This window comes from Grus americana, chromosome 1 (genome assembly GCF_028858705.1).
Source record: "Grus americana isolate bGruAme1 chromosome 1, bGruAme1.mat, whole genome shotgun sequence".
Classification (NCBI taxonomy): domain Eukaryota; kingdom Metazoa; phylum Chordata; class Aves; order Gruiformes; family Gruidae; genus Grus; species Grus americana.
In genome coordinates this window covers 121,683,597-121,755,106 of record NC_072852.1, presented here as the reverse complement: position 1 = coordinate 121,755,106, position 71,510 = coordinate 121,683,597, and the positions used below count along the sequence as shown (strand labels likewise).

General features: G+C 46.3%; 1 protein-coding gene across 2 annotated transcripts; it reads right to left on the bottom strand.

Annotated features, from left to right (window-relative positions):
• Window positions 1-12,169: 12,169 nt before the first annotated feature.
• On the bottom strand, window positions 12,170-62,874 carry PDE9A (phosphodiesterase 9A). 2 transcript variants are annotated; one of them, XM_054816864.1, is made up of 18 exons: window positions 62,746-62,874; window positions 49,177-49,247; window positions 47,340-47,417; window positions 46,954-46,997; window positions 39,921-39,975; window positions 39,023-39,093; window positions 34,392-34,476; window positions 29,679-29,760; window positions 27,246-27,320; window positions 24,005-24,091; window positions 20,941-21,045; window positions 19,719-19,801; window positions 18,694-18,850; window positions 17,391-17,504; window positions 16,619-16,723; window positions 15,028-15,156; window positions 14,743-14,838; window positions 12,170-13,078 (listed from the first exon to the last, which is right to left on the bottom strand). In XM_054816864.1, the coding sequence occupies exons 1-18, from the start codon at window positions 62,812-62,814 to the stop codon at window positions 13,028-13,030; spliced, it is 1,557 nt and encodes a 518-aa protein (XP_054672839.1). In that variant the 5' UTR covers window positions 62,815-62,874; the 3' UTR covers window positions 12,170-13,027. The 2 variants fall into 2 exon arrangements, with proteins under 2 accessions (XP_054672839.1, XP_054672849.1); XM_054816874.1 differs by lacking the exon at window positions 17,391-17,504.
• Between the last annotated feature and the right edge of the window lie 8,636 nt (window positions 62,875-71,510).

The window sequence follows — 71,510 nt, the reverse complement described above, 5'->3', positions numbered from 1 at the left end:
GTAACCCATGAGTGGCATTGCAAGTGTGGCTGCCGCTTGATTCCTGAGTGGGAAACGTTAGGGCTGAGAAGGTATTTCACCACTCAGACGTTCACTCCTCTCCGGTGCGAGGGCTACCCATCGCCTTTGCTGATCATCTCCCCTTTATAACAGCAGGCCTGCGGGAGTGAGCCTGGCAAAGGTAAGCACACTGAGAGATGTCAACATGCTGAGAGAGCTGGCTGGGCTGGCCGGCATGAGGACACGGAGAAAAGTAAATGTGACTGTATTTCTAGCTTGCTTTTGCCATCTTTTCCCATTCCTGAGCTGTGGGCAGGAGAGTGTCACTGAGGCTGGGCGCTGATCCCACCCCGGCCACTTCTAAGCCGTGGAGGACTTTGGCAGAAGCAGATGCCAGAAGAGCCAACCTGCACTCAGGCTCTACTGGCAGTGATGCTCCTGAGCTGGTCCACCCAGTTTGCAGCACCATGCTATCTAAAGCTGCACAGCCACTACCCACACCCAGCTTATGTTGGGTGAGCTCCCTGTTGGGACGGAGCGAGCTGCCTGCAACGTATCACGAAGGCTCAGCCCAGTCTGCTCTGGCTGAATGAGGTCCCTCAGGGCCTCAAACCAAAGGGAGTTAAGTCCAAGTGAGCACTGACTGCTTGGTTTTAGCCCCGGCAGGAGGAAAGCCAGCTCTTCTTGGAAGAGACACAGCTGCACCACCCCTGCAGCAGGTGGTACTTTAATGAGCCCCTACTCACGCAGGAGGTGGTAAAGTGTGAGCGTGACCCTGCATTGACATTTCTGCCCTGCTCCCTGGGCAGTTGTAGTCACTGACTTCCAGCTCACATGCCTGTGGTTAGTCAAGTACACCGCCATTTACAGGAAAAGTCTTTCCTGGGGAGGGTAAAGGCAGCCTGTTTTTTTGCCCCAGTATGCTTTGCTTTGTCCCCTTTTGTTAAACTTTGTGAGTTTAATGGGCCCTTTACATTTAGTTGAGCTGAGCACAGTGTTCCAAACTCAGCTCATCCACTTACAAGAAAACAATGTAATTCAGGAAGAACGCATATCTAAATGATCCTGATTTAAAATCAACAGATAAGTTGAAGATGCAGGAGTAACACAAGGCTCAGCAAGATCTGGAGGAGGAAGGGAAAGTCTTTCAGGATCCAAACTTTCAGCCAAGCTCCTCTGAGAAGCAAACAGATCGCCTCTGTACAGGGTTATCTAGCAGGCTTCTGTCCAGGTGTAAAGGAGCTGCATCAGCCCCTGCGTGTGCTGCCATAGGTTGGGTTGGTGCAATCAGCAAATCTTTCCTGAACTACAGCAGAAGAAACGTGCTGTGACCATCACTGCCACAAGCCAAGCAAGAAACTTCACCTGAAAAAAATGCAAATGGACTTGTTCTAGCAACTTTGTTTTGGAGAGATGTAATTAGTGTTTTACTGATTGGGTTCTGCATTCCTATGATTTTCCCAGCTTCTCAGATCTCTTGGTGACCAAAGATGGCACCAGTGCTGCGTTCACACAGAGGTTAATGAGTAGGACCTACATGAGGAATGAGGGCGGGAGGAGGACTCTGCTGTCCCTGCAGAACATTCAGTATCATCAGAGTGCTGCCGTCATCTGCTTGCTCATCCTAGGGTGTGCATTGCACCATTTGAATTCATTCATGTCCCATTTTGGATTACGCTGTCCTTGAGGTAGAAACTATGCTTCTCTTTACATTTGCAGACTGCCCAACAATTCGGGGCTACCACAGTATGAAGTCTTCTTCCAGCAGAAAGTAATATGTGGGATTAGAACTGAAAAGAGAACTAATGACATGCACTCCACCCTTTCCTAGGAAGTGGAGACACCCACTTCCACTTTATCCTTACAGATATCTGTTTCCTGGTGGAACATGGTTGTCCTTGGAGAAAGCTGGATGAATTTTAAACTGAGAGGCTTCCAGTGAAATGTTACTGTTCTACATACCCATGCAGATAACCACTGTAGAAGTGTCCTTATTAAAGCTAGACCAAAGAAGCAGTGTTTACATTTGACAGATATAGTCTAAGATTTGAGGTCAGGGTTGTAACTGAGCCAAGCCCGTTTGGGATGATTTGCATAGGAGACCCTCACTGTGATTGCTGTAAAATTGCCAACTGGTTAATCTTGACTTAATCTAAAGGAGGAAAATACTAGTGGTCTCAGTGTTGAGAGGGTAAGCATTGGCTCCGTCTTTGGCTGTTGTGGCTTTAGTGGCCCTGCAGCTTGCTTGTTGTTCTGGGGAGCTGCGCCTGTGGGGCCACCCAGAGCTGGAGCCTACGGGTAGCTGATGCACATTACTTACAGAATCGTATTCCTGGCAGAGACGTTTGAAGTGATCAGGGGCTTTTACAGACATATGATAGTTACAGAAGTTGTTTATTGCCAGCACCATGTAATCACTGAGAATAGTAACTATTATCCTCCCCACCCTGCTAACTCCTTAAGAATCAGAAAATGTAAAAATTTTGCCTAATTTTCTTCTTTAACACAATGGTCATGCAGTTGTGAGAGAGGAGACTGATGTGGGTGTCATCCAAGGGATTTCAATGTGCTTTGTGAAGGGATAATGAAACGGCCTGCTTGATGCAGCATCTTCCAAAGATGGAGAGTCCTTTCAAATGATTAGTCCCCTTCACCTGTGAAAAGACAGACATCATTAATATTCTTCTAGGACATTTTGAACAGTAAGTAACAGCATGAAAAGAAATGTCAGGGTCCTATATGTTTCCTTGTTATTATGGTGCTTTTACATAAATGAGAATACATTTAGATGGGCTAAAAAGGGGTTCTTAATGGAGTAGAGTAGATAATAATATAATTCTGAAAAAAAGGAGAAACTGGAGAAGATAAAAGGCTTCAGGTTTGAACAACGTGGGAAATGGATGGAGCTGATGCAAGCTAATGAATCCATTTTTGGGCAGGAGAGGGTATAATCATGTCTGATGTAAACACCGCAGCCATCACGTAGCATAAAATGGTACACCTGTTAGGCCTGCGCATCTGCCATTCTTGCATGCACTGAATGCTTAATTGGAATTTTGTCTAATGAGGACAATATGCAAATTTGTATGCAAATCTAACTGACAAACCCACTCTGTTAAATGCTGTATTGTAACTTAAAAAACACACCAACAGCATGAAAGCATTTAAGTCTTGTGTTCAGGTGACCAGTGCTTCTTATTTTCTGCCTTGGTTACTCGGCAGTAGTGTCCAGCACATTGTTAGGGCCGTCACAGTCCTCAGTTTTATTCTTTAAACGCAAAGCCCAGGTAAGGGGTGCCAATGTCCTACCTCCCTCTGGCTTTGCAGCACCAGCTCTTACCTCCACTGCCGTGGGAGGTACACGTTGCATGGACCCCTTGCAACAGGAGGTCCTCATCATGGACTCCACTGCCCTTCCTAAGCCCAATACCCTCCTGGTCTTAGCAGCGCTGGCAGAGCAGACATGTACAGCCTCAAACTTGGGACCCTTTCCCCCTCTAGGAAGGCTGGGGGTGAAGCTGGGGCCATGAGATGGGGATTTTGGAGGTGCAAGGTTTGCTCTTCCTTTTGCTATAGCTGCATCCCTGCTGCAGGGGCTAACCTTGCCCTGGCAGCTGCCAGCTTCCCTACATGTTGGTGTCGACAGCAAGGTCACAGCCACGCTGGCGTCCCTAGCAGTATCACACTTTGGTCATCACCCAAAAAAAGGTGAGCTGTGCAGCTGTGGTGCTTTAAGGGGGCTGGCCTTGCCAAGAATGCAGATTGGAGCATAAGCTCCCCTTCTTGCAGACCAAAATGCTCTTGTTGTGTGCTGAGGGAAACGGTAAAAGGGCTTGGCTGCTGATCACCCTCCAATGCCTACCGTGACATTTCCTCCTCCTCTGCTGGGCAAGGAAGGAACAGGGAGCCCCACAGCACACAGCATCCGTGGCTATGCTGCCAGTCACCTGGTGCTAAAAATACAGCAACAGTTGAGATAGTAGGGTAAGGGTGGCATATGCACACATACCCAGGGCTAATTCTGGCACTTTTATCTTCTCTTGATTATCTGGCTTGTTTACAGGGAAGCTGATTTTCCAGGCAACTAGTTGGAGGCATCTGCCCGCAGCTTCAGGAACACTGCGCTGTGTAAATACGCGTTCAGAGGCCAAATTCTGATATAACTTATGGTGGCGAAACTAACTTTTTACTCAGCTCTAAACAAGGTAGGGCTCAAAAAAGAAATTTAAAAAAATCAGACAAACCCTATCTGGCAAACAGGCTTTGATTTTGACCCCACTGTATGGAGATCAAATCCTCCCATGCAGCACAGCGCAGGATTCACCTCTCTTTTGAAAGAATGACCCAGGGGTTGTTATTCTCTTTTACAGTCTGCAAACACCATTCTTACCCTGCAAACTTTGCATTCCTCTTGTAAGTCACGCTACTGAATCCCCCTCCGCATGCAATGTGTCTTTCAAGATGATTATTGTCTCCCTAGTTAAATTTTAACAACTGGGATGAGAAAAGACCTTTGTCCTAGAGATAAATTCAGAGGTGTTATAAGGTTATTACACTGGAAATAATGGATTTAATCTCAGTTTTGAAAAAAGTAAACCTCCTCAGTTAGCCTGCATGGTTGATGTTCAAAAGAAAGAGTTCTACCATGCTAATTGGTGCAAACTTTTTATATTAATCAGGTGGTAACTTTTTCAATTAAATTTTATGTATTTTCATGCAAAAGACACATGTTGAGCCTTGACGCTGTAGAACACCTAAATGAAGCTGTATGAATGACTGTAATTCACTGCAGTTCAAAAACTGTGGGCGCCACTATCTGAGTGTTCACAATTTTCCCCTTTGTCAAAATAGTTAAACACACACATAAATAAAATAAAATGTAGGCATAGGAATGCATTTTTGCTGCTTTTTAAGTGTACTTGTCAGCAGATGAAGCTGGATGACCTGTCACAGCCCAGTCTCTCATGAACGTGCTTAGCACTGTTCAGCCATGGGGCAGCAGCTGATGCCTTCTCCGTGGGCGGAAATGGCAACATGAAGCACAGGTCAATGAATAAATCACCATACGGGATGAATAAATGAAATGACTGGTAGGATAAAATGAAACACTTTCAATAAAGGGGAGATTCCTGTACTTTTTGTCCACTGAAGTCCTACAAGCCAGGATCTCCCTGGACACAGACTGCCTTCCAGATGGAGATGAAATGCACTGCCCTTCCCTGGCAGAGCGTGGCCAGCTTCTGCCAGCTCTGGATGACACAGCCTTCGCTCACCTTCCCTAAAATGAGTGGCGTGTCCTCTGCAAGCAAAGGATCTAGGACGAGTCACTGCAGCTAGAGATCTGCCCTTGGCAACGCACACAGTAGCCAGCATGATGAGGCTCAAAGTCTTGAGTGAGGGGAAAAAAAATAGATACAGCCTGGAAGAAATGAAATTGTCTTTTATCACACGCACATTGCCCCAGTGAACTTGCTGAAGTACATGGTGTTTCAGACTTGTTATCCTATAACCTTTAGGAACATATTTCTTCATCTCTTCCCCAAGATAAGCAGCTATCTCCCTGCTGCCGAACCCCACTGGCCAGTCCCAACTGCACCACGTGAGTGCTGAACAGTGCAGGGAAGCAGTGGGCGGACAGATGTCGGTGGGGAAGGAGGCACCAAATTCCTGGTGCAAGTGGGGTTTGGGCCCACCAGTGCCTGTCCCAGGCTCTTTCCCCCTTTCTGGGGTGTGCCGGCCTCCTCTCAGGTGCAAGGCGCCTGCCTCCTGCCCGCCCAGCTCCCCCAGCCTGCCCCCCGTCCTCTGCCCCCCGCCATGCTCCGCAGGGCCCAAGGGCACCAGAGGAGGGATCCCAGCCAAGGCCATGAGCCACCACGGTGTCGCCTGTGTGTTGAAGTCAAATCGGGGCTAGTTGTTTCAAAGCAGGGCAAGGAAACATGGTGGAAAACAGTTTTAATAGGGACATTGTGGGTTCGTTTGTTTCAAGGATAACTTGGCCTGAAATTAATAACATTTTCTGAAAGGGAAATAATAGCTCAAGAAAGAAGCAACACATAAGCATTGCTCTGAATGTTCCTTTCATTTAGCTGAGGATTTTTTTATTAAAGAAAATGAAATTTCAAGCTTTCAAGTTAGTGCAGAAATCTGGGAGGGGGGAGGGAGGAATTTGCTCATCAAACTGGAAAAATCTGGGGTTTTTTATTATTATATTATTGTAACTTTTATTCCCAAAGCTGTGAGGCTGTCAGAGGCTTTTCCCCACCACTCCCCTCCTTCCCTTTGTTTTACGAACCCGGATGGCTGCAGGGGCAGACGTGGCTGAGGGTGAAGGCTGGGGGCCATCAGTCGATAAGCTCCCATGGTGGGAGCACCCTGCTCCCTCTTTCCCCACCGCTTCGTCCTGTGGGGGCTGCTGAGGGGTGTTGATGCTGATGGCGGCTCAGGGCCTCCACCAGCGTGGGCGGCCTGTCCCTGCGGTCTTCCGTGGGGTTCGGTACCCATGGCAAGAGGTGCGCTGCCCCCGCCGCCGCTGCTGAGCTGCCCTGCATGGCGCGGGCACCGGCTCTGCCTCACCATGCACTTTCCAGACCCACAGGCCCACTTTCAGGAAACATTTATAATTAAACTACAAGAGGGGATTTCAGCCTCCGGTGCCATCTTATGTGGCCCTAAATCTGAAGGGTCTGACAAGGCGGCTTTTGTGTGACAGAAAGCCTGGCCGATCCCCATGCATTGACTGCAGCGGAACGCAAACATGGTCACTATGTTTCTGGCACGTTGATTTGAAAAGCAGACCAAGTGCTGGAGGGTCAGATGGGAAAGTGCTTGAAAAAATCCCATCCGGCCCAAAAAAGAAGGTCCCCTTCAAAAAGCAACCTCAAACAGCTTCCCTGGTACGAAACTGGAAGGAGCAGAATGGCCTCAGAGCCAACGTCCCGTTCATGTGGCCTTCACTTTGCCAGTCATTTGCATTTACGCTGAAGCCTGTGCAATGCTGGCTGCTGAGGGCGCTCATGGCTGGGCACAAGAGCCACAGTGGTCAGAGCCCAATGTGTCCGTCACCAACAGTCCTTTGTGGGGGGACATTTTCATCTCTCAGCTCTGGGGAACAGGGGAGGTCAGGCAGTAGACAAATAGCCGGAGACACCATGCCAGGAGTGAGACATGCACAGCTAAACACTATAAACCTAGCTGGGAAAGCCTGAAAAAAACCCCCATAATATCTGAGGCTGAAAAATTATAAGGGGATGTTGTGTCCCCATACCATGCGGTGACCTGGCTGCCCATCCCTCTGACTCGGCATGCTCTCCTGTTTTAGGCCAGGCCACGGACAGGTCTGGATCTGCCTTTCCACTAAGACGCATGCATATTTAATGGTTTATAGCATAGCTGTCCATACACAAGCCCTTAGTTACGGATGTTTTAGAACATCCTTGTGTGCTGTGGAGTGGCTGCAGCAATCTGGTGGCATGAGTGCTGTGGGACAAGCTGGAGAGGCATCTGGCTTGCAGGGGTTAATCAGGGGAGCTATTAACTCAGCATGCTAGAAGACATGGCTTGGGAACACAGATTTGAGGAGGATTTATAAATTTTTGTGTTGATTTTCTCATTGTGTTTTTCAGCCTGGAGTGCATCCCAGCTGTCCTGAGCCCAGAACACCATCAGCGGGCTGAGAGCAAGCTCTTTTTGTCTAGAAAGAAATAGAGCTGCTCCAAGTCCCTGTCACCTTGGAGCTTCCTTTAGGGCAGAGATCTGCCATGTCTGTCAGCCAGGCAGTAGGTGTACTTCCACACAGTTTGGAAAACAGAGATTTTTTTTTTTTTCTCAGAGACATTATAGCAAATGTTGGCTGTGACAAGATTAGTTTATGGTTTCCAAATCCTCATGGTTCTAAGTTTGTCTTGCAACAGAGCCAAGAGCAGTACTATAAAAATGTCTATAGATAGCCGTTTTGTGTGTGAGCATGTGCTGAGTACACCTGTAATTCCTGATTACAAGCCAAAATAGTCAGAAAGCTTTTTTATGTGTGTGAGGCAGTAAGAAGTATGACTTCTCACTAGCAAAGAGCCAGATCTACTACAACATGATCATGAAGAGATGTTTGACTTGTCAGTTACAGCTTCTTCATTTATGAGAACATCTAATAAGTTTTTTGACTAGAAGTTTCTATGAAGTAATATTTTCTGAAAATAGTAACTCTTGGTTCTTGCAGTGAGAAGCATTTGACATCCAAATACCACAAGGTGCTTTACAGAGGTGGGTCTCTGTTTAAAAGGAGAGGGAAACCCTGGCTTGGTGACTTGGCCCAGGTGGTATTTGAAGCCAGTGGCAGAGCTAGGTTTATTATTAAGACTTACTGGTTTCTTGTGCTATCATAGCACCCACACACAGACCAGGACGCCAATGCGCCAGTTTTTCAGAGTACAAACTTTACCTCTGCCTAGGCACTGCCCTGGAGAGCTGAGAGAAAGGAGGGATCGCCCGCTGCACTGCCACGTTGCCTGGAAAAGCAGCATCCAAGCGGTTTAAAACACAACGTAGGAAGTCTTTGCTTCACTTTGCTGGCACTGAACAGCCTTAATCACGAGGGTGCTGCATGGCAGAGGGTTGTGCATTCGGAGAGGTGGCTCAGGAGGGCAGGACCTGCCTGGTGTCCTCTGGACCACAGCCTGGAGCTGGGATGTGCCTGGTTCCAGAACAACCTCTTGGAAAGTAATTTTTTTACATTGGGAGTCAGAGCAGGAGCCGGGTGGCCCTACATCAAAGATGTCCTTTCACATGCATCCTTCCTGCAGGCTGGGGCTGAGTGCTCCTTGTCACTAACAGGCATGTTGCTGTGTTTTCCACCCTGCTTTGCCACAGGGAAATGAAGGAGATGATAGTGTGGGAAAGAGGTAAATATGGGGAGATTTTACCTTAGTAGGGTAGGTGATCTGCCCCACTGTGTCTGCTCTGTGTCACAGAAACCTTCACAGCAAAACAGAACAATATGCTGGGAGGATAAAAAGACGCGTGTGTGTGCTTTTAATACCGCAAACCAGACAGAAAGGTAAGACTTGTTCTTCAGATGTTTCCAGATAGAAGGGGCAGTTTGCAGTAAAAGCCCACTGTTTAAACAGGAAAATTGAATACTGCTTGACGGTGCTTCTCCTAATGGGATCATACTCCGCACCAGCACTCTTTGCTCCCATATGGAACAGATGCTGTTATTATTGCTGCTCAGAGGCAGAACTGAGATTAACAATTTCCATGTATAGATACTTCTTTGGCATTACATAACCCATGTATTTAACACACACTAAATTTTCATTGCAAATTGGCTGCTGTGGGGTTATTCACGTTTTTTAAAAGCTGTTTCCTTCTCAAGATATGCAGTTATACTATAGCCTTACTTTGATTTGATTACGAAAGCCACACTAAAAAATGAAGTGAGTATGGGCCTGTGGGATCTCATCGCTTTAAAAAAATAAGAAGTAAAATCCCAGGGCTCATTGTTAGTTTTCCAAGCTAAATGGCATGGAATAGTCATAACCTGTTTCATATTCACCTTTGATCACAAGGATAGGAGAAGCGATGTAAGGCTAGGATGCATGTGGCACTGTCATGATGCTGAACAGACGCGTGCAACAGATCACAGAAAGTTCTTTGTAAGGCACCTACCGTAAGCTGAAACAACAACACTGAGATGTAATTTTCACTCTTATTCATTGGATTAGGGAGAGAAAAGATTAAATCACACTTGAGACATCTGTCTGGCTGCCTCAAAAAACTTCATTTTCATGCTAAGTGTAGTTTTAAAATGTCATCCTGAAAAATGTGTGACATTTTAATGGGCTGATTGCCAAGATTCTCAAATCTGTTAATTTGCATATGAATCACAGAGTCAAATATTATGGAAGAAGTATAAGAAACTAGAATTATGAGAGAATGCCTTGCATTCCCCTTGGTTAAACATATGTTGGGAGGATTGTCTCTTAGAAATCTAATATTACAAAGGCAAATGAGATTAAAAAATGCTGTGATATTCCCATTTATACCAATAGCTGGTTGCAATTGCACGTGGTCTTTTTTACAGCTGTGTACAAATAGCAGCCTGGATGTTGCCTGTTCTTTCAATAAGCTGCCCAACATGTTACAGCATTGTGACAGTCACTAGCGCAGCCCTGAGGAGGGGCTGCGTTCCCTTCCCCATGTTTCTGACGCAGCTCCAATAAAGTTAGTGGGATTTCACCAACGTCTTCTGATCATCTCTCTCCAGTTTTCAGGTTGCTCTTAAAAATGACAGAGCCAAAACAAGCACCAAGGGCCATCAGTTCTCAAACTCCCATGCACTTCAATTAGAGAAAGCTAAGGAGCCTGCACTATGCAATTAGCTACTGTACACCAGGGTCCATGACTAGGCTTGTGGGAGTTAAGCGCATGCATAAATACTTGTGGGATTAGGGTTCATGGTTAGAGAAAATCCTTCCAACTGAAACAAAACTTCCTATCAGGATCTAACTCTTAAACGGTTTTAGTGGGAAGAGCGTGCAGTCAAGTTCCTACAGCAGGTTTTCTCATCTAATGTAACTAGCTCGGTGCAGGACGTGGCATATCCTAAACAATTGTTTATAGCTTCTGCACAGCACATCTGCTTTGGGAGCTGATTTGTGACAGAAATCCGCTTGAATGGAAATGGTAAATTTGATTTACTTGTGAAAAAGAAGCGAAGAGTTCCACAGCAGAACAATCTGGGTCACAATGTACTTTGGATTATAAGATTTACTACAGAAAAAAGGCCCAAACCACGTAATTCTGATCCAACTTTCAGGCATCAGAAGTTTGAGGTTAATCAAAACTAGGGTTTAGTTCATGCATTCATGAAGATGTCTGTGTAGCTTGGAGCTGACCTTGTGCTTGGATTGTCCCATCTCCCGTGGGGTCCCCCAGGACTGTTCAACTCTGGGGATCAGACTCTTTTCCAGTTTGCAGCAGAAAGCCCAAAACCACACACACATACACAAAAAACCCCAACAAAACCAAACAACCCCACCCTCCTACCCCCACCCCACCCCCGTTTAAAGGAGAAGGCAGCTTGGGCAGAAAGAGGCACCAGCAGAGAGAACTAGCTGTGGGTCTGTCCTGGGTCTCTGGAAATGTGCAAACAGGAAGAGGGTAGAGGGATGAATGTTTCAAGGTAATATTGATCTCCCTGAGAGATTGGAGAGTAGCTGAAGTAATACAATTTTGTGCAAAACAGAGAGACCAAGCATACGAAATGGCACTGGGGGAGAAACAAGAGTTGAGCTCAGAATTAATGTGCAGAAAACACAGGAGAACAAATCTGAATTTCCAGAGCAGGAGGCAGGGTTTGTTGTTCAGTGGTGAGCTTGGTACTAGACACCTGCCAGAGAGGTTGAGCTTAAGCCTAAGGTGTTTTCTGGGTCACAGGGGGAAAAACTGGCCCCCCACATCTCACTTTGAAACACAAGCTAAGACAACATATGTGGCTTTGGACTTTGCAGAGACACAGCACTAACTAGCATTACCCTCACTGCTAACACACTCAGCAAAGTTGATGGGGCAGCCTCAGGAACTGAGCCAAGGAGGTCTGGAGCAACATGCATGATGCTTTGCTGGCTGTGTGCCTACGGCTGCTGGCGGGGGATGCCAGCAAGCCAGGGTGCATGTGAATCACTGGTCTCAGCAGCCATGCCGTGATAGGAACCGATCCTGTCTGCTGAAACCCCCAGGGAGAGCAACTTTTCCCCGGTGGGCGAAACCAGGAGTGGGTGAGCAGCATGGCCGTGCCTCAGTTCTCAGGGGCATAAGGAAGGGGGATTTCTTTACGGCCTTCCCTTTGGCAAGGTGGTGCACAGGAGTCGATCGCAGTATTGCCTGCTGTCTGTTTGCCTGGCTGCACCTCCGGGCAGAGCTTGGCTCCCAGCCTTTACAAAGTGATCAAGGGAAGTGAAGCTCTTTCAGTATTGTGCTTATGATGCAAATATGCAACAAAAAATGTTTCTAAAGCTTCTCTTCTTAAGGAGGACCAACTCCACTCTCTCCTTTACAGACTCTCACCTTATATTCATTAGGAAAGCATGTGTCTTTAAGAACAGGACAGTTCTCACGTGAACGCATATGCAAATGAAAACAAGTACAACACCCATTTCTGTAGAAGAATATATTATTTAGCAGATCAGTTTAGAAGTAAAAAAAATCTGTACATCTTTGAAGGTTTTTCTTGTTGTTGCTTTTTGCATCCACGAGGATAAAAATACGCTTGCACAGTGGTTTCAGCTTTGTGCTCCCTTCCTTGCTTGTGCCAAAGGATCCCGTGCCATCTAGCTGTACCAGGCAACAAAGTGAACCTGCAAACTCACTAAGGTTCCTTCTGATTTCTTCTAGTGTAGAAAACAAAGAAAATTTCATCCACTATGCTGGGCTTCTGAATGTACTATGAACACTATAAAATTCAGAGAATAATACAGAGAAATGTGTCATTAGGGCCTACTAGGCAAACAAAAATATATGCCAGGACCCCTGTCAGAATATAAGCATCTGTTAAGCTACGCTGTAAGTAGCATACTGCTGTACACATATATGTAGTAGCGTGACTAAAACAACTTTTCCTTTTGTTTTCGGATGCCAGTGGATCATTTTCCTGAAAAGGCTCCTTAGCTAAAACTCCGCTTTGTCTTTACAGACTGACTCCACAAAAAGGCAAATCTGCTGAAGATTTGAGCCGTGCTGCAACCTGTGCAATGTCCGCAGGGTTAGTCCTGCCGAGGGGGCTGCTATGGGTGTGCCGGAGCAAGGGGAGCCCTCGGTGCCTGACGGCGGCAGCGCCTGTGTGAGCAGGCTGCAGGCTGTAGACAAGGCGTCCGGGCAGGCAGACAGGCAGGCAGGGCATGCGTGCCTGCCACCTCTCCGCATACATAGTCTCAGTTGGATTTTGATGTAGCCACCATGTCTGTTTGGCAAATATAGCATTTCTCAAAACCAGAATAACCTTAAGGCTTATCTTTTGCTCAAAGGCTCTTTTGTCTCACTTTTCGGTACTGCCGGTGGTCAAATTTTCACTTTTCTTCTTCTGCAACTGAAATGAAGAGCAAAGCAGGATTAATACCCCTGACTTACACAGTGCTGCTTTCCACTGCTGCTGTGAGTCGAACGTTCATCTCTGCACAAGGCATGTGCAACATTTCTTGGGAAATAACAGGCAGCAGCTTGATATATCACAGGCACCATTTAATCCAGACAGCTCTGGATGTATGTCCTGAGTAAACAGCACTCGATCTTTCTCATCATCTGCTGTGCTAGGCTCTCAGATTATTAACTAACTCCTCTTGTTTCAGGGTATTTCTGAATTCAGGCATCTCCTATTTCCCTAAGACCTCTTGTGCCAATACACCGTAATTAAAGCTCCATCAGTTTGTATAAAATTTCTCTTCTGACAGCTTCTCTAAACCAGAAGTAAAATCTCAGCTCAACTTGAAAGATGAATAGGACTCAGAAAGTCTGGCAGTCATATTTGAGTTCTTCTTCCCTCCTTTGAGAAATGCTCCACTCTAAACTGAAGAATGCCTAAAAGACTTTCTTCTCCTTTATAACTTGGTGTCCTCAAAGCATGTGCTCTTTGATTAAACAGCCTTTGTATTTGTGCTGCTGAGGGGCTTTTCCTCCAAAGCACTTGGGAGGAGGTGGGAGCTACACCAGAAAGCTACTGTTCCCCTCATCCAGCCAGGGATGATCAAGTGAATGAACCTTCATTTCCCACATATCAAACAATATCAGCACAACTAGTGCTCCAGGGCACTTTCCAATTTATTTTAATGACTGACTGATAGTATCCTGTCTACATGATAAATTTGTTCACGTCAGAAAACCCCTACACTGTGATGCCATTTGGGCTGGTTTTGTCATCTGCCTTGGCAGGGAACAGAAGCACTGGAAGAGGCAGGCAAGGCAGGCGTGCAGGCTCAGCATCTCAGGCTGCAGGGTGCTGCTGGAGCCAGGCCAGCACACCGGCTGCTGCACTGCCCGTGCGGGGCACCTGCTCCCGCAGCCCAGCCTCCCTCTCTGCCCTGTCAGGCAATGCAGGCGTGGCCAGAGAGAGCAAATGTGGTTGCATGTATATCCTTCCTCCCCTAAGACTTACATGTCAAAATGAGAGACACTCTGTGAATGGAGGTCCCCACTCAGCCTGGGACATAAAATGGCTGCATTGGTTGTGTGTTTAATCCTACTGGATGCTGTGTGTATGAGAAAAATTTCTCATAAAATTTCAGGCGCATCCTTGGTGATAGATGTGTCAGTAGAAATTTGCTCCCAGAAGAGAAATTTATGCATTGGTGGTGCAGTGCCTTAAACCGCCCAACCCCAGGACATTTTGCTGCAATCTAGCTCAGGCTTACTCCTTCCCAGGGGAATGTGGCTCCTTCCTGGGAGACGTGTTTGCTAACGCACTCCCCTCAGGTGGTTATCTCTGAGTTTTTTCTCCAGGTCCCTCTCTTCAAGCAGCTCCCTTCCCATGGCCATGCTTGTGTGGTGCCTGGTGGACTCTGCAAGGGCACTTTCTTGCACTAGCTTATGGCTTGTGATACACACCTTTCTCCAACCAGGTGTAATGAATGTGTTTCTCATGATAATGATTACACCATAAGCATTCCTATTGTTTTGGAATTAAACTGCTATTAAATTATAATGTTTGACTTATTCAATCATAACGTTTGCTGTGCCAATAAGGTATTTAGAGCTTACCTCTTTCATAGCATCATCTATCTGTTTTAATTCCTCATAGCGGTCCCTGGATTCCCAAAGGGGCTGGAGCATCACCTCCTCCACTTCTGGAAACAGCTAGGTGAAAACAAGAGAAAGAATATCAACATTTCCTTTTGTACTTGTTAACCTGTACATGCTAGAAATGGGCTGAAAGGCAGAACGTGAACTGTCCATTCCCATTTCCCTGGCTGACTAAACACCTGTCGGAGCATACGCTTAAGCTCCGCATGCCCCCACTTCTGCTTCTGGCCTTGGGTGACTTACCTTTGTTACTGTTTCAAACATGGGGATGAGAACAAACTTGAGGAAGCCAATCTGTGCTGTCGGCTTGGTCACTTTATCGCGGTCCATGAACGGTGCCACTGGAAGCCCTTCGGATTTTTCTCGGTCGCTCTGGAACAAATCCAGAGTTAACAAATATTAATCTCAGCTAGAAGCCTGTGAAGAGAGTAATGTACCAAGTACATCACTTGCTAAAGAGCAGTAGCTTTCAGATACAGATCTCAGTGGTGTCTGAAGATTGCACAGAATAGCAATATGCTGCCCTCGTGCCAATGTATCCTGCTTTGTGGAGAGCAAGCATCTGAATAAAGAGAACTCTGTTCGGTTACATCCGCACAGTACTGGCATGAAAGCGTTCACCTTCAGGCTTACAGGACAATGAGGCCACCTGGTTCCCTTTGCAAACCCATGGGACTTGGGAGGTAAACTATTTCTGAGCATTCAGAAAGGTAGTAATGGCTTTTGCCATTCTGGAAGAGAAGGAATAGCTCTTTGATTTCCTCATCGTTCTCCAGAGAGTGACTATTTTCAGGTATTCAACCAGAAATAACATATACTTCTTTACTAATGATTAACACTAGTTCTGGCTAGCTGGGTCAATGGAGAACAGTTCCATTGACTGCAATGAGTTTACCAAGCTACCTACTTGACCACATAACTCACTGTTTCTATGTGGGTTCACGTGCAAGGAGGTCACAGACTGTGAGTGCAAAAAAGATACCCTGTAGCAGACTTTATCTCTCAATTATTGGAAGTTTTGGCACATAGTACTTTTGCTGGGTGGCCCAAACAGTAAGGCACACAAATACTGTAATTTTGAGTAAAATGCTGCAGATGCAGTGAGTGAGTACATCTGACACATCATCAGAGGTGTCTGTGTCTTGTGAGAAGCCCTCCTCAGCACGCACCCTGTCAAGGTACAGACAAAAAAGCTCTGGCATCTCCTCCTCAGAGCACTGCAGCTGTGTGTCTCTTGGGATCCCACTGCTGCAGCATGTACACACTGCTCAGGAGCCCCATGTGCCAGAGGCAGCTGAGGGCTGCTCTTCCAGGGATCCTTTTTAAGCAGTCAGAAACTGCGTCCAGCTCGGAATCCAGTGAGGAGCAATGGTCTGGGGAGCTTAAAGTCTGACTTTGCACACCTCAGCAAGTCGTCTGCTTTCTCTTTAGCAAATGTTCACACAGAGTGAAATTTATCTATACTAGTTTCTGTGTGATATTTGCTGTCATTTACTGGCCAACTTTCTCTTGCCACTGCTCTTGCCCTTTTGGCTCAAAAATCACTTACACGTCAAACGAACTTGCAAGGCAGCCACTTTACAGAGAACAAGCTTCAGTCTGCTAACATTAGAACTTCTAGGTTGCTATTGCCTTTCGTCTGCAAATTACAGTCAATTGCATTCACTTGCTTTGTGAACAGCTTTTCTTGCTGACATCCTTCTCTCGCGTTCTGTAAAAGAAGCCTTTCCATCCTAGAGCTAGACTGGGCTGTCAGACAGCAGAGCACCCATAGCTGAGGTGGGATTCAGGAAGAGCAGCAATTTGTGCAACTGCATCTCTCCCTCATTCTTACCTGCATAAAATATTCTTCTAATAAGCAATCTACCCAGGGCTCAGCTACTTCCATCGGGCGGACTTCATTGGAGATATCACAGCATTTTATCAGTACCATCTTCAGCTGAAAGAGGATAATACTTTAATACTGCAGTCTTACTGCCAGCCCTTTTTCCTTTATCCAGACCTGCGTCTTTACAATGCAATAGGAGCCAATGTTTTCCAACAGAAAGGACAGTTTTAGGATTAAATCAGATGTCTTACATGATGTGGATTCTTTTCCACTCTCTCAGTTACCCTGTGTAAATCACTTATCCCCTCTCTGCCTCAGTTTCCCTGTCTGTAGCACTGGGATGTGTCACAGCGGGACGTGCGCTTATCTGCTACATGAAGATTCAACCAGAAATGACCATGAAGTTGTTTCTGGAGCACTTGGAGGCAGCCGGGGAGAGGCTTCGCTGGACGTCAGAAATGACTGGATTAGGAGGCAGAGAAGACTAGAGTTTGTACTCTTGTGGATACTTTTCGCCCCACAGTAATGGCCAATAAGAATTTGTATCCTGACAGAGTAATTATTTATTTCTTGATGAGACTCCAGGATTTCTAAAGCTGGAATAATCTATTTTATATAGAGCACTTCCAAATTTTAATTCTTTTTGGTGGGGCAGAGGATGTAGGTAGGATTAGGTTTTGATAATGTATATTGAAACTTGGTTTTTAAACAAATGAATGTTAATCTACAAGCTTTTGCACTATGCACAGAAAAATAATAATCCACAAAACCTCCTTACACAGGTCATGTGTTCTTCATTTGAGTAATCAAAATTTTCCATTTTTTCCTTGAAAGAGTCCAGTATTTCTGCATGTCTCGCCATGTCTGTAGCCAGGATTAACGTAATTATCCCCTAGCAAAGAAAACATGTTCACATATTAACTTGACATTCTTTACAAAGTCTACTATTGCAGAGCAAAGCAGGGTCTTTCTTACACACAAAAAAGCCTCAGATGGATTACATTGTTAACACTGAAAGGGGAAGTTTCTGACTTGAAATTGCCAAGCAAACTGGAAGAGGGTTATAAAGAATTCAGGGTATATGAAGATCATGGATGGGTCGATCTGTAACACTGGTGTGATATTCTGGAGGCATTGACTTTTTTCCTTTCTGATTGACTAATTGTGGAAAAACAAACTGTACAACAGGATGTTAAAAGCCATGCTCTGTTTGCCAAGATCTGCTTTTGGCTCCTTGGAAAGCACTACAGGTTTTGCTGCGGACTCTTAGTGGCCCTAGGAAGAGACAAAGATAAGTAGATGTGGATGTCCTTTGGACTCATCCTCCTTGGATTAAGGGCTTTGAAATACCCAGAAGCACTCAATGTGTTAGGAGCTCTGTATCATCCTGCCAGGCAGAGTTTATGATGGGAAAACATGTGGTTAATTTAAAGTTGCGAGTTTTCATACAGATCTATCCATTTTGGGCCCATGCCTGCTTCCCATGCACTGGCAGAATCAGTAACTCCAACCAGAGTGGTATCTGAGCCCTTACATTGGTCTGCTTTTTCATTTGGTGTGTAAGGAAGGTGTAACATGGAAACTAAGACCGAATTTTGGCCCTTAGTGCTCTAATGGGAATTGTAGTATTGTTCACTGTCTCAGAGCTAACTGTGATGGCTCCCAGTCCACCAGAGCCTCCTCCAACAGTACAAGTGCTCTGCTGTTGTAAATCTTTTCCCATTTTGAAGCCCCTTTTAAAATTAATACAATGTTCTCTGAAAGCATAAACTTCTGCCATGAGAACTCAATCCTTTCCCAGTCAGAGCTAATTGGCTCCTACAGTAATATAAATATCTACCCCCAAAATGTCATAGGCTTTAATAGTCAGGATGTACTCATTATTTCTCAGCAAGACATTCCAGGGAGTGCTGCTGTGGAAATTTTCCAAGAATCCCTCTTGGATCCTTCCAGTGTGAGGGGCTTTTTCAGTCCTACCCTCTAGGGAGAATGATTCACTCGCATTGTACAGCAGGGAGGTCTGTGAATGCTTACATCTTCAGGAACAGTTTGTATGACACAGATGGGAGCAGCATTCGTACCTGTCTTATCTGTTTAAATTGGTCCTGGTCGACATTGGAGAAAATGTTGTATTCCGGCTGGGAAATGATCTGGAAAGCCACAGCACAGTGGTGGTTCTCCAGTGGGGAGATGTCATTGTAGCGTACTGCAAGCTCAGTTCGTGCATTTATCTGATAGCTGATGTGAAGAAAAACAATGAGATCTCCTGCAGACATGCACCAGCTGCTCTAAAACATGCTGCTTACTTTTATTTACATTCTTTTCAATGCTTATTCAATTAGCTGCAGTTTGGTTTTTGATTGTTAATACTAAATCAGATTTTTAGAGAAGACAGATATTACTTTAATATCATCTCAGGCACTCTTCCCCTGTAGGTTTTTTTCTAAATTTTACCAAGTCTCTGTAGCTTAAAATGACATAGAACAAACACAGACGGAACTGTCTGGGGTTCATTCACCCCCCGCTAATGGCGATGGACAGATTCTCACTGATCTCAGTCAGAATTGCTTTCTGCCCTTATTTAATGAATGGCTGCAAATAAATTAGATACTCTCTCCTTTTCACACACACACGCATGCACACAAAAGTGCCCATGGGTCAACAATTCTAATTTCCTCATATGATAATAAATAGAATAATATGCACTTCACAATTTATAATTATGAAATAATGTGTAAGTTAAATCACCCTTTGCATTTTAGTGTAAATATTCCATTTCAGTCAATGGAGCTATAATAATTTATCCCCTTTCTCTCAGCTGTAAGATATTTTACCTTGTTTTCTCAGGAGTGGGGGAAAGTGTTGGAATAGAAATCTGAAAAAGCATTTTTCTTACAGAGCCAAGGACAGCTGTCAAACCCAACCCAGATGTGAGTTTTCTGCATGAAGCTCTGCCTTGGCCCACGTGTAAGTGAACAGCGGGGCCTTGGGGGAAGGTCATGGCCAGCTCAAGCTGTGAGGAGGAAAACCTGATCTACCAAAAATGCCAGCTGGTATTACCTTCCCAATAAATTTTAAGGGAAGAGAAAGCAAGAAACAGGCTTACGTATTATTATAGCCTGGATGGTCCAAGTCATGGCATACTGCTGCAGTCATGAGAATCAAGATGTCAATTTGGGAAAATTTCTCCTGCAAAATACAAAACATTAATGTGGTATTGCAATTTCTACTTGCCCTATCCCCATAAATTAAAAGAAGTAAAAACCCTACCCACATTTACTTTTTAGGGAAATGCAAATCTGAGCAAAATGAAGTATTTTTCCATAGATCAATTTACTTCAGTTTTATGAAAGAGAATTCTGCCTTCCCTTCCAGCAAAAATGACTCAGATTTGCCTTTGTTGCATTAATGGCAGCTCAGAGGAGGCAATTTGCTTGAAACTTGCTATTACTGCAGAGATCATATAAAAGCACTGAGGTATTAGTCTCTTACAAGTCATTTGAGCATCCTGATTAGTTAAGGGAGGGCTGGAAGACAGCTTAGTTGCCATTGCATTCTGCATTAACTAAAGTTATGAAAAGAGTGAGAAAAATTAAGTGTTGCATTCCCACAGCTTCTGAACAGGATGAACTTCCATTAAACCAAATTTTTCTTCATACTCTTTCTGGCAAGAAAATAGACTTAGGCCAGTAACTGAGATGTTTAAGTATGGAGAAGAAAAGGGGTTTTTAACTGAATAAAATCTGGTTTGTGCAGAAATGAAATGAATATATAAAAGCAGGTTACCCAGTCAAGGAAAATAGATGATGCCTATAGTTTTGGTCAAAGTACAAGTGGAATGTGAATCTTGTATACAGTACATGCAAGGCATTATTTGCAGTAGCTCACCCAGGTGCAAGCACACATTTGGAGAAAACCTTGTGGGAACATTTTATGTCACAGATGAAGACCACATCCACAAACCATAATTCAGTAGGCCTTTGGATCTGATCCTCAGATGTTTCATGCTATCAGAGTGTCAAAAGACTTTCAGTGCATAAATCTGGGATATCCAGGAGGTGAAGGTAGTTTCCCAGCAGCCTCAGAAAACTATGTAGGTGCTTGGGGTCTGGGATGGGATGGCTGAGCGGGCAGCCAGAGGTGGAAATGCAACACCCCACCTTCTCTCCCCAGGGACTGAACAAGTGCAGCTGCTGCAAAGCTCATCACTTGCTAGCAAGCTGGTGGCCTGTTTTGCAAGAAGAGTGGCATGGGTGTCGTGGTGCTATGTGGATGAATATGTGCCCAATGATGGAAATGGAGTGATACTATTGAGGTGGGGGGCATACCTGGAGGCTGCAGAGCGAGATCATGCTGTACATCATCTGGGTCACGCAGAAGCAGTGCCGGAAATTATGAAAGGGGTTGTTTCTGTAATTGTCATGAATGCACAGCTGCAGAGAGAGGGAATGAAGCAGTCAGAGACAGGAGAGCTCTTTCTTTATAAAAACATGATTACACAGGCTTCCCAGCCTCCCTGGAAGCACTGTATATCCCTACAGGGGTCCTGTGGAGCCCATGATTATTTTCTGCTAGGACAGAGTGACAGCACAAGGCCCTCTGACACTCTCTACCTTCCTGGGGAGGGTGAGAGATTACTACCTTTCAAGAATTTGTCAGCTGGTAAAGCTCCTAGCAACTTCTCTCTCATACCAGCTAGCAATGGGTAAACATCCTAGCACAGCTGCAAGTGCATCTCAGCCTTGAGATAGGACTCTGTGCTCTCATCCTGAATTTGTATTTCAAACCGTGCGGTCATTAAACGGTGACTTTGGGGTGTGTAAAGAACTCAAAGTACATCCCCGTTCCCCTCCCTTGCCAAATGCAAATTGCAGCTTTGAAATCTTCAAGGCTGAAATGTAGTTGTTATTTCATTTGCAAATGCTCAGAGGTGGCACTTTGGGATGTGTTGCCTGGTGAAGTGAAGATGCTAATGCACATGCAGTAGCATACCTGTGTGGATTTCCTACGTGAGGCAGCATGGGAGAGATTTAGCCACACAGGCACATGGGATTGATTTTTGTGTCTTTTAACTTTCTACAGATCCTGGCTATGTGCCCTCATTACAAATGCAAGCTAAAGCTTGTCTTTCCACGTGTCCTTACTACTGTCAGCCGGGCTAGCTGAGTGAAGCTGGCACAGCTGGGTTAACACATGCCACAGTTATTCTTCCAATGCACTGGATAGCCTTTGGTATCCTGTCCTGCGCAAAACAGCCAAGCATCAGCAGCACTGCCGGACCCCTTCTGCGACAGAATTTGTCTCCCCTTCTCCAGCTAAATAGTGAATTTACATCAAGAGTCCTCAAGTCCCATCAGGATCAAACCCTTCAACCTGGGACCTGACTTCTAGGAAGCCTCAAAGGTCCTGAAAAGGTCAAGAGAACTGTGGGTTTCCAATGCTAATTCAATATTTAGGGGCTTCATTGCAAAAACCGTTCCAATTATTCTGCAGCATGGACTTTAGAAAAGTGGTCATGCCCAGGCACCATACAACACTGCACGGATGTAATGTATACAGCGATGGAGCCCAGAGAATCCTGACTCAGAGCCCTGAATGGCTGGAGTGACTGGGTTATATTAGTCATCCTTGCCTCCCCTTTCCGGAACATTTCTGTAGCCAGCATATGTGGGAGCAAGAAAGCAAGCATATGCATGAGGTGGCTTTTTCTCCCCACTTAAGTTCAAATTGGTGCCCGTACTGTGCCTGGGGAAGTGCCATGGTTTGAAGCAGAGTCCTTGGGTCTTTTTTTAATCATCTTTCTTTCTGTGAATCTAGCGTTTAAGAAAGGAAATCTCGTCCTGTGTTACCTTTGTAGGAAATACGTAATCATAAACTCCCCTTGTTGTTCAGAATAAGCCTGTCTCAAATGCTAGCATTGACAAATTACTTGGAGACAGAACCTAACAGGAAGCTGCCTGCAGTAACATGTGTGGGTGGCATGTTGATGTGTGTTGACGTATCACCTTGTTTCCCATGTTTTCAGGGTGTGATACAGGAGGAGGAAATTCTCTATCTGCTCTGTGCTAGCCTGGGTTGTATTGGGTTTCATCCCACCCCTTCTGTTCAGCTGCTTTTTAAGGTTAGCAATACTGAGCTTTTCATCTGCCTTCTTTGGGAGAGTTTTCCTAGGCCGCGATCATTTTTTGTATCTCCTTTAATGGAGTCATACATTTTTCTAAAAAGACTTAACCAGTCCTAGGCATACAATCCAGGTAGGCCTTATGCCTTCTGTGGAGACATGGTAACATTGCTCCATTTTATCCCTTATTCCAATCTCTGATCAGCCTAATGCCTTGCTGGCTTCAGCCAGCAGCAGCACACCAAGCCGTGACGGTCGCTACCCTGTGTACATACGCTGGCGCCCTGGGGTTTTCTGCTCTTACTGTACTTCATGATACGATGAATCCAGTGTTTTGCTTTGTGTTTTGTAGAGACTTTCTGAATTTGTGGAATTTCTTCAGGCCTTTCTGGGACTCTACATCAATCATGTAAAACAGTTTCCTCTATTCTGTCCATACTCTTCAGGTAATTAGAAGAAATTAGTGAGATATAATTCTTCGCTACAGTAATCATATGAAACATCTGTATAATGAACTTCACATCATGATGTTTTTAATTATTGTTTCAATCAATTTGTCAGGTAGAGATATAAGTTTTGCTAACTATAATTCTTCAGGCTATCCCTAGATCCTTTTTAAACAATGGGTGAAATATTTACTGTTCTACAGTTGTCTAGGAACATGATGGGTTTTTTTCTGACAAAGCCAATATATTCTTCAGCTTTTTAGCAAAATCTTTCTTATGCTTTCCCTTAGATCTGATAACTTATTGATTTTTAAATACTGCAGTGTTTCTTCTTTAGACATCTTAGTTTTGGTATGATCTCATCTTTATCATGTCTTGCATCTCTGCAACATATTCAACATTAAAAACCAAGGCAAATAAAGTTATTTAACTTGTCAGCAATTCCTTTTCCTTCCTGCCTCACTCTTTTATTCCCTGTGATTTAGGACATCTAATGATTATTGCACATACTGGCTTTTTTTTGGCCATCTCTGAAGACACTCATCTCGTCTCCATTTACATTAGGTACCAAGAGCATTCACCAGAAATGAACTGCTTTCAGTAATAGAAAGCTCAGCAAACAAATGTAAAACAGTTTGAAAAATGTCATCTGTTACCACAAGAACGCAAACATTTGCTGAAGTACTTACATTTTAAGAATTTGTATAGATTGACTGCTTTCAGTGGGATTACTCATGTGAGTCAAATTAATTCCATGACTAAATATTTTGTTTATTGATTTTAGAATTTGAAAAATTGCAAAAATCAGTCATTTGAAATACTTACCAACCACCTTTTTAACGTGATAGGATTGATGTTGAAGTCTTTTACCAACCCAAGATCATGGTACATATGTTCCAAACAACTCAGCATCTGCAGCCAGGAACAGACAGGTTATTGGCTTAGTAAATATCTCTGTACTTTACGATACATTGCAGAGTAAATTTCCTCCTTGCAAGCATCAAATAATTGCAGAGCCCTCTTGTTAAGATGAAAGAAAAATGTTCAAAGATTGCATGATTAAAGACAGTGCAAGAGGGGAGACAGAAAGGTTCTGAAAGCTTTTTGAAGTAGACAGATTACTGTTGACTCCATAGGTTTTGTGCAGGGCTTTGAATCACACCAGCTCTCTTTAGTACTTGTGATTCACGTGTATCATAGCAATTCCTTCTCACAAAAAAGTATTGCCATTTTTCTAATTCAGCTGGGATATGTTCTAACGCTCAATGAAATCAGTGGGAGTTTTCCCACCGACTCCAAAGGCCCTAGCTGTACAGAAATGGATCAGGCCCTAGCTGTAGAGAAAATGACAGCAGAAAATAGGAGATCCTTAAAGAAACATTTATTCTAGATATGTGTCAATATCTTCTTTCTTTACGACTTCTTGTGAGTTCCTAACTCCACTATCTTAACTCAGATTTCTTGTTCAACAAAAGATCTCCCATTATAACCCTATAAAATTGCAGCAGGCTTGTGACCATCCACTCCTGCAAACTGCAACTGTAAATCCCAATAGCTGAAAGGCAAAGGTAGACTGCTCTTTTGAGACAACATCTGCTCTGAGGTAGGAAGGGGAATGCAGATAGTTTAGCATTACCACTCTCGGTTAATCTTCTGGGTTTGAAAACATTGGAAAAAAAAAAAAAAAAAGAGGTATTGACAATCTTGTGGGCACTTAGCAGCTGCCACCAGTCAGAAATGAACAGAATTCCAGGAGTTCAGGAGTTTATGTATCTGCATCCCCATTTCTGAAGGCAAAATCTGCAGGAGATGAAATGTAGCCTTTATATTAGCAGATGCAGTTTTTAGAGTGTAGACTGATCCAGGGGTTTTAACACAATGAGTATAATGTCACAAAAATGGCCTTGGAGACTTTTTTAGTTAAGTTTCTGTTATTCAGGCTCTTAAAAACTCTCCAGAAAAATAATTTAATCTAATGAAACTTTATATTCATCCAGGGAATATACATAGTTCACGCAGTAACAAGGGAGTTTGAGTCATCCGAACAGGAAGAAAGAGACTTGCCTGCAAGACTTGAGGGACAATGTCATGAGCTGAATTGTGCTCAGATCACATGCACAGCATTTTGCTGTAGACCACCTTGCCTTGTTCCTAGTCCCTGAGGTAGAATATATGTTTTGCCATAGTTTCAGAAAAGACTTTCTGAGACAATAAACTTGATCCAGAAGGGCTGGATTACCCTCAGAAATGCCTGTCTCCCTCCAGCTGTTGCCAAGAGAGCTCCAGGTGAGTGGCAGGGTGACTCTGAGTCCCAAAGCTCCTGCGCCTGAACACATGAAAATCTCAGTTTTCATTTTTAGCTTTCTTGCTCAACAGCAAAAGCTTGAATATTGGACTCTTCTAAGGCTTAATAGTGGTGAGTGGGCATTTGAGAAAGAGAACGCAAGCTTGCTGCGTAGCTCTGTTTACTGAGATGCTGCAGAGCACAACATTATTAATTTGCTTACAGAAGACTGCCTGGCCCACTCTGAGCACGTGGGCAAATACTCATTGCTAAACAAGCATTGACAGAATTGAAATATTCTCTGTAAACATAAACCAGAGCTAAAAGGGTGAGATAAACCCATATGGTGCTCGGCTCAGCAGAGTTTGTGCAGTATCTTATTTCTGAGCAGCACTCCTCCTTGCAGGGCATGTCTAATCTCTGCACCCTCTTGTTAGCCTCATTCATGCCACCATATAGTGTTTTCCTAGTACTCTGAATGAGTTACTGTGCTAAAATACTATGCCTCAGCACACAAGAATCCGTGGATAATGGTTTTTGTCTCTCCCTATTCTTTCTTAATAGTCAGAACAACAATGAGCCAACAGTGTTCTGGTCCACCTGGCAGGTCGTAATTCTCTCTTGCTGCAAAGACCTGACAGGCATTCAAAAGCTGGGGGTGAGCCATTTTGCCTGAGCAGTTGTACGGCTGTGGTACAGAGGAAAGGGGCTGGAGAGGGAGCAGTAACCGCAGAGCACCAGCCTCAGCTTGGCACGGACCGCACAAGGGAAGCTCTGCCAGCCTGTGTGAATGGGAGATGGACCTAAAGTCACCAGGGAGTCCTTCTGTTATTCTACCAGCCAAATGAAATATCCTGAAGGGAATATGCTGTTACCGTGGAGGGGCGGGGGGGGGGGGGGGGTACAGGGTGTTTTTCCTTGTCATGTTGATCTACAGGTGCTGAGCCAGAATCATTCTTGTATGCACAATATCTGATTGAGAAGGTAATGAAGGTGACTGATGCTGGGGGTGCTGCTAGAACCACCCAATCCTTCCCTTGGGAAAAATCCAACACTAAAATCCTGGTTTAGTCCTGTTTTCCCTTACATTTTTTCCCAGGTGAGGTTTGGTCATATTTTCTGAATCTGGTTTTACATTATATTGTAACTGGTCATCACAGAAATATCCTTCTCCTTCATGTTTCTACAGAGGTTTACACATGGGCCTTTCAGAACCTTCTGCAATACAAGTGATGAACAAGGAATAATACTAAAAGCAATAAGAAAAATAGCAAAAGCAATGAGAAAAAAAAAAAGAAAACCAAGCAATAAGAAAATACTAATAGGCTGTGCATGCAGCTCTGCAACCTCTTCAGAATACACCACAGAAAAACACCAGCCCAAAAGGGTGTGAATCAATGCATGCACCTCTGCCTGGCTTCACACACCAGCACACTGCTTTATTGATTTGAGCGGAGTTATTGATGATGTGCTTAAGCATACACTTTGCTAGGGATCGATTTGTTCAGATAAAATGGCACAAGAGAACTCATGTGGCAGTAATGATAGTGCACCAGTTGTTGTGGGACATTACTAGGAAGAGATTAAAGGAAAAAATAAAGAGAAGTCAGGATATGATAATCATCATAATCTATCTGGCATCTGTTAGGAAAAAGTACTGTATTCTGGTGTGATATGAAAAAAAAGTATAGAGAGTAAGGGGCAGAAAAGGGGGAAAACCCTGCAGGCCATCTCAAAGGGCTCTCAGAAACAGTGCTAACCCAGCTAACATGGCGTCCTTACCTCATTGGGCTCCCACAGCCAGACGTCAAAGGTTGGTTTCCGAAGTGCTTCAATGGTCTCCTGGGACAGCATGTACTGCAGTCAAAAAGGCAGTCAGCGTAAGTAAGGGTCCCCCACCCTGGCATGGGACCTGCTATTGGCATGTCCTTGAGACTTCCGGGGCTCCATTCATGTGGGGTTTAGCCATATTTCCCAAGGAGAGAGAAAATGATCTCTCCCTCTGCCTTCCCAACCCTCCTCATCCTCCCCACCGGCTGCTCGTGGTCACACCAAGATGCCCACGCCTGGTGGGCAGAAAGCCCCCAGGCAGCTCACTGCCTGCCACGGCACCAGCTGGCCGGCTGCTTGATTGGTGGAGATCCTTGTGGAGCGGGGAGGTGGAGGGTTTGGAGAAAAGGGAGGAGAGCAGAGGTGTTATGGATGGAGTTGTCGGTAAACCCTGCATGGGGATATAAAGGGCACAGGGCACAGATCCGTCCCCGGCTGCACTGGTTCTGCTGCCTGCAGAGCATCAGCAACATTCGATGCAGCCAGTCATGGCTGGATGGTGTCTATGCTTACAGTGTTAAATTAGCTGGTGGGTATGATATATTTACTTTCAGATGATTTATGCTCTCATTTTGAGTATTTTTTCAAGAACGCCCACATTTTCAAATTGGTTGTCAGCCTGCAAGATTCAAGTGATTTTTTATCATTACACTCAGAGGCTTAAAACAAAATCAAGCACATTGGCCAGTTACAATTTGTATACAAAATGAAAAAAAGGAATGTGGAGGGTTGAAAGACCCAGGGAGATCTGGACTCTACTGATTCATCTTTTCAAGACTGTGTTGATCAGAGTCTTTTTGGGGCACAAAAGCCTTGTAGCTTCAATTGGCCCATTTACCATAGCTGTCTCTAATTAGTTTGGGCTTACTGTACTGAGCAGGTGAATGAAATTTTCTGAGCCATCAAATTGTTGATAATTAATCCAAGGAAGAATAATACTGAAGATTAATTTTCCTTCTTGAGAAGGCAATGATATTTGCATTTGCATATAGAACGTACATTTAATATGACGTTCTGCAAGAAAACTGTGAATTAGCAGTACAGACTTGCTATTTGATAACAGTGTTGTAATGACATCTTCTTTCAGTATATTCATCACTTCCTAGCCTCACTGACATTGGACAAATCCAGCACCTGACAACTGATAACAAATTTTGCAAATCTGTCACACAGAACACAAACTTCTGAAACCAAAACTCGTATGAGCTTTCGTCTAGGGATAATACAGAAATACAAACTACCAGTTTACTCTGCAGTCAGTCAGTACAACTCTTTGTAGCACTTCTTGTTAATTCAAGATCCTAATATCATAGCAGTACATCAAAGTTTGATCTGACATGTATAGTTATCAAGGGAAAATACCTGGTTTAGAACTCATATTTTTTGCGAAAACCTGTGTTAGTGTCAGGAGCACAAGCCTCTTGGGCAAAAGTTAATTAAAGAAACATAAGTCTCATGATGTCTGCTTCAGAGACCCAGAGGTCACTTTTGCTAGGCAGAGCAGAATAAACAGCAGAACTTGTAATTGGTTGCTCTGTAAGGCTCGGAAGACAAATATGCAAGGACGCATGTCCATATCACACCTGCATCACACGGCACCACGTGATCTTCAGAGTGGCTGAGCCAGCTTTGATGTGTGCAAGCAACTGTCCACTGTTAAACTACGATTTGCACATGTGTGAGCTGGTGTTTTGTCAAGGTGTGAGCTGGGCACTGAGCAGACATAACCTGATAGCTTTGAATAATTCCTGTGGACAAAGACTGCTGGTTCTCGGACCAAAGATCCTGTGTGCTTCATGGTTTCAGCCTCATTCATCACTGTGGATTTGTACTTGTACTTGCTCAGTAGACATTTTTCTTCAAGCATTGCTGTTTTCTCTAGCAAATACACTAATTCATTTTCACAGGGACAATGAATCATTCTGGACAGAATCCAATGTCGCATTTTCTGTTTGTTTCCCTAGGTGAAGCATCTCCATAAATTACTTTTTAAATTAAAAAATAATCCATTAGGAGAAAACAGGCAGCAGCACCATTTTCAATTAGAGTACAACATTATAAGCTATTTTTGATTGTTTGCTGTGAGCGTGGAGAATAAACAAATGTAACTAGACAAAAGAGCATTAAATGTTGACGAATGCAAAATGTTCATTAACATTTCAAACACTAATGAGCTTTCAAGTATTAAAGACTACTGAGGATCCAACTTTAAGTCACCACAGGCAATGACAGCTTTTTCCATTGGCTTCCAGGGGTTTTGGATCAGGCCCTCGATTTAGAATAACTAGGAGGTAGATGGCTAGGGAGTCATGCATTGTAAACCAGCACTTGTCAGAATGGCAAGCACGTGGGAGGATTCTGGGAAGAGCAAGCGTTGTGTGGTACCTTTGGGTAGGATGGTACATCCCGCCGGGGAGTCGGCCTCTTGTTTTCGTCCAAAAAGCTGTACTTGCAGGGACAGTTAGTCCTGAAATGAAATATTCAGCTCTTAACATTGTGGGAACAGAACAACAGTGCCTTGAAAAATGCTGGAAGTACTCTGGTCTCTCATAAGGCATCACTCAGAGAATTACCCCACTCCCCAACCTCTCCCTTTCTAATGTGGTGTTGCTCAAATGCTCTAAAAGTGTCATCCTCTTTAGGATTTCCTCCCCTTGTGCAACATCCCTGTCACCCCTTCTCCATCTATTTGAATTCAAGCGAGGAGCATCTGTCTTCAAGTGTGCATCCATGGGTACCCAACCACTTCTATTTAAACCAAGTAACTTTCCTTTCAGCGAGCAGCTTGCTGTCCGTGGCAGGCATAGCTGTCCGAGGACAGCAGAGCCCTGCCAGGGGCCATGCTGCATATGGACACCGGCACTTATTTACTAGTGTGGGCACCCTCTGAGCCCATGGCTTACTGCAGCCCAGCTCCAGGCCTCAGTAAAAGCTTCGGTAAGACCGTCCATTTTGACGGCATGACCGTCTTGCCTGTTGCCCTTCAGGCGGGACAACAGCAGTGAGGCACAGGCTCAGCAGACACAGTCTGCTTGGCTTCCCAGTCCTGAAGGAAGGGAACCAGCAATTACAGGTAATTAGACCTTGCCTGGTTATTAACACCGGCACCCACTGCCAAGTTACCTACTGTTCCTTCCTCTGCATGCGGAAGAGCCAAGCTGCTGCTACCCCACCTGAGCAGAGGACTGTGATGGTGGGAGGTGCACACCAGCCTTACAGCCTTTTCAGAACATCTAGGTTGCTGCATTGCAGCGCGAGAGAAGTTTCTTGCCTTACAGCCACACGGGGCACAATAACACTGACAGCTCTGTGGTATTACCCATGGCAATTGTAATACTTTAACTCAACACGTGTTTTCCAGGTAGTTGGTCACATGGACTTTAATAACTCTCATGGGAGGTTGATCTGCTTGCATTTGGCACTTATCCCTGTAGTCCTAACATTTGGATTATCCTTTTTCATTTTTCAAGCCTTCTGCCAAATAAAGCTAAAAGATACACACACACCCCCGCAAAGAAGCCAACCAAAGTATTCTATTAACTTCATTTGTCCCTTTTTAAATTATTTGGCATATTCTGTATTGCATCTCTTTTTAGTGCTTCTCTTCTCTGTTGGGAATTGGTATGGGTCTCCTCTCTTTACTCCTCTTAACATTGATGTCTGCTGTCATTTGTGATGGTGTCTGAATCCTGCAAAAATTCTGTCATCTTACAGTTCATGGTGGTCAGCTAGCTTCAACCAGCTGCCTTTTCCTGCCCTGTTTAAAGAGATTCTCAGCTGGTGAATATCTGTCTTAATCGTTTCTGAAGCTGTTTCCTCAAAGCTCCACTGTGAGGGTGTTGTGGTTTAACCCAGCAGGCAGCTAAAACAACCACAGAGCCGTTTGCTCACTCCTCTCCCCCACAGTGGGATGGGGGAGAGACTTGGAAAAAACCTAAAACTCGTGGGTTGAGATAAAGACAGTTTAATAGGACAGAAGAGGAATAAAATAATAATAATAGTAATGATTATGATGATAGTGATAAAAGAATATACAAAACAAGTGATGCACAGCACAATCGCTCACCACCCACTGACTGATGCCCAGCTAGTTCTCGAAATGCAGCCCTCCATGGCCAACTCCCCCCAGCTAATATACTGACCCCATATGGTATGGAATATCCCTTTGGCCAGTTTGGGTCAGCTGTCCTGGCTGCACCCCCTCCCAGCTTCTTGTGCACCTCCTGCGGAAGGCTCATGCCTCCTCGCTGGCAGGGCCTGGGGAGCTGAGAAATCTTTGACTTAATTGTAAACATTGCTTAGCAACAGCTAAAACATCAGTGTGTTATCAACATTTTTTTCATCCTAAATCCAAAACATAGCACTATACCAGCTGTTAGGAAGAAAATTATCTCTATCCCAGCCGAAACCAGGACAGAGGGGTATTAGTAGGATAAAAATAGTGAGATTGGGGCACTCCTTGCCCTAAATGGAGCTGGCTGCTAGGGTTATCTGAGGGTCAGCCAACTATCTTTAATTCCCAGCTGTAGTAAGACATCGAAACCTTCATCCTACCACAGTGGGGAACACACCAGAGCCAGGATGCATCAGACCTTTACAAATGTAAAACTGTATCTGCAAATGATCGTGATTTTAAATGACGCTATAATGTTCTTAGCATCTGCCAGTGGTGAGTGCAAAAAGCAGACTAGCAAAAAAAGCAATTTGAGGGCATGCAAGTGGGGCTGCTTTGCTCTTCTGAAGAGGAGAGATGCACAATTCACTATGCATGATGACTTTTATAAACCTCACTCTTCATCCTTACTCTGTTGTTTGGTAATTTAACAGCAAATGTAAGAATATGTAAAAATACAAGAATACAGCTGTGTACACTGTGATATTATTGAAGGAATATATGCACTCACACATACTTATGTACATTAATTAAATTTAGATGTGATCCCTAATTGCAACTGTAACACATTATCTAGCAAATGACATTGCACAAGGGATGCCAAGTCTAAATAGGAGCAAAACCATTTCCATTTGCCCTGAGAGGCCTCTGTTCCTCCCACAGCATGCATGTATCTCACGCCAATGGGAGAGAGCTTGCTCAGCCGCTCTGGGGTGAAGCACCCCTAGGCTGGGGTCACCGCAGGCTCCTGCAGAGCCGTGGTTGCTCAGGAATAGGAAACCATAGCTCATTCCTCAGCAGCTCCCAATGGGGTCCTTCTTAATGGCCAGCCATCAAGGAGCATCCTCTCCTCAGAGCAAAAAGAGGTGACTCGTAGCCACCCCTGATTATACACTGAACCTAGCCACATCTAGCTGCTGCTTTCAGACCCAAGCCCTTAGGGTACAGATAGTCATGGGCATAATTTTGTGCGAGGAGGAGCTTTTGTGCAGCCAGGAGGAGGAAGACCCAGCTCAAGGCAGTCAAGAAGAGCTGTGACGGGTTGCTGCCACATTGATACAGCACAAAGCAATGCTGAGCAGAGCAAATTAGGCTCCTGCTCCAGCGAAAGCAGCTACGCAGTGTGAGCTCAGAGCAAGCTAGCTTGGGCATCTGTGCCCAGCACTACCTGCTGCTGAGCACTGCACTGTTTTTTACCACAGCTTTCCAGCATCACGCTCCGTGCTGGTCTCTGGCTTTTGGCAGCTGTCTTATCTCACTACAAGCCCTCAGTGAAGACTACACCTGAGCTGGAGCCAGCAGCACTGGGCAGCGTAGCACTCCCCATTCCTGTTTTTCTTGTTAACAGATTGCTGTTTATATTACAAAACAGAGATTGTAAGGTGACAAGGTCTGGGACAGGAATGAGTCATGGCTGCTGCTGGGAGTCTCGTACTTCCTGATGTGTGTGGTGGCAACTGGGCGAATGTGAAGTTGCCATAACTTCTTTTTTTCATTTTAATTCCCTATCTGCCTGGGCATCACGATGCTCGTAAATGCAGCTCTCCCAGCTCCCTACAACAACTGAGGAAAAGTAAAGACGTGCACACACGTTATTCACATCACACCCAGCACAAATCAGCATACATGCTTTTGCATTTGCTGCCAATCTGAGCTCTGATTTTTCTGATGACATTTCCTCACACACATGAACAAGAAACTATGCAAGTCACAGGGCAAACTGCAATCCATCCTACTGGTATAAATCTGGGGCAGATCTGAGGTTAATAGTGTTACTCTGCATTTATGCTAGTATGACAGCTGAATGTGGCCTTGAACTGAATAGGAATGTATTAACACCGTGCCTCCTGACATATCTGGATAGCAAAATTTATAAAAGCGAGTGATTATAAAGCCTAATTCTTTTAGCAAATCTCCCACTGCCCTCAATAGGAAATAGCTTTGATTAAAGGTCAGAGAATTTGACCTCAAATGAAGCAAAAAAGAGAGGCTGTCAAGATAGCATAGTTACATTTGATGAGAAAAATCCCCTTCACCCACACTTTGAGCAATGCAGTATATCCCTCTTCAGCGACCTTCGCAGAAGTATTCATAATCTCACACTGATGATTTGTTTGTCCTAATGGGGTACTTCAGTGACACAGGGGCAGACTTTCCAGCCAAGACTGCATACCATACAAAATGTAATTTTTTCTGCTGCTGTTTTAATTACAGCAAAACCAAGCTTCACAATCACAGCGAGCCCTTGAATTAGAAAATAAATTCCCAATTTCCTATTGAATTTGAAATGGATGTTTTATAATAGCATGAGATCATAATTAGAGCTGCTACATATTTATTTGATATTTTCCCAGAATATATTGGAGCTGATTCGAGTGTTAGCTGGTTCCCAACCAAACACCATACTTTGCAGAAGTTCTTTTCCCTTTCCCTCTCTCCTAGTAAATCTGGATGAAGAATTCCCATTCTATACGGTGAAAAATAACTCCCTGTTACAAGACCTTTTTCTCTATTCCCGCGGCCCGACCTATTTTAACAGATGAATGGCTACAGATCTTCAAATGTTAAATTAAAGCTACTGCCCTTAATGGTTATTGGTTTCCTTCACTTCTAAGCCCAGAAGGTAACTCAATTCTGTGGAAGCATTGCATTAGGCTTTGAAAGCAGATGCTTATTTCTTTGGTTAGGTCCAAAGCAGAACTTACCTGCTGTTTCTTGCTGCCATTTCCTCCCTCATCTTTTTAATGTCACTCTTGCATTTCTCAATCTCCACTACTTTCAGGCCTTCCACTGTCAACAAAGCAAAACAACAGGGGTGTTACCATGGAGAAAGTTGAAGGATCTCGTTTCACAATTGTGCAAAATTTCAAAGGGCTTTAACAGTGGGGTTATCCAGTGAGCCAGCAAGCTCTTACAGTCTGCCCCAGTTCTCACATACGCAGGTGCTGCCAAAGCGATATATCTTGAAAACCCATAGGAATTCTCTGCCGCCAATTTTAGATAATAGCTACAGTATTTTAATTCACAGAACGGCTATAATGTCTCAGCTTTTCCACGATTGTTAGCAGCAGTCAGCTGTTCTGGTGCCTTCACTTCTCTGCTGTAGAACACGAATCAAAGGAAATCCTGAGCAGAAAAAAAACCTTCTTGTGATGGGATGATAAGCACAGCTAGGCAAACATGTCCCAGTAGGATTAGAATTCCCATTAAGATAAAAGGTTTTAATTTGAAAGTTCACGCAGAGCATTAAGGAGCTCTGAGAGGCATTGCTAGATACAGAGAAACCAAAGTAAGAATGCAAGAGAGAGAGAGAAATTTTGAAAAGTTTTGCTCTAATGATTGATTTAATTTTTTTTTAGGTATTGAAGATCTGTCACTTCTTTTTGCCAATCCATTTTGTAATCAAAGGTTATTTCTGCATGCAGTACAAAAAATCCTATATTCCCCTTCTGTATGTAATTATGAGACCCAGAAGGCAGAAAGTTTGATTGCCTGTTTATGCAGCAATGCACTTTGTTCCATGTAGCCGTGAGAACCTAATGCAGCGCAAGTATGAGAATATTCTCCCTTTTCTTTCCCTCTTGTTGAACTATCAGTGTGCTCAAGGACATAATACAGCACCATTTATTAAGTGCATGTCATTCATATGCAATCATTTCACAGCTCATTTGTTTACGGAACGCATTGTTTGCACGGACAAGCTGTGGTTCAGGGAACTCTAGGGAACGTGCAATCCTACAATCAGTATTCAGTCACTTAGAAAATAATATTCAAAATCACACTTATCTGGAGGGTAGCATGTAAGTGATAAAAAACTGCCTTGGAAGGGCACAACTCTGTAGATAAGCAGAGACCTCAGTTTTGTTTTCTTTATGCTAGTAACAACAAAGATTGCTGCTGGAACTGGGAAAGCAGGAAAACAGAGAGGTATATGAACCAAGTCCAAAATACCACATACTAGGAGAAGAAAGGGAAAAGGCTTTGATTTATGCTTGATTACAGGGATACCCTCCATTTAAAAATCCCATTTCCAGATTAACGTAGGGGGTTTTTTTGTCTAGCATTGTTACAAGCAACTTTTTTGGGAGATCACAATGTGATGATACAGGCAAGATGCTGTCCTGCTTATTCAGTATCTTCACTCTGGATACCTGGTTGCACTTTTTTGGGTACCCGATGATCACCTGCAGCTGACCTGCAGGCCCTGTGCTGCTCTGTACCAGCTTGGTGCATTCACCCTGGAGAAGTTCATGGGTAGCCCATTTGCCAAGCTGTCTAGATGGTGGCCAGTGCCTATTTGAAGCAGTAGGAGCAAAGCAGAATTATCAGAGCGACAGGGTAGTGGGGCAGGCAGCTGCAGAGAGAAGAGGAGTTATGGTGCAAAATGGCAGCCCTGAGCATTTTTTCGTATTGCGTCTCTTTAGTTTTCTTCCAAAACCTCTCCAGGGGAGCGGAGAATTTACATAATTATTTTCTTAAGGTAGATGTGAGATGCTTACAAATTGTAAAGGGGTTTTGCCAGCTTCCTTATTCATGTGTGGGCTGCTGTGCGAACACTGGAGCAGAGTAAGTCAAGCCCCAGGACAAAGCATTCCCAGTGCTTGCCCTGCATGGATGCATTTTCCAAGGGGAAGTCACAAGCTTTAGATGGGATTTAAAAATCAGTTAAAAGATTTGGCTCCTTGAAAACACTTCTCTGTGATGTGGTCTCTAGACAGTAACAGGAAGGAAGCTGAGAACATTTTATGTGAGGTGCAGATGTAGCACTGTCATGAGCACTTATCCCCACACACACATCCCCTCTGGGGAAGAAATACTGGAGATCAGATGTGGAAATGGTGGAAAAGGGATCTCCGAAGGAGGTAGGAGAAAAGGCAAAACAAAAGCACAATTCTTTTCACATTTGGCTCACAAATGATAAATGGCCTTGTCATGTGCACTGATTAAGGGCCCATTATATTATTCTGCAGCAAGAAATACCTTCTGAAAAGACCCTGTGCTGTCTAAAGAAATCCTTGGGCTGAATCCAGCACTGAAACACGGCTCTTAAAGCAACCTCTGGGAGCCTGGCTCGAGTAGGGAGGTTGGACACTCCCTTCCTCTCGCAGTTTTGCTTTTTAAACGTGAAAGCCTGGGATTATTTCAAAATGATGTGGATTTGGCTCTGTTGCAAATTCTGGAAGTCCAGATTCGAGCAGGTGGGTGCACTTGTAGACAGGCAACCCAGGGAGCTCCTTCCCACAGGCTGAGGCTGCTGGAGATGAGAGCGCGAGCGCTCAGGCAGAATGGCAGCAGATTGCTACATCTCCTGCTATTTCCATCAGCTGCGAGACCCACTTACAGAAAGAAACCTCATCTGGGGACCAGTGAATTCAGTTCACTTGCACGGCACGGCAGGTCTGGGTACGCTGCCTTCCCTAAACCAGTGAGAAAGTGCTGGAGAGCGCAAATGCACAACTCTTCCCCGCTGGCGGCAGCAGCATGCAAATCTTTGTCATCCCCCTCCACTGCCGCGAACTGCCAGTGCTGAAAGGCAGCGTGTGTGCAGGGTGCAGCCGGGGGTCCCAGGGGGTCATCGAGGAGAGCCAGTGGCCAAAAGCAGCCCCTAGCTGGCTGCCAAGGGGATAGGAAGACCCACAGGAACGCTCGTCTCATTTACTCTAGTCCATGGCACTTAGCCCTAAGAACTGGAATTGGTCAGAAGTTTCACATAAACAGCAGAGTGACTGAGCTAATTTTTCTTGGTGGTTCCCTCCCTCCCCTCTTTTTTTTCCCTTTGGACAAAAGAATAAATCGGTGGAGCCTCGGGTAAACTGCAGCCAAGCAGACTGGGAGGGATTGCTACCCGGGCTCCTTGCAGAGGTCTGTGCTGGGGGTAGGCAGGCCACAGGGTGCCCCTGCCATGGACGGCACCAGAGGGTTCCCACCACACTGGGAGCCTGCAGCTGGGGTGGCCTCTGGGAGAGGTTCCCCTGCAGATGCTCTTTGAATAAGGACATTTTTTCCTCTCCCTGCTGACAAAGGCATCAGTCTCACTGGACAGCTGCAGGGTCAAGGTATCTTCTGGTCAGGGGGAAATTTCAAGCAAACAACTTCTATGAAGCAGAAACTTTTTTTTTTTGTTGTTCCCCAGCCAGCTCTAGTGAGAAAGTGCTTGCTGCAGCTATCACGCTGGGGAAGACTCTGCCCGCTCCTGATTTAAATGCTGCTTATCAGCAAGGATGTGGCCTTTGGTGTCAAAATGGTGCTGTGTGACACTGCCTTATTCATACCCCTTCCCTGCCTTTCTGGGGTCTGTGTTCTGCACATAGTATACTGAAAAACAACAAGTCAGGTGCTGCTCGGGAGGAAAAAAAAAAACCAAAAAACAGAAAAGGAGATTTTTGACCAAATGAACTTAACTTGGTTGTTGCATAGTAACTGAATACGGCTGTGTTACTGTTAACACACTGAACAAGCAAGGAAATTGATGCTGCCTAGTTATCTGCCAGGCAATATGGCCAGCGAGGGGTGAACCCTTGTGTTTGCAGCCCAGAAGTCACTGCCTCATGAGGTAACGAGATGTACCGTCGGGCTGTATTTCAGCACATGCTACGCCACCTGTCTATGGGCGCTTCGGCGTTTGCGCCGTCTTTGAGCTGCCCGCGTAGCACGGACGCGTGCCGCGGGGAAAGGCCCCTTCCCGGCAGAGGAAGGTGCGCGACATGGCACTTAGCAGAAATACCGTCAGGTCTCAGCGCTGGCGCTGGGCCTCGGTCAGCAGTGGAGACCGACCCGACTCCGCTTAAGATGAAGTTAATGCATTTCTGAAAGGAGAAAGTCTCTCCGCAGGACAACGTGTTTGACCTGTGCAAACATCCAACTTAAGCAGCTGCGGTACCCTCCTGACGGGGCGGGGGTGGGAGGGAGGGACGGGGCTGGGGCATTAGGGGGCACGGGAGGGCAGGCCGGGGGGCTTGGAGGTGCGGGACGGGGAGCTGGGCGGTGGAGACGCTCTGCCGCGGGGACGTGGTAGCAGGAGGACGTGGCCCCAGGCCCAAAGCTTGGTGGGACGCTTGATGGCCCCTCAAAGGGGAGCCTGGATGCCCGTGAAGCCAGGCATCCCTCCCTGGCCTCGCCCCGCCAGTTGGTGCCACCATGAGCTCCCACCTTCCCCGTGCCTCACCCCGGGCTGGCCGGCGGCCTCTCAGGCTGAAGGCCGGCCAAATTATGAGCAACTGGAGAAAGCAGAGGGGCTGTGAGGAGCAGGACGGAGCGGGGGTACAACGAGGGCAGCAAGGCGGGGGGGTTTCTGAGGCACCGGTTCCCACTGGGATATGAATAAAGGGACACTCACATTCAACCTTTTTCTCCAGCATTGCCAAGTGATTAGCTACTTCCGTTTTCAGTTCATTGATTTTAAAAACCCTGAAAAGAAAACCCTCATGTATTAATGTTATACAGTTAGTGCCGTACCTACCCTAGGTGCAAAGGACTTTTGCTAGAAATGTCTACATTTTTCAGAGGACCGATCAGTCCAATGGCAGTTGCCATGAGGAAAAGAAAATTTTCCATGGAAATGCTAAAATTTGGGCAGAAAATACACTCGAGTTCAATTTTCAGAAAAAAATTAACAACAAATGATTTTTGTTTATGGCCCTGGGAATGTACTGTGGCTCTGCAACACTTCATCACCCCCTCTCTCTGCAGTGACTTGTTATTGTACCCCCTAGGGAAGCAAAGTTAAATTGATAATGCTTCGGCTAATGGCAGCATCTTGGTGTTTGCACACTCGGAAGCCCTCCTCCCTTTGAGTTATGCTGGTGATTTGCTGAGCAGTGGTGGGATTGATCTGTCTTATTGAAAACAGCTGGAATAAATTAAACGGCTATACAGATGTTCGGTAACCCTCTCAGAGGAGAGACATGTTTGGGTGATAAAGGGAAACAAATGAGATGATTTCACTGTTCAGTGAAGAAGCATTTCTTTTGCTTCTTAAGAGGGCAGGAGCACAATAAGAACATTTATATATAATACTTGATCTCCTTTTTAGATCAAAGATAATAAAAATTGCTTTTTGTTTAAGATATCATATTGCTGTCAGCAAGAAATAACATGCGTACCAGGCCTAAATTTGGCAGGAAGAGTGGGATTTGAAAGAGATCTTAAATGCCCCTCTGCCTCTTGTGAAAATTACACTTCAGGCTGATAAAAGAAATAGCATTTTAAATTAATAATGATGCTCAGCTTCTTACCTGGAGAACTGCTCAGCAATCTGTCCCAATAAATTCTGGAACAATTCTTCTTTCTCTGAAAAAAATAGGAGGGAGATATAACAGAAAACAACAGAGGAAAGAAGACATCCTCAACCTCCCTGCAAAGGAGCATCCCCAGACTTCCAGCTCTGACGATGAGGCATTAAGCCAAAAAGTTGTTCTGGTCCTTTGAACAGTGACAGCGTTTGGGAATGACTCCTTGTCTCACCTGCCTTCCTCTGCCTGCAGATTACAGTTCAAGTTTCTCAGAATTTTTTTTTTTGGGGGGGGTGCTGGGTCTCTGAGAGGTGGCTTGTTTTAAGGCAGCACTCTCTGGAAAGGAGACCCCTTTCACATCTCTTGTTGGGACACTCAGAATCACCGTCTGCTTTTGAAAGGTCTGGCTCACAGAGACTGCCTCTACACCATCAGCATGCTGTGCCAGAGTGCCCATGAACAACGCAACAGCTTATGAACACAAGAAAACCCAGCTTGCCTTTCAGATTTACACTTAGATATTATCCTGGAGACCAATTTTTTGGTGCAAATTCATAAGGATTGTACTGCTAGGCATAAACTTCAGGTAAACATGAGATGCCGAAGTGACTGTCCTTGCAGAACAAGGTCCGCCTTTCCTGGTTCATGGGATGGATGCAGCAGGACACAAGTTTCTCAACCCCTTTTCCTTTGAGAGAGTAACTTGGACAGAGTGGGAGTGGGGCAGTACCCGTGGGGATCCCATCACTGCCTGAGCAACAGCAGCCATGCTGGGAGTGCTCACACCAGTAGCTCACTGCCTCCCGCTGCCAACTCCAGTGCTTGGACGCTTCAGTTGGCTCGAGAAGGTCAGCCTAGTGAAGCCCCAGCCCTTTCCCGAGACCATCACAGGATTGCAGTCACTAACACAGGGAAATGCAAATGAGTCCTTAAAACAAGAACCTAGATTTTGAGGGACAGTAGGAGGGAAGAAGTATGATAGCAGTGTTTACCTGTCCTTCAGTCTGTCCACGCTGTCTTCACACAAGCAGGGGAAGCATAAATCACCTTTGCTGAGCTGTGAGCTGCTGTTTCGAGATTGCTCCCACTTTCCCCCACCAGCTAATTTAAACTGCACTGTGCTGCAGTCCCCCTCATGCCTGCAATGTGGATGTACTCTTGGTTTCTCATGCTCAAGGAGCAGAAACATTGCATGCTCTCGTATACATGCTACAGATTACAGAACACCCGTTTATACCCTATGTAGAAATACCCCGATGGCATTTCTGAAGCTACTTCTTGAACTTGCCTGAGGGACCACGATGCCTCAGGAGTGCAATCACACAGACAAAACACATCAGACAGAAATACAGCCCAGCATTTACAACGTATTCCTAAATAATAGCTCTTGTACCTGTTGAAAGGATATGCAATTCCTCGGGTATTAGAGATGTCAGAAATACTTGTCAAGAGCATTCACTTTTCCAGTCAAAACAATTTGGCTGTTACCCCTGTGTTTCTAAACTGGAGCAAGCACTCTGTGCTATGGAAGTCTCAGATCTAATTCCCTCTTTTTTTTTTTTTTCTTTGCTGTGATCCAACTCCCAGCGGAGTGGCTAGCAGAGCAAATGAAGAGATCAGTTCTTTTCACAGAGACCCATTTTTCAGTTTTCTCACAAAACCCATTTGAAAACCCAAACACTGAAACAAAGCAAACGCTGTGTCCTATTTAAGACAGGAGGAAAGCTTACCGTATGCAGCACCTGGGATGGTACCCGAGTCCAACAGTGAGAATAAGCAGAGAAACTCGTATCCTCTCACTTCAGTGCCGCTCAGCTCTCTGACAGTGGCTGTAGCATGCCAGAGACTGACAAGTTCCCTATAAACACCGTTCCAGTAAAAAAAAAAAACCAATCTTACTTTCACTCCCTCCCCCTGTCAAAACTCGCTTGGAGTACTAGGACATTCTCATCCAGGGAACAGTCAGCTGCAATCTGATGTTTATGGATGTAATAAAAGACTTTCAAAACGAAGATGTATGTTTTTATAACCCTAGGGTGCAGTAAAGATATATGACTAAGAGTGGCAGTTCATCTCATCTTAAAGAGACAAAGATCCATTTCTTTGCCCTGTTCCTTTCCGAGGAGAAAACCTCCATTAACCCCTGATTCTGAAGAAAATGAGACATCACATTAACATCATTTAATCTCATTTGCCCACTTTTTTGTAAAACAGGAAGGCTAGGTGTTCTTTTACTCCCTTCCTTACCCTCTGTCTTCTTTTTTTATGTGCCTTTGGGCAGGGCTGATACCCCAGGTGCTCACAGCTACCTTTTCCCTCAGTTGCTTCATTTGTCTGGTTGAGAGTCCCTCTGGGAAAAAGGAAATCCTACTGCATGTAGCACGGGCAGACACAATCTGTGCACCTTGCCGAGGGTCACCAATCCTGCCTGCAGTAACCCAAAAGCCAACAGCAACCCTCTTCTCTGCTCACCCCCCGTCGGCACTGTGAATGTGCAACATTTGCAAATGCAGGTGGTATTCAGCAAGTCAGATTTTTGCACGATACACAGGACATTTTAGAGCTGACAAATGAAAATGAGGAAAACCCCCTCCAGAAGGTGCTGCAATAGTGTAATGCCAGGCAGGGGACAGGCCAGCTCAGGCCTCCCCGGGCTTCCTATGGCTCATTCCTGCGCTCGCTGTGGGCACAGGGACTTCAGCTCCTCACCTGCTGTCCCTTGCTGAGCTCAGCAGGGAGCTTGGCTGGGGCATCACAGAGCAAGGAGCCATTTTGCCATTTTTGCCCTCCCTTCCGGCAGCCCCGGCTCCAGCAGGTCTGGGCAGAAAGCAGGTGCAGAGGAATATGGCAGCAGCACTTTTTCCTGCAGCTCCTGCCGTGGCCGGATTGGAGGGCTGGCAGTCAGCACACACCTTTCCTGCCAGACGGGGACTAGGTACATGCTGGGGCAGCTCAGGTTATGCGTGCACTGACACAGATGGCTTATAACCCACTGGCATGCACCCTCTGCTTCACACCGCCCTGCTTGGCAGTGACTCTTCCTCTCCCGACTTATGTGCCGGGATCACGGTCGGGGAGCCACCTCCATCCTCCCGCCCTCCCCGACTCCCCTCGCCATCCTGCCAGATTTTACGAGGTGCAAGCGGGGAGTGCATGGGGTTGTGGGGGTGGGTTGGTTTTCCCCTGTCTTTTCTGCTGTGGCCAAGCAAGGCTGCGAGGACGTGGGCGTCTGCCCATCCCTGCCAGCGTCAGGCTGGCAAATTCCTGCCACGCGGTCTCTTTCTCACGTGTGCCTGTACCTCTGGCTCGGGCTCCCGTCTGTATTTCCCTTTCTGTGATTTGTTTAGATCTGGGCAGTCAGAGGAATTTAAAAAACAAACAGCCAGGTGGACCAAAGCATCAGGAAGAGGTGTGCTTCAAGTCCAAGCCTATGTCTGTGAATCACGTCATATTGAACGACAAATTCATTGACAGCTTGGGTTAATTTGGGCTACTGCATGCAAGTCCCTGCTTATGTGAGTAATCCTGAAGCAGTTGCCCCCATCCCGATGCATGCATCCACGTGGGATGTGTGTAAGGAGCAGCAGGCAGGAGGGTTTTTTTCTCTCTGTCTCTGCCTTTTCCCTCTTGCCTGAGCTGTGAGTGTGAATATGCCTCCAAAAGGAGAAGAGAAATCCCAGAATAAGAAGATTTAGACACAGTGACAAGCTTCTGTCACTTTACCAGTAGCAATCTGCACAATATCTTGTGTATTTAATCATTCAGGGGAAAAAAGCAGTCCCTGGAGACCTCTGGTGCAGCTGTACACGCCATTGGTGGGCTCAGTGGCAGGCAAGGCAGGGCTAGCACCGATTCAGATGTGAGCCTTCCAGCAGGCAGCTACACAGGTCTTGGCTGAGCTAGCTCTCCCACTGCAAGCCACTATCCCTGGGGAGAGACTGTGGGCTTTCCTCTGTGCAAGTGCTACATAGCTTGTTAGTTCAAAAAGGCAAATAACTGAACAGCAAGTGAAGTGGGAGGCGAAGACGCTGCCTACACCCTCAGCCTGTCCAAGCGGCTGCTGAGCAAAGAGTGGCAGGTGGCGAGCTCTCCCCGCGTGCTGGCCTCCGTCCCGACCCGGCACCGCTCGCTTTGGGTTTCCTCGCCCGTTTCCCCAGGGATGAGGGGATGCTTGTGTTGAAGGACCCACCATAACAAGCCAGAGACTGCGGCACAGAGAGAGCTGGGGCTGAGCTCGGCACATGTCATGCTCTTTCAGGTCACATCCCTGGTGAGATCTTTAAGGGTTTGTTCAGCCGCCTGTGTGCTTTGCTGTCCTAACTTTGGAACAGCAGGAAAGCCCCTGACCACATTTCCTGGCCCTCGTTTAGGACCGCGGTGGATCAGGCTCACTTGAGTTCCACAATAGCTCCTTTCACTGCACTATCAGAAACGCAACAGACTTCAATTTTATTTCTCAAGTGTTTTCTACTAGTAGAATTTGTTCATTTAATTGGCATCTCCAGCAATATTGCAGCGTGCCTGAACCCTACTAATTACAGCCACAACACAGCCATCGGTTTGTGAGTTTTGAGCCTGTTCCCCTGTGAGGGTGCAGACCAGAGCCTTTCCAGTGTTGGGAGAGAGAAGATGCCAGTTTGATGGGTTTGGGAATTTAAACACCCCAGAGAGAAGGAAGGGTTTGGCATTGGGGGACTGATGCTCTGCTTGGATAGCCGCGTGCCTTCTGGTCTGGGGCCGCAGGAGGAGGGACAGCACGTGATGCAAAAGCCCCAGAGGCTCAGAGCCGGCCAGCTGGGCCGCTGCCTTTGCCTTGCAGACAGCTGACCCCACAGTGATATGGCGATCGCCACCGCATCCAACAGACGCTTACTGGGATAATAATAATTTTTTTTTTTATTATTTCCAACCCTCTCCCATGACTATGGCCAGGAAATGAAGAACGGTTTCTTAGCAGGACTCTGGTGGATATCTCCTCTGCTGGATAAAAGCCACTGCTTACATTTTCCTCCCAAAGGGCCGTATTTTCCAGTCCCACCTTTTACAGTCTTTGTTCTGCTGAAATGTGCATCACTCTTTTCCAGCTGCCTGGGATACTGCTGAAAAGAGGTGCATCACCTCCCACTGCTGTGAAAATTGGGGTGACCCCTTTATTGGCATGTATTCGGATGAGTTGCTCTGGGAAGCAGAATCACGCAGGCAGAGTTGTTTGTTTAAGAAGTGAAGACTAGAACAGAGCTGGTTTTTTTCTTTTAATGAAGAGGAACAATTTCCCACTCTGTTTATTCTTCCTACTCTCAGCAAAATGTCAGGAATGCTTAAGATTAATGACAACCCATGTGAAAGAGAAACAGATACCAAGGAACATTAGTTCCATCACACTCAGTTCAACTTTCCCTCTCTTTCCATAGCAGACTCTGTCTTATGCTTTGGCAACGTACCACCAGAATTTTTCTTGCCCTTTTTAGCATAGATCTTTGGAAATCCTTGTTTTATAAAATGCAGGGAGGGAAGAGAGACCTTGCTGACACAGTGAGCTGTGCTCTGCACAAAGCAGAGCCATGTGCTGTCAGCTGGGGTGAAAAATGAGGGCCCTGGGAGAGTGCGAAAAGTCATACATAGTCTTATAAAAATATACGGTTAGCCTCATGTTAGGGGGAAAAAAAAAAAAAAAAAGCAGATTTTCTAGAAAAACCTTCGATGAGTTTCCCAGCTGGTGTAACACGGTGGCATTCCCTGGCGGAGCCCCACCGGCCCCGTTCGCTGGTCTTTCTCCGTCTTGGGGCAAATGGCTGTTGGTTACCCATGCCAGCTGATACACAGAGACACACTCCAGTTAAGACCCCACCTTCTCTGATCTGATAATGCGAAGAGTGTACTCCTGGATCAGAAAACTGATGCTGGTCCAGCAGAGTTTGTTATAATAAGGAAATAGATTAGGAGACAGCTTCTTTTGAAGAGGCAGCTTCAGTCATGTGCATCCCTCGGCTTCGACTACCTCCTTCTGGCAACAGCAGCAATCACTGACATGGGACCTGTTTATGGCTTGTAACAAATCTTACTGTGATAAGTTCTTCCCTGTTTCCTAGCTTCTTCATTCTTCTTGCTCTCCGTTCATCTTTGCTCTCTGCATGCACAAGCTCCCTGCTGTTGCCTCTCCATCCCCGCCCCCCCGGCACATCCTCCCACCCTGCCTTGCTGAGCCTTTTTCCTACAGATGTTTTCTGCTGCTGCGGACACGGGTATCTCAGAGAGTAGCTTTGGTTCCCTCCGCCTCCCCATCTAAAGAAAGGCAGTGCTGTGAGACGCTATGTTTTCTTGCATAACACAGGAGCCTAAGCAAGAAGAAGAGGTGGGACCTGCAATTAGCATTAGCAAGAAGACGAGGTGGGACCAGCAAAACTGCCTTGCCCCTAATCCAAGAGCCTCGCCCATTCCTGCAAACTACTTTTTCCAGCCCCAGACTTTCTGGCTCCCTCCTGTTCTTTCTGAGCATTTCCAAGATTATCTTTACCTCTTGCCCCTTGTCCCTTCTTTAATCTTGTCAGGTGTATTTAAATATTTATTACACTTAGAGCTACCATGCCCACAACAGAAATTATGCTCTCTCCTCAGCCATTTGGAAATAACATGGCATTCAAATGTGGTGCTCAGCTTTCCAGCAGAGCTTTGTTGAGAGATGAACAAGTTTAACAAAACACTGCAGGACAGGCTTTCAAACATCATCTGCATTGCCTGAAAAAAACCACCGCTCCATGCGAGACTTTCCCCAGGACATCTGTGGTGCTGAGAGACCAGATCTAAGCACTGTGAAAGTCCCCTGGACCCCAGCCATTCCACCTCACCTTCAAATACTTTGAAATCTGGGGAGTTTTTAGCTTTCCTCCAGAACACTCCGATCAAACACTTCTTATTCTGCCATAGCTACAACCATGACACCATCATCTTTCTTTCTTGCATCATAGCCATGTAATTTCCATGTGCAAATGCTCGCAAATTCAGGTTTAATAAATTCTGTTCAAAAGGGTCTTTTTACCTGAGAGCTGCCCAGTGGCAACAGGTATCACTTTGTATGGAGACCTGGAAGAGTCAGAGAGGGTTGATGTTAGCAACACTCAGAAAACAGTTTGTATTTCACATTTGACAGCAAACAGGGTGGGATGGGAACAGATGTTCTATGTTAAACACTTAAAAGTGGTATTTTTTTTCCTCAAACAATTACTCCTACTTTAATAACAAGCAAAAATCTTCAAAACCAGCAGGCATTAGTGTTATAAGCCAACATATAATTCTTGCTGTCATCTCCCTCCCTTCAGGGAGTTGCTCACCTCCCACTGCACACAAGAGGCATCTGCAGGCAACCACCACCCCTTCTCTTGGGCTTGACCCCATTTTTGAAGAGCAGGTTGCTGCAAGGCTTACCTCTCGGAGTTTGCAGGCATTGTCGGATCAATGGATACCATACAATTGTCTGCCGTCAAAAGGGAGATTGTTGTGTTCCTGAAAAGCATGTTTCAGAGAGGTTTATTTGACCTAGAAATGCTGGCTGAAATTCTGTGCTGCTGCATACGGTGCGTAGCCATCTTCTCTCCTGCAGCACTCCTGGCCTGGCCTGGCACTGTCTTGGACCCATTTTACCTTGGTGCAGAAAGGGTCACAGCACAGGGCAGGGTAGGCTTGATGCTTCACCCATTTCGATTACCAGAGATGTTTCTGGCAAAATGTTAAGTGTGATCGTCTTTGATCTCAGAGTAGACTTTGCTCCCTGCTAGCTCATGTATTCTGTTGACTCATCTACTAATAATTTCTATTAAAAAAGCTGTGTTTTGTGATACATTGACTCAGCAGCTATGTATTAACTCACACTGTACAAATGACTACTGGTGCTATGAATGTCTTGAAATTGTCTAGTTACTCCTTCAATAAAACAAACTAAACAAATGTCTTGCTGAATATGGGGCGCTTTTTTTTTATGTGTGTGTACTGTGCTAGGTGTGATCTCATAGGTTCAGATGTAAACCCTTGAGGTTTACTCTGGCTCCAGGAACCTAGTTGAACAGTTCTTTGGAAGTCTTCTGATGAAAATAAAATGACAAATATGCAGTGAACACCCTGTTCATGAATGACTAAAACTGCTAAACAAAGTTTCCTGGGTGATGGAGTGGAAGTATTTGACATCACAGGCAAATGAGAGTTATAAAACACTCTAATGTCAAATGGGACGAAATAGCCAGGATAAACAGCAAAGGGCATTAATTCTGTCCAGCAGTTTATGCAAATTCTGAGTCAATATAGATAATTTTATATTTCAATCCCCAGAGCTGGAGTCATGCAATAAACCCATGATTAAAGGATTGTTTTTTTTTTTTTTCCTGTGCTTTTTCTGTATTGTAAACCTGTACGTACAAAGGTAAAGACTATGGCTTACTGCATGCTGCTGTGCATCTGGCCTGCGCTGCTCAAGGCCCGTATGCAGGCAGCAGAAGCCCCTTTCTAGATGTGACTCAGGGGCTTCCCTCCCCATGCACCACCGCCCTGGACAGAGGGTGCAGCAGCAGCTGGGTGCTACACCATGCCACCCTCCACCACGCACCGGCCTCTCCCACCTTGACACATGCTGACACCCAGCCCTGGATCCCTCACGACACAGAGATTTAAGTTGGACGATGTTCTCTAGGTTGAGGGTAAGAGAAACAAATCCTATAGGAAATTACAGCAGGAGAGATGCATGGATTTTGCAGGACAACATAAATTAGGAAATACTTGGCCTGGGCAATGGATTTGGGGATATTTATGTTCTATAAAATGGTTCTGCTGGGATACTTTGTGTTTGAATATTCCATACCTGGGATTAGATTGTACTGTGTCTAAATATAAAGCTTATCACTTAGTGGCAATGCTTCTCATTGGCCCCAACTTTTTTCCCTAAAAAACCAGGTTCTAAACATATGGTTGCATTTCATATGACATGGGCAAAAATGTAGTGCTGAGGGATAACTGGTAGGTGCACACAACCCATATGCACTCAGGGCTGGGCTTCTGCACTTGCTTTTTTGCCTTTTTTTTAGACTATATCTCTTCTGTTCTACTCTATTCCACTTCTCTCTGGGTTACCCCAATTTCTTCTTCCAGTAGAACTGGAATGAGAGCGAAGCCTGAATAGGAGGTAAATGCATCATTTGGGGCCTGTCTTTAAATTGTTCCCAGAAGTAAAGCAACAAAAGCAGAATGAATGTCACAAATGAAAAGAGAGACCTACCTTGGTAACCCTGTTGCAATGCAGAAGAGGTCCATGATATCTTTGGAGTTGCAATATTTACTAAAGATCACCTTCCAAACCGAACAGCAGCAGGGGAAAAAAAAAATAAGACAAAGAAGAGAAAGGACAGTTAGTTCCCAGTGAGATATGAACTCTATTCAGGCATGAACTGGGCTAATTTTAAGGCTCATCCTACCACTTCAATTATCTGATTTGACTTGTAAGCTGGAATATTTCTCCACTCCTGTTTAATACCTGTGCTTTTTTTGATAAAGCAAGCAAGCTCTGGAGACCTAATTGTGCTGTTCAGAAGTAGAGCAATAATGTATGTGAACTGAGAGCAAAAGGTATATCTCATAATGCAGTATTGCTGCAGGATGATAACAACTGCAAATTTAAGGGCGTAAGAGCCCAGATGTAAGAAGAAAACAGCCCTGACTTTGGGAGGTCCTTGGATGTTATAAAAGGGTGCTGCTTTTTGGACTATACCAGCTTAAGCTAGTTTTAAACAGAACAGAGGATTTTTCCCTCACCAGTTGTGCCAAACTTCCTATAGTCTACCAGGTTGTATCATTCCTGCTGTTAGGTCAGAGCTCGGACCTTGAACTACAAAATTTGCCACTGTTGCCTTCCCACACCCCTAAGAGAAACACCTCTTCATCCCCTTGCCCTTCCATGCTGTGCTGGTTTTGGCAGGGATAGAGTTAATGTTCTTCATAGCAGCTAGTATGGGGCTGTGGTTTGGATTTGTGCTGAAAACAGCGTTGCTAACACAGGGATGTTTTTGTTACTGCTGAGCAGCGCTTACACAGAGCCAAGGCCTCTTCTGCTTTCACCCCACCCCACCAGCGAGTAGGCTGGGGGTGCACAAGGAGTTGGGAGGGGACACAGCTGGGACAGCTGACCCCAACTGGCCCAAGGGATATTCTGTACCATATGACATCATGCTCAGCAATATAAAACTGGGGGGGAGAAGAAGGAAGGGAGGGGTGAGACACAGACATGAGGGAACTCATACATTTGGAGTGATGGCGTTTTTCTTCCCAAGTCACTGTTACGCGTGACGGAGCCCTGTTTTCCTGGGGATGGCTGAACACCTGCCTGCCCATGGGAAGTGGGGAATGAATTCCTTGGTTTTTTGCTTGATGTGCAGCTTTTGCTTTACCTATTAAACTGTCTTTATCTCAACCCAGGAGTTTTCTCACTTTCACTCTTCCAATTCTCTCTCCATCCTGCTGGTGGGGGAGTGAGCGAATGGCTGCGTGGGGCTCAGCTGCCAGCTGGGGTTAAACCAGGACACATGCACACCAAGCAGCCCCTAAGTGGAGAAGACTGTGCGAGCAGAGTGTCTGGGAGAGCAACATCCCCTTTGACCCTGTTGTGATGGGGCCTTCAACGATGTGGTCCCATGTCATGATTTTTCCCCCAAAATCAGGGGGTGTGGGCGATGGTGATCTCTGGTTGAGAAGCACTTCTGCAGCTGGGGTGGGGGGCAGAAAGTCTCTCTATGTGCTTTTGATTGTCTATGGCAGAGGCTTTGAAACCACCATGGAAATAAAATGCCTCATTGCAGTCGGGCCTGGCTCATCTTCTCAAAGCCAGGAACAACAGTGAGCAGTGGGGCTGATTTGTCTCGGGGCTGCTGGCACCGATGGGGTGGGCGCAGGCTGTGGGGGCATCTTGTTGTGGGCAGACGGGGGGAGGCAGTGGTGTGGAGAAGAAGAAATAGCCACAGAGCCTCTGGGTTCAGGATGCGGCAGCTCAAAGGGACTTGTGGCGACTTAATGGCAAAACTCAGGAGGAGCAAGAAAGTGATATTTCTCAGATGAGGTCTGAGGCACAGGGAGATCAAGGTCAAAAGTCTCCTCACAGGTGCCTTGCTATAAATAGTTTTCCACCCCTCATGACCACCCCTAGCATCCCATATTCTCAGACATAGTTTCCATTGCTGTCCATCGTGGGCACAGGGGGTATGCACGCCCACAGATCAGCTGACGACCCAGAAAACGAGGAACACATCACCCGGGATGGTCTTCCAAAGGTTTGTTTTCACTGCCTTGCCTCGTGCTGCCAGGAGGAGGCAAGGGCTGCAGGCAGCAGGGGCTGCGGGCAGTGGGGGCTGCAGCCACCCTCCCCAGATCTGGTTAGTCTAACAGGCCCCATGTGTTCTGCAAGGTGTGGACCATGCTGGAAAAATAGCATGTCATCATCTAATTAAAGACTCTTCCAAAAGGCGTAGGTGCCAGGAGTTAATTAATCCTGCAGCCTCACTCCAGCACTCTTGGCCTTTGAGTGCCTCAGTTCCTAAATCGTAACAGTGTTGCAGTAACATGGGTCCGATTTGTCTTTTCTAAGATGGCTTTCAGACACTAGGAGAAATCTCTCACCCAGAGATGTCCTGTAGTGCTGACCCAGATCTCTGCCACTGGCAATGGCGAAGCCATGGGAGAGCCCATGGGATGTTCTGCCGGCGAGGAGCTGCTAATGCCTGCTCACAGCTTGGGACATTGCGAGCCTGAAGTATCAGGAGAGTCGGGACAACATTGCGAGATCTGGCCAGCCTGGATGAGTTCCGTTGTGTGATGCACCAACTCTCAAGCTGATGCTGAAGCAAGGCTTCAGAGTTCAGTTTTCACTGATGGTGAGGAGCCCTCTTGCTCTTGAGGGAAGCATCAGGGATTTTGTGGTAGAGAACAATATTGGTCACCTCAGGAGGCGGCTGTGACCGATACGTGCGTGCAAACCCACCTTCCTCGTTTTCCAAACCAGATGAGATTACACCAGACAATATCTTTACATTATAAAACATCAAGGTGCTTGATTGCTGAGGTATAGTTAGTAACTGCTACGAGGGAAATGGGTGGCATTAATGCCCGGGTGTGTTTTGAAAAGCCTGCTTCACCCGGTGATTGACCCTTGGTTATTAAAATACAGCAGCAATCAAAGCAATAAAGCATAGCCAGTCGAGTTCAGGTAGGGCTGAAACCCTGCTCCTAGAACACAGCATCCTACCGCAGTGATAGCTGCTAAAATTGGCTGACAAGAGTATTGGAGGGTACAACTGGTACACGCAGCAACTGAGGAGACGATGTTAATTGCAGCTGAACAGAGGGTAAAGGCTTGTGGTGTGCCGGGAGTGCTATTTCAGGTATTGAGGTTTCTTATTCTGTAAATCAATTATTATTGACCGAGACAGATAAAAGAGAAGAAAAGATAAAAAAAAAAAAAAATTAAAAACCATTAAAGGTAAGAAAGCCAGCCTGACTCATAGAAAGCAGCAGGAGCTTTCAATGCATTGAGGATGAATTTTAATGCTTCCTTTACTCCATGTAATAGTGAAAGAGTTGGAAGCAAAACAAAGACTGTAGATACTATTTTCTAGATTATGAGCTATATCCATACATGCTTTTTAGCTTTCCATACTTGGCATTTTTACTTAAGTTTGCTAAAAGTGGATTTGTGAATCACCCACCGCACTTTGATACTCATCTCAGGATGGTTGTCCTCAGTTGGTTGGGTTTTTTTAATCAAAGAGCATATGCTGCTGAAGTTTTCCTCTATTGCAACCTGCTGAGCTTTTCTGACCAACTTCTTTCTGTTCTAAAACAAAGCAGCCAGCCTTGGACTTTTCCCAGCAATATGCAATGGTTCCTGTTATTGCCTGCAGGTTTATGTTCCCAATAAAGTCGATGCCAGTTGTGCTGATGGAATATGATTGGAATGTGTTTTAGAGAGACAGGAGGACAGTACTGTGTACTATTGATGGCTCCAGCACAGTATAGGAATCCTATTTGCCTGAAGTCCATTATCATTGCAGGGACATTAGCAACATGAAGGCATTAGAGTGACCTTTGGCTTGCGGCCATACTTCAGTCAGATGGGACACGTGGTTTCTTCCATGACCAGGGAAGGTGGTTGACCTGCAGCTCTGTTGGCACTGGGTGGAGAAGCGAGCATCTTACCCAGTCTTGTGAAGATGTCCTTCCTTGGACAGATGTCCTGAAGCTATTGCTCTTCAGCCCAGGTCTCCATGATGATACTTTTCAGGCACTGTTTGTGGGTCTGATCCAGACCCACAGTCAGCAGTGAGGGACTTCATCTCCCTTCAAACCTGTCTCAGCTGTCTCTGACCCACACTCATCATCTTGCTTAGGTCCCTGTTCCTATCCCTAGGTGGCAAGCCACTGCTGCGACATGTCCCACAGCACTCCACTCTCCGCATTAATGCCCAGCGATGGAAGAAATCACTGCTTAGGACAGGACGGAGACCTTGTTATGGAGTGTAATGGAGGCCAAAGGCGGGAGACCACAGCACTTTCTACAGCCGTGGCAGTGGGCTAAGATCATGCATGTATAGGGCACAGACAAGTTTCCCCATACTACACATCAAAAAAGTGCAGTCACGCAGGTCAGCACAGCCCAAAAAAGCCAGGGATGCAGCTCCTGATGCACATCCTACAAGAAGGAGTGGACACAGGGACTCCAATATTGCCTGGTGGTATGGGAGTCTCCTGCAAAACGAGACAACACAAGACACTCATTTGCCAGTGTCATTTCTGAAAGGAAAAGCAGAGCCAAAATCATGTAAGCAGAGTCACAGAGGCAATACACCACACGGGAAAGGGAAACAGAGGCCTCTGCTTCAGCCTGCAGATTGACGACTAAATGCCACAAAGAAAATCAGCCACATGTAAACCCCGTTAATTGCATCTCCCTTGGATTTGTGCCGGAGGGAAAAGAATGTATTCCTGAAAAATTATGCAGCATCTGCAGACAATTAATTTCCCCTGTTTGAGAGTTAACATTATTTCATATTTCTATCCTTGTAACTGTTAGCAAAACTTCTACTATATGTAGAAAAAAAAGACAGGAAAACTAGTCTTCCCTGAATGCTCAGCTTGATCACTTCAATAATTCTCCATCAAGACTAAGAAGCAGCCATTTGATTTAAGTGGGAAATGCTGTTTGCCTGCCTTGGAAAATAACATGAAGCAAAGGAGGGGAAAGCAGAATGAATAATAACTGAGGCTTTTTGGAGTGGAAATAATATTTTGATGAAGCATGCAGTGACTGCGAAGTAGGACAGTGTGACTTGATGGGGATGCCTGGTTCCTGGCCGAGAGCTCACTTCTGTGGGACTGGCATCTTTCCTGGAGACAGTTCTGCATTTTTTGAAACATCTTCCTCTGCAATAAGGGGCCATAGTCTCTTAATCCATAGTATCCACCTCTGGTCAAGGACAAGGATTTTAAAAGCCCTCTCAGAAAGAGTAGGGATTAAGAGCCCTGCTACTCTGGCTGACTTTCCCACTCGGTTCAATATTAAGGATGGTGATGGAGATATTACTAAGAGACCATAATGCATATACTCTGCAACCTACCAGCTTACAACTAATCACGTTATATTTTGCTTTCAGATAGGATGGGTAAAAACACAGCCTACAAATCCAATTTCTGTTCTATATTTGATCCTCAGAACAGCTAATCCTCTCTGTAAACTGTAACCCCTGTCCTGAATGTTATCTTGTTCTGATCTGTTGTTGGTAATTGGGTTTTCTTCCAAGAATTTAACTCATGTTTGTTTTTTTTTCACCCTAGTAAAATTCCTAAATAAATAATGCAGACATATTTTCAAAGCCAGCCTATCCTCAGTTACCAGTCCTACTTCCTTTTGCTGGTCTCAGCCTGCTGTGTTCAAGACTTTTAGCACTTGGTGATGTCTTTCATTCAGCTCAGTGAGCAATGTTCAGTCTCGGGGCTGAAAGGGCAGAGTTGAAGCAATCGAAAATTATAATCTTTCTCTAATGAGATTGGAAGAGAGTGTGTCAGAAAAGAGTCTGGTGAAACTCAGTTATGTATCTTGCAGGGACTGTGAAAATTGTTGCTGCTTCTGTAACAGCAGCTTTCACGGAGGATTTTTGAATTGCTAAGTCAGAAGGCTGATGTGAAATTTTTCATTGTGACTTTTCCTCTCTCTCCAGTGGTCTTTGTTGTCCATATCAAAATGGAGCAGGATCCAGAACTTTTAGATACCACTCTATAGAAATCACTGGAAGGAATTCATATTTCTAAACATGTAAGCAAATCGGTCTTCCTCAAAAAATGGTGATAAATGACCTTATCACTCATAGTTCCCAATATCCAACAGAAGCCTTACCTAAAATCCCACATCTAAACATCTCTCAGGTTTCTCATTCTTTGAATTCAGATACAGGCATAGCATGAGCCCAGCTATATCGAAAATACCTATTTTTTATTTCTTGCACTAATTAACAGTTGATATTTGGAAAACCACTCCCTTTATCTGAGCTTCAAATGTTAGGCAGTATTAAAAATAGTATGCCAGATTTGCCATCTGTTTGATGCAGTAGGAGAGGAACAGGGAATAAGTGCGTGCGTGCATGTGCATGTGGGGTGAAGAAAGCGCAACAGCCCTCAGCTGAGAGTCCGAACAAAAAGGAAGGCTCCCCCGAGGTTTTTACACGCTGCGTCTGTTAGAGGATGAGGAGCATGGCAGATGTTTTACTTGCAACAGCCGGAGCTCTGCAGTCCTGCTGATTCACACTTACCTTCGAGCAGTGACGCGGCTTGACAACATTCATTTCAACACGACACCTAAATGAAATGTACGGGTGGGATTCATCTGACGTAACTTCAAATATCTACAAGCTTGGCATCTCCTGCGTGTTGCTCTGCTAGACTCCCTCTCCTGCCAGTAGAGAAAGAGGACAACTTCCAAAGGGTAAATCAGCCCACACGTCTCCAAAACCCAGTTTAAGATGGGATGAATCACCCTCTGGAGGTATCACCCGCCTCCTCAGTGACTACGGGGGAACCTGTGTGACTAGCTTCGAGCAGTCATCACTAACTTTTAGATGGCTATGGTTAACGGTTAAATGGGGTGAATCCTGTTAGCTTTCTAATTATATACATTACCCTAAAATGAGAAGCAAGAGCAGCCAGCCAGAGCTGACATATCAGGATCCCGAGGCACATTGCTATATAGTAAGTCACAGATTGATCCTTGTAAGATCCCTGAACACAGCACTATGGGAAAAGAGATTTTCTCTTTTCAGGAAAGAGAAAATGTCTACGATACACTCATACGTGTGATCTCCATGGCAATCTTGGATGTCCATTGAGAGGGACAGCATGGCAGGGTTTGGCTCTGTCACTATGAGTAAGGAAGCATCTCCTTACTTTTTAGAGTTGCTGGGCTCGTAGAGGAAGCCAGGTTACATTAAAGAGAGGCTAGTGCAACCTGCTGACTGTACTAAGGGACATATTGCTACTATTCAGCCTTTCAGTACTAATGATTAATGGCAGAACGGACCAGGAACCTTGGTTGTGCAATGCTGAGCTGAAAGTTGCTTATTTTCTGCAGCAGACATGAAAGTATTTCAACCTTTGACAAATAACAGAAATATCTATACTCTGGCTTTACTTAACATAAAAAGGGCAATCAGTTGCTGCTAATGGGGTACTAAGTGCAATTAACCTTGTAGCACATTAATGCATTAAGCTTGAAATGTTTTGTAAACTGGATAATAAAGATGTTTTACCACCAAATGTCCTCACTAAATATGAGTGAAGCTAGGCTGCTTGTTCCAAAACTACTCACACAATTCATGTCTGACATTACAACATGCTTGTACAACTGTGAGAAGCGCAACGTTAGTTAACGGAGTAAGGAAAAGCAGGTATGGTGTGAGGCCAGTGAAAAGCCAATTTGCAGCTGTAGAAGTAAATTCACCAGAAAGGTGATAGAACAAAAATGGGTTTGTCTTGTTTGTATTAAGCCAAAAGAGTTCGTATGTGAGCAGCATAAGCTGTTATGGTTGGCTTGGCTGAATCCATAGGTGAGGCTAGCAGGAGAGTGTTAGGCCTACACTTTGTCTTGGCTAGTGTGAGCATAAACTGTAATAACTATAATAGACTGCATGTGACTTCGGAAAGATAAACAGCAGTAAACAAGCCTTTTTGGGTGATGAGTACAGAAGAATTATGGAGCTATGCTGGAATTACGGAGCTGTGCTAGGATTATGGTTTGGCTCTCTAAGTGCTCCGAGGAGCCCTCGCTGGGGAGGAAAGAGAAGGGGGAGTAGGGGAGAGAGAGGCCTCAAGTATGATATTTTCCCTCACTTTTTAAAAACCCTGGTTTTAAGCCATTTTTAATCTTTAAAATGTTTATATGCGCTGTAATGTGATGGAGTTTTAGGAACCCACTGTTCATTTCTTGCTGCTTTACAATAAGAACATCTAGCAGTCACCTTGAATTCACTGGGGCCAGCTAAAATCAGACAGCTGAGGTGAGCTGAGACCACTGGCCAGACGCGGGCTGCACTGCCTCGCACCTTCCCTCGCCCACAGAGATCTGCCAGTGCTAAGAAAATGGCCTTGATCCCACAAAAACATACTTATGCCTCACCATGCTAAAGACGGTTTTGGCGTTGGCTTGTCCATGTGCGGGAGGAACCTGCGAACACCGATCAGGCAGAGCGGCCCCCACAGGTGTCCATGCTCCGACTGCCCGTCTATCCGCCCTCTGTGCACCCCTCCAATGGTCGGCAGCTGAAAAGGTATTGCCCTAAATCCCCGGTCCAAACAGACAGGGAATTGGGTCCATGGGCACTGCACAGCATGCTTGCCCTGCTGTGCTGAGAGAGTCATGGGGATGCAAAAATATTTAATTGCCTTGAACTGATCATCACGCCATTATTTTTCTGCTGCGTTTTGTTTTTAATCTGAATCCAGTTTGGCGTGTTAAAAATAGCACGGCGAGCTTTGGAAAAATCTGTTGGGTTTGCTAGAGTCTAGGCATTTATACCACAGTTGCCGTTGCTCTAATTAAAAAGAAAATCTCACATGACAGAAATGATTCCTAAGCACTGACATTTCGATGCAATAACCACAAAACCAAAATGCAGTCTTAGCTTTGTTCTGTTCATCGTGAACCACGGGCCAAGAGGAACAATGGCTGTGGATGGATCAATGTCCTGCTCCACAGGTCAGTACAGTAGACACCCAAAAAGGTTGACCTCAATTAACTTCTTTGATAAAAAAAAGGTCATTTCTCTGTTTGGCATCCAGAATGATTCAGTCAACCAACAAAATAGCTCCAAAATTCTTTACTTGCTTTCTGAAGAGGAAGAAAATACCACCCTGAGTGATTTCCTTGATTCCTTGACAAAAGCGGCAGTTCTTTTCTTTTTTCCAGTTAGCTCAGGCTCTGTACCCCTCTGACTTTCCATCCTTGTTACAAATGTGATGCTGATTAAGACACTGGAAACAGAAATCCTCTTGAATTAAGCATTTTCCTCAGAGGAACTCCTTACAACTCTGAGCAAAGCCACTACCTGTGACATTTGAAAATGAGAGCCATGAAGCCACCCATCTGGGAATATGGCCACTGGCTGGTTTGGCTCTTCTAACATTTAAATCTCAAAGGTCAAAAGAAAATGTTCCCCAGTAGTTTCTTCATGGAAAAAAACTGGGCATGGGCTGGGGAACATTTTCTTGCTGGTGGATTTTTAATTTGAAACAGACTCAATAGGAATTTTTCTTAAAAGCACAGCCAAAGGGTTAATAACATTATGAAGGAAAATAAGACTCCAGATCCAGCTGAAGTTTGGAAGAGCAAATCTCACTTCTTTGCTGGCAGGTTGGGGGCTTGGGGGTTTAGGTGCTGGATCCCATCTAGTGCCATTCCAGGAACAACGAGAAATCCCTGTCCACTGTGGAACTGCAAGATCACCTTATCCTGTATGAAATACAGCCATGGCTTCCCCCCATGCCCCTGTCTTCTCCTTTGCTTGGCAGCAGACCAGGGGAGGTCTGTGCTGTGGCAGGGGCGAGACACGGACGTGTTTCATGGGTGTGCTAAGCCCCGTGCAAAGCACAGAGGAAGGTGTGCGTCCAGGCAAGTGGGTAATGAACTGCTGGGCGCCTCTGGGTGAGAGGGCCCTTTAAAAATAAATATATCAAGCAGCACTTGTTTCCCCCAGGCGTGCATCCCCTTTACGTAAGCGCTGGATAGGAAGTGCATTACACTGTTACTTCAATTTTAAGTCAGCTCTGAGAACAAGTGACCTCTCTGAAGTCGGTTTGCACAGAGCCCCAGTTCAGTGCGTGGCTGTGACACTGCAAAGCCTTTGGTCTTCCCCGTAGCACGGCCCCAGCACAGCTGTCCCCTCCACCTCCTGCTTTGTGTTCGGCTCTACCTCCACCACCTCGTCAGGTGGCCGCCCAACAGGAGACCCCCATCCCCTGGCCGGGACACAGCTACCAGCAACCTGGAGCCTTCCCCACGTGGACACAAAAGCCACTCCTTTGGGGGTCTTGAGCTCAGGTGCCTGTGGGGGGGGTTCCACCACTGGTGTCTGTTGGGCTGGGGTGGGTCATCTCGTGTCCCTCCCAAAGCAGAGTCCTTGCTGTCCCAGCATGAGGAGATGCTCAGTCAACTCTGCCCACTGGAGGAGAGCCCATCCCCGTGGTCAGCTTTGGTGAGGACCATTTTGTGCCTGCCCATGCCTCTGAAAGGTCAGTTTACCTAAGTGTGACAAATGACTGGGAGCCTTTGCGGGTGCAGGCGGGATGGAGCCGAGGAAGTTACTGAGGCGAGGGCTAGGCTTCCCCGGTGTGGTGTAGGGGTGGTGCACGGCAGCACTGGGCTGGGCTCCCCTCTGCTCCCAGCCTCCCACCACCCTTTCGCAGGAGGCTACTGGACTCCTGGGTGTTCATGGAGCTGGCCTTGCAGGGACAAACCTCAGCTCTTCCTCTGCAGAGGGCTACAAAGATGGTAAGGGGACTGAGCATCTCTCCTATGAGGAAGGGCTGAGAGCTGGGTCTGTTTAGCCTGGAAAAGAGAAGACTGAGAGGGGATCTCATCAATGCTTTTAAATATCTAAAAGGCAGATGCCAAGAGGATGGGGCCAGGCTCTTTTCAGTGGTGTCCAGTGACAGGACAAGGGGCAATGGGCACAAACTGGAACACAGGAAGTTCCATCTCAACATGAGGAAAAACTTCTTCACTTTGAAGGTGACCGAGCACTGGAACAGGCTGCCCAGAGAGGCTGTGGAGTCTCCTTCTCTGGAGAGATTCAAAACCCACCTGGACGCCATCCTGTGCCACCTGCTGTAGGTGATCCTGCTGTAGCAGGGGGGTTGGACTAGTTGATCTCCAGAGGTCCCTTGCAACGCCTACCATTCTGGGATTCTGGGACATGCTGGCCTTGGATGTGGTCCTGCGTTCAGCCCCTGCTGATGGTGCCTCCTTTATTTCAACAGTTACTGAGAAGTGTTTTAAAGACAGCAAACTCTCCTCCAACTCTCACCGCATCCCTTTGCCCTCCCCGCTGTGCCCCTCCGGACCCACCGACACACAAACCTACTTAGCTTAATTCAACACTTCTGTTGCAGAGCACTTTCAAGTGCTCGTCTGCAACGCGCAGGTTCTCCTGGGGGAGGTAGCACGCGACTCTCTGAGCCTGGTTTGTCCCTCCATTTATGTCAGCACGAGGCAAAACAGCTTCTCCCAAAGTCAGTAGCAGGCCCTGCAGCTGCACCAGTAGAAATTCAGGATGAGGCCGTGGAAACACAAAATTACCTGTGAATAATTGCCATCACAACTAGCACTATTGTGGGATGCCCAGTTCTATTGCACGACTCTGCGATGCCCAGCAAGCTGGAGCTGAGCCCTTTCAAACTCAACAAGTGCTGTTATAATGAAGCTCATACCTCATTACTGGGTTGACGAGTAGCTTAGCATTGATTTAATGAGTTCCCTTTAAAAGCCTGCAATAGTGCATTCCTTGGAAGATTAAGGGTTGCGTTTTTCTTTTTTTCCTTTTTTTTTCTTTCTAATGATGTTGTTACTGAGGAAGCATAAGAATCTGAGATATGCCCTGCTTACCCCTGGGTGAACCCCATTTACATGGCATTTTTACTGCAGGAATCCTTCCAAACATTGCACAGATGGAATTTCACATCTGACAAAAGAAACAGATAACATTTATCGAGCAAAAAACCCTTAATGCTGCCTGAGTTTGCGTTTGCTTGCTCATGCGATTGTGCCTCTTCTGCGTTTTTAGCATCAAAAGTACTCTCCAGAGGCTGGTTCTGCAAAATGCTTTTTTTTTTCCTTAAAAAAAAAACCCCAGAGTAGATGACAGACGATGTGCTTTATCAGCATCTTTGGGAATGCTCACCGCCTTTTCAAAATACCAAAACATTTTCATATTGAACCGTGTAAGTGCCAGGGAGCTCCGTACAAGCCTTGCTTCTGGGGGATGTTCAGGCAACCAACTCAGCCCCCTGCAAAAGTGAAGTGGCACCTTCAGCTCCGCAGAGCCGACACGCTCCCACCTACCGGTATTGGAGGAGCCCACGGGGGGCAGAGGGACCGCCTTCACCTCTGAGCCCCTGAGAAGATGAAGAGGAGCAGCCTGCTCTGGGAAACCTGGTGCAGATTTGGATTCTCCAAGGTCTTATTCCTGAGGACAGGACTCTGGCAGTCGCAGTGGGTCCCTCTCCAGGGCAGTGGCAGAGGGGATCGTAGGCAAGAGGCGTGTGGGACGGGACTGTGAGTATCAGCTCTCCCTTCACCTCATTTCTGCCGTCAGTCGTACAGCAAAGGGGGGGGAAGGGAAAGGGTATCTTTGCTGTTTCTTTTTAAAGGAGAAACAAAAGGCAAGGCTAGGTGAAATGAAAATTTAGAGCAGGAAGACGAGAGAGAGAGAGAGATGTGAATTTTGCAATTCAGAGTTTTCGTGCTCTCAAGCCTCGTGGCCGCTTTCACTCTATTACAAAAAAGGCACTTGGTTTGTGGCCAAAGAATTGCTGACAAAAAGAAGAAAAAGACTTATAAAAATGCGGCGGCATTGTTTCTGTTTAAAAGCAGTGGGCTGTCAGCTCGACAGCGTGCGAGCTCTCCCTTTTAGCGAGAAACAATTTCCCCTGCAGTTTCCCCTGTGCTGTGAACCGTGGTTAAGCAAACAAGGCAGGCTAATGGAAGCGAAAGTTTTAATTAACGTTTATCACTATTTACTACCAACTTGGCAAAGGTGGTGGGGACTCCACAGCCCCCTGGCGATGCAGCGGTGCACCCCACGGAACAACCGCCGGGCACCTGCCTGCCGTTCAGCTTGGCGGTAGGAAAATGCCCATCGCTAAAATCCCCCCGGCAGGCAATCTCCAAATAACCCGGCACTCTGTGCTTTCCGGGGGAAAACCTCTCCGAAGGCAAAACTTTGTAAACACGTCGCAACGCTGCTCCGGGAGAGGAAGCCTGCACGGCTGCTACACCAAGGATCCCCGCGCAGGCAGCGAGAGCTGGCAGTGCCCAGCCCTCCCCTGCTGCCAGCCTCCCCTTCCCCTTTAAATAAACATCTGTGTACAAAGCAGAAGCTGCTCAAGATCCCCCCTCCCCTTCCCCTTAAAAAGAGATTTGAAGCCCTCAACACGCTGAATGCAAACACGCATCTAACTCGCGTTACAGAAATAGGTTGTGCAGCAGAGCCCACAGCCGCTGCTGCGTCCGGAGACATTACTTTGTGAAAAACAGCAAAAGTACCTTTTGAATTCTTCCATCAATATCCAAATAAATACACTTGGGCCGGTAAGTTGAGGAGGCAGATCCCATCTTGTTACAGTTGGGCTTTCACTGGACCTTTTCCCAGTGTCAAACAGAGCAGAAAATAAGGTTTATGCTACCAAGCCGAGCCACCACCGCCTGACAGTTTGGTGTCCCCGCTCTTCTGCATCCCACTGTACTCTCATTCTGGGAAGGTCCCTCCTCTAACATGCATGCATTTTACTGTGCCTCTGTCTCTCTCTGCCACCTCCTTTTAGTTTTGCTTCCCTCCAAATCCAGCTGCCTCGGACAGGGAAAGGCGCAGGCTCCAGATGCTGTCTGCAAGCGCCCTCTCCATTCCCATAGCAACAACCCCTCTTGGCTTTAGGGCTGAGAGCTGCCGGGCATCCGCGCTGTGGCTCCCACCCTGGGGCTGACCCGCTCCGCTCACACACAAGAGCAAGCAGCACTTATCCCCCGGGGGGGGGGGCTGAGGTGGGGGGGGAACCTCCTTCATCAGGGTGGCAAGAGATGTCATTTGGTTTTGTGCTGAAATAGGACAGTAATTGTTAATTAGTGCTGACCCTTTTGGTGAGCTGTCTGCACCCTGCAAGCGGTGTGACAGGCTCCCAGCTGTGCCCTGCACTGGGAGTGCCCTTTCAGACACCCGCCGCAGCTGGGGCTCGGACCATCTCAGTCCAAACTCGACAGCTTAATTTCCACATCCTTCCCGTTATCATTACAAGGGTGGAAAGAAAAAGCAGCAGCTTTTTTTTTCCCTCTGTAAGCTCCAGAAGCACAAAGAAAGCATAAAACCCATGCTCTCGCCCAACACCCTCCATGCCACCCCCGGAGCAAAGGAATTTGTTATTTAAGGGAATGTGAAGTATCCTGGCAAAGGCATCTCCCATGGGAAGGCGCAGCCAAAAACCAGGAGGGAGCAAAGCATCCGACGGTCGATTCTCTGAGTGGATGCCAAATGCCATCTGCTGCGCGTCTGTGCTGCGCTGCAGTGCCTGCGCCTGCGGGGAGCTTAAGCAGCGGCGGCGGGTGACACTTGGTCACGGAGGGGAGAGCTTTTTGGAGACAGCGGCTCCTCCGCCCTCGCAGGGGAGAGGCTGGCTGATGGGCTGCAAGCGTGCACAGCGGCTGGAAACCGCTCGTCCCGCGAGCGCTAGTTCTCAGCGTTTTCTGAGGCTTCTGCTGGAGGAGCTGCAAAAACATTTCCCAGTCTCTTTTGCGCTGCAGCGTGGGGGAGTTGCGCTTGCGGCAGCGGGGTCTGCGCTGCCGTCCCTGCCCACCCCCAGGCCCTCCCTGCAACTTGAGCGAGACACAACTGACCCGCAGAGGAGGCCAATGTGGCCCTGCTGGGTACGGCGCGATGTGCAGCCTCGGCTGCTCCCTGCAACACGCAGGCAGGGCTCGTTTGCTGTGCGAAGGGGATTCGTGTAAGCCGGCAGGGCCGAGCAGGTCCGGGAGCCAGAGCCGGGCTGGCTTTTCGGACTGATGCCAGTGGTACTCCTAATGCCCTCAGAGCCAGGGGCAAGGGGACTCTTTTGGGAGGTGCAAGCCTTTGCTTCACATTCTTCTTCATGAAGTCTTCCAGGAGAGAGCCCTTGCCCCTGTGGAGCTATTCCGTGGGCTATCCTGTAAGCGATCCCCTAGGCTATGTTACAGTCTATCCCTAAGCTGTCCTGGAGGCTACCCCCCCAGGCTATCCTCTAGGCTATTTTGCAGTCCATCCCACAGGCTATCCTGTAAGCTATCCTGGAGGCTAACCCCCCAGGCTATCCCCATGGCTATTCCGAGGTGGGCGCAGCCTCTCCCTTCCACATCAACCCCACTGCTCTTGTACGTCAGTCGGGACTTCTGTGACCGATCATTTTATACCCTGCTCTGCTAAGCATTGCCTTAACCCCATTTTACCATGGTTCACTCCTGAGCGACTTGATTGACCTTGACAAGCAGCAGGTACTTGAGGAAGATGGCCATGATGACAAAAATAGAGCCATTTAGAAAGAGGCAGCAAGAGCACTCACACTGGGAGGTCCACATGGGGCGTTTGGTCTTGTAGAGGAGTCTGAGATCTCCCTCCATGACCACCAAGAGTAGTCAGATGAGGTCACTGGTGCGTTGCAGGATTTGATCACACAGCATTGAGAAAACTAATGATCAGAATCTCACACCAAGGAACATCCACCTTTTGATTTCTATTTAAAAAAATGACCAGCTTCTCCAGTCAGCAGAAAGACAGGCTCCAAAATCCAAGTGATGATCCTGTTCCTGCCTCTCCATCCTCGTTGTCACATCTATTGTTCCTGCGTATTTAAACTGTGTTTCTTAAGCTCCTCCCTCTAATTACGTTAATATTTGTTGGAAAAATCGCTTTGCTTTAAAATTGCGGACTAGTGCACTTTTCAAGAACTTCTCACGTAGAAGTGAATCTACAAAAGCTGAGCTCTCAGAAATTATGGTAAATGCCTGATGCAATCTAAGGCACAGCTCAGGCTCAGGCTCAAGCCTGAAAGGCAACAAAAGATTGTGTTCATCAAAGAGGACAGTGCAGCTCCATGAAATCATTGCCTTCCTTTAGCTGGTTTAACCCTCCCGAATCTCCTTATATTATTATATGCTGTGCAACGTGGGGCAAAAATGACTTGGAAGAATTATCCTATCTTATGGAACCCTTCAATGGTTCATCAGATGGGCCCAGATCCTGGCAATACAGCATCAGACGATGTCTCTCCATCGTCTGCCTTAAAGGAGCGTTTTGACCATGGGCAGCACTAAGTTATTATCCCCCAGACTGCAGGCAGCACGTCAAGTGTTTCCCAGCTCTGCTTTGCCTTCCCTGCTAAGTTGTTTACTGAGGCCAACACACATCACTTTGTACACACAATCCTTAAAAGCAGATTTACCTTTCAGAGGGCCGCGGGGCTTGAGCCTTTGGCTCGAAGAGCTGGCACTGCCCCAGCCAGATATCACTTACCCCGGTAGGTGCTCCCAAGGAATAAAAAAGGTGCCTCTGTCTCCTGGTCCTGGCATCTGCTCCACGTACACAGTTCAGAGGCAGCTTTATTAGGGTTTCCAAGGTATAACCGCAGGATATTCAAATCCTACCCAGTTTGCACTTGGACTCACTGCTGTCGAGGCACAAAACATGCACACATCTACACTGTCTTTACGAGGGTTGAGATCTGTCCCTGCTGCAAGCCCTGCTTAAAAGGGTGAGTGAAAAGCTGTAGGGATGAAAAGGGCTGCCCAAGCCACTCCCCGTGCAGGCCTGGTGTGGGGTGGAGTGGCACCGTCCCCGTCCCCGTTGGTGAGCCATCCAGGACAAGGTGGGGGCAGCACCGCAGACTGCCTGCCCGCGTGGTCTCTCCACGGATCTGCCCGTCAGACATGTCTTGAGGCAGCAACATCCTTTTGCAATGGTCTCCCAAAACCTGTCCTTTCTCCAAAGCATCCCGTCAGTGCCAGTCACCTACTTACCGCCAAGGGATGGGGTTCCCAGGGCTCGCTTCAGCAGTCCTGAAGTTGCTGTGCTCGCATGGTGGCACCCACCACAGAGCACGGCCCCCAGCCTCTCTAAAACTTAGTTTTCCTGCAGCACCCAAGAAATTAAGTGCCCCTTGCAACCTGCTGTGAGCAGCTGCACATCCAAACTGAGGGAGCAGAGGGCGGTAATCTTCAAAGGGCCTGAGATGGGGGGAAAAAAGCCAGATAAGCTAAACCTTTCAGTGAACGACCTCCCATTCAGTTTTCCTCAGAGAAACGTATTTCCACGTGTCATTGCTGAACCCCGTTTCCTCACTCCCTGCTGCGCTTTGGCTCTCCTTGCCCTCTGTGATGGAGCAAGACCCCTCTGTACCCTGCCTGCGGTGCCTGTGCCTGCCCTGCCTGCCCCTGCCTGCCCCTGCCCTGCCTGCGGTGCCTGTGCCTGCCCCTGCCCTGCGCCCCCAGGGAGGCTGCGTGGACTCCACACCAAATAGCTCGCCCCACCTGAAGGGCAGGTAGAGGTGCCCGTGGTTGATGCCAGGGATGGAAAACTTTGGGTTTTGTGCAAAGCACAGAAAGTACCTGGGTGCCCTTGGAGGGGGCCGATTAGGGTCTACGGTCATATTTGGAAATGCCTCCTGGGCCACTGGGAGTAGGAAGGTGCAGCCTGGCCTGAGAAGGTGATGGGCAGCTGGAGAATCACTCAAGCCAAGTACTTTAAGGACAGTGATATATTTTGAACAAAGTTTGCCTAGAAGAAAAAGCAGAGAATAGTAATTTTTTAAAAATCAACTTTTTTCCTTACCTACACTGTATCTAAGCCTCTCAGCTGCTTCCTCTGCCCACTAATCCCTTCTCTTGCAGGTCCCCTCCTTCAGCTGTAGGTCTCTTGCGTGTTTATGTCTGTCTCCGCATTCCCTCAGGGCCTTGTCTTACTGCTTTACCTCTCCACGCCGTTTCTCTCAACCGTACCAAAAATCCTGATTGCCCCTGGAGCTGGGAAGATTTCCCCTTCACTCCCCCACCTCCTATTCCCCTCCCTGCTTCACCCAGTCTTCTCTCCCTCCTTTCACCGATGTTGGTGTTTCACTACCCTGGCTTCTAGATTTTTCTCCCCCACAAACGCTTGAGTCAGGATGGAGTCCACGCAGGAATTAACTTTTCATGATGCTTACACTGTTAATAGCTAAACTGATGGTTAAACCAGCGTAAAGTCCTCCATCACGCCTGTTACGGAACATGGCTGACCTTTTCAGTCCAGGTCTCGCTCCTTTCCAAAAGCCTATAGAAAGCATATGGCTTGCTGCATACAGAAATTTTAGCTCGCTTCTTTGCACATTTCTTTTATACATTGCCAGGTTTCCACAGGACCAGTCCTGGAAATGATCATATTTAATGCTAATTACAGAATGACTGATTATTAATGCCAGGACCTTTATATGATGTGTCTATATGGGCCCTGAAAGCCTGCGTTTGGCCCTTCACCACGCAGCAGCACAGCTCCCCACCTTGCTCTTGATTCCAGACCCATTTCTGGGTTGTCCACCCCATCCCCATCCCCAATCCACCCAGGTGCAGCTATAATCACCCGCATCCTGGTTTCCATGGCAAACCCCCAGGAACGTGGGCTGGTATGGAGCCGTGGCATCTCCTGACGTGGCTGGTCCGGGGCACCAGGGTGCAGATATAAAGCCCTGTGGGCTGGAGACATAGTATTACTCACTCAGGAACCAGCCTTGATCTTTAATCCAACAATGCTGGCCACCTCGGTGATAATACCGCCTTTATTCTGTTTGTAACTATTGTTAAAATTCTGGTACCAGTAGTTCTTGCTCGTGTCTCAACACTCACATGTACCATTTAATAGGCTCAAACCTTGGGAAAGTAAAAATAGCAAACTCTGTTAACTCACAAATACTTGTCCATGTGTGCAGTACTGGCTTAGAGAAGAAGAGCAGTCTGAAGCCACAGCTGATCCTTCCACTTTATGAAAACACATGTCCATTACAGCATCTGGTATTTCTTGACTTTTCTCTTTTGTCTACTGAGGAAAAAATCCCCTTTCTCCAGTTCTACCTTAGCAACTTTTTTAGTAATCTGTTTTCTAAAGCACTTGCAATACCTGGCAGCTCCCCAAGTTGATTTCCTGAAGGTCTCCCAGCGGTGCAAACCCATTGCCTTTCCCTGCTCCTTGCCAGCTGTGGAGGAAGCTCAGCCTCCACAAGCGTTTCTCTTCATTACAGCGCTAACATCAGGTCCTTGACACAGGCCCCACATAAGGACAACCTTATGCCCCAATTTTGCTAGGAACACTTTGCATCAGGTCCCCAGGCAACCCCTTCTCCCTGCCAGGAGCGAGCGGGACCTCAGGCATCGCCATGCCCCGTGCCATGGTGCCGTGTGCTGCCAGCTGCCTGTGCAGAGACTTGGCTGCACCCTCTTCCATTGCAGCAATCCTGCAACCGCTCTGCTTGATTTTCAGGCTCCCTCCCATCTCTGCTTTCCATTTTCCACCTCTTCCCTTCATTCCTCACTCCCCTCCCATCTCTGCAATCCAGCTATCTGTTCCTAGCCCTTCATTTAAAGTACTGACATGGAGCCAAGAGTACCTGAGTGCCTTGCAGTCTTGCCCTAGATGTTGCTGTACACATTATGAAGCACGCAATACATACACACGCACACACATGGACCCTAACTAGCTGCTAATGACACCCGCAGTCAGCGCACCGGGTCCCTGGTATAGAGCTTCTGGGAAAGCCCAGCTATAAAAGCTGTGTTTTCATAAGGTTATGGAAGAAATTAGCAGACCCAACTGGAACTTTCAAGAGCTGATGAGAAAAAAATAAATGAAATTAACTGTGTCTGGAGTCACCCGCTAGATCATTCAGAGGGATGATAGCCAAGAAGTGGAAAAGTCAGTTCCCTCAGCTGGACAAGGCTGGCTCACGCTCTTGGCAGGAAAGCCTGAGTGGGGGCCACAGCCCATGCTCCCAAACGGGAGAGAAGCGATGTATGGCTCGACTTGCAGAAAACTGCCTGGCATTTTATGTGGTGCAGAATAGTGAAGTTACTTCAGATGCCTGTTTTGGGAGACTGCCATCTGAGCAGTCTCAGAGCTGCTCAGTGACTCACTGTAAATCAGCTATTTCCATCTTTCTGACAAGCAGACCTCAGACACCCTAAAGTCTTGGCAACCCAAAGATTAACGAAGGGTTGCTAATGCCGGTGCCAGCCTGGCGTAATGTATTCCACACGTTCACGAGATGTGGGGCCTGGGGGCGTCCGTGTGCTTTTGTGTCTGGGCTTAAAGACCTGACATGGGCAGAGCAGGAGGCGGTCATTGCTGCATCCGTGACTCATCCCTGGGTGCCTCCTCGTCTGCACGCCGACGATTGCCCCCTCCTTACTGGCCACCATCGCATCAGCAGGAACGGCTGCAAAATGTTTCACTACTCAGGGTTGCTTTTCAGCAAGCTGGATGCATTGGCAAAGTTCAGACCCTGGGTGGGAGATGGTACCTCAACTGCATCACACCTGCACCCCATAAGAATGGGAGCTAGCCCTGTGAATTCCTGGGGGGTGAGCACAAAGAGACTTGGTTCTTTGCTGTATATAAAAAAATTAGACCTCCTATTTTAACATAATTTTTAAAATACTGATCTTCATACATAGCTAGATATTATCTCAAATATATAACAGTTTTCTATAATGTACATATTTTCTCATATTTGTTCTGTTTGCATAGGTCATTCAGTGCTGTTCCATTAATAGACAGCAGCACATCTTCTCAATAAAAGAGATTAGAGTCTCAGCTTTTAGGATGGGAGGCCAGAACAAAGCCACAGACACTGTGTAAAAAGGATGACAAAAGCCTCAGGTAGCACTGAAAGTGCCTGATCTGCTCCACCAGAATACTGAAGGCTGCATGAAATGGGGAAAATTTTAACTATTCTTGCAGTTTCCAAAACTATGTTGAGTTGACTGACGCTTCCCCCAGGAGCGTTACCTAGACAATCACAGAATCACTCATCTCTCTATTAGTATTATCATCATTTCTAAAAATCATAGGTCATGACCAAAGAAACTCAGAAGATTGGATGAGAAATCATTAGTGTCTGCTTTCAAATAACACAGTTGTGGCTCTTCTTTTTACTTGTCTCTTATTTTCCGAACCCGACTCTTCAGCCGGGTCACATATGTGAGCTTTCCTCTACAACTTTGAAAGCCAGAAACTTTCATTAAGGAACAAAATTGAACTGAGATTTTCATGCAATAAGATGATTCCATTTCCTGAGGAAAACAGTAAACATCATAAATTAGTGGTATGGTCAGGAGAAAGGGCAGCACGGAAGTATTACAGAAAATGAAATGGAAGTAACTTATGGTGGGAAGGAGTGCCTTACACAAAACCTGAATTATTTTATTCTTTTTGTAAATTTTTTTCACTACCCTTTCTCCATCCTCCATTTGATTCTGCCCTGCACAGCCCAAGTTTTCACCATGGTGCAGGGTCTCGGCCCGTACCTCCCCTCCTGCACCTTCCTTTCTCAGAGGTGGCCCTAAGCAAACCCTGAGACCAGTAACATTGATTTTGAGATGTGAACGTGAAAGTCCAAGGTATTGCAAGTGGTAAAGAAGAGAAGCTTAAGCCAGCACTTCCCTTCCTCGCTCCTGCACAGGGAATGACCCAGCGCCACCGCGTTGAGGCTAGCTCTGCAGCACGTATTTAGCCTCCCAAATTGAGGAGAGCAGCTCAGGGACCGTCACCAGTGACAACCCTCACAGCCGTGCCCGAGGGCTCCTGGCGTGACAGCTGCTGGCTTTTAGTGGGAAGCTTCTCCCAGAGGGGCTTCGTTAGTGGCTGAATGCTCTCCCATCACACTCCAACACAAGCTGAATCCATGTCTCCTTCCTAGTCTTTCATCCTCTTTTTCCTCCTTCCTTCCTTCTTTTTCCTTCTTTGAATGGATTTCTCTGGGTTCACCAGGTTTTGGGTTTGTTTTTTTTTTAATCCTTATCCTCCCACCTTCAGCTGCTTCCACACAACCTGGACACTGGATGCCAAGGTTTTCCCCTCCTTGGATCTCTCCCTCTGCTCCAGTGTTTGATGAAAATGCACTGCTGGCTCTTACCCACTGTCTAAAAGCTTCCCGTAGGCAGCAAGCAAGTTTTCAGACATGAAACTCAGAAGATCAAGAACATACAGAAATAAAGTAAACACACAGAAATAAGTAAAGACTCAGCACCCCTCCATTAAAAAGGGCACA

Bases quoted from the DNA above. Each gene is read 5' to 3' on its own strand.
- PDE9A (XM_054816864.1), bottom strand. From the start codon at position 62,814: ATGGGATCTGCCTCCTCAACTTACCGGCCCAAGTGTATTTATTTGGAT. The intron at 49,248-62,745 runs GTACTTTTGCTG...TCGGTTTGGAAG, and splicing joins TTGATGGAAGAATTCAAAAG to GTGATCTTTAGTAAATATTG. The intron at 16,724-17,390 runs GTAAGGAGGTTT...ATCCTCTTTCAG, and splicing joins ATGAAGAACACATGACCTGT to CTGAAGATGGTACTGATAAA.